Here is a 72,089-nt window from a genome sequence, read left to right as displayed (position 1 = left end):
AGTTTCCTCGGACTTCCGCGGGAACATTACTGAAGTGAGCGAAAGGCAGAAAAGCTAGACTACAGTCCCCTAGAGCAGAGCTCTCTAGTTCATTTGCGCAAAAGTGTTCCTTGTTTAATTGCCAATCTAATACCAGTCGGCTCAGTGCCGCCCAGTTATACAGCCTTTGTTTGGGCAAACTCAATCCTCCCTGAGAGGGGTGTGCATACAATTTAGTAAGGGCTATCCGTGACCTACCCCCCCTCCACAAGAAGCCTATGATAGCTTGCGTGTATAAAGCCAAGTCTTTTTTTTTATATTAAGATAGCTTTATATACAAGATCCGTGGCAGAATCACCATCTTGATCAGGCCAACACACCCCTAAAGAGACACAGGAAGTTTCCTCCAACCCTCCAAGGTCTGCTCAACCTCTCTACTCACCCGCGTGATATTAGCACTATATAAGGTGTCCACATCTGTGGATAAGCGGATCCCTAAATAAGTCAAGGTGGGAGCAGCCTCCCTGAATGGATATACACAAGGTTGAGTACGGTGTCTTCGGAGCCACAAAATCTCCGATTTGGTTTCGTTTATCTTGTAGCCCGAAAAGGACCCAAAGGCCTCAATAGTCGCCAAAATTTTGGGAATATATTTTGCCGGATGTTCAACAAAAAGGAGCATATCGTCCGCGTACAGGGCCAGGTGTAATCTTACGTTTCCTACGACAATACCCGGATAGACTTTACGCAGCTTGATCGCTAAGGGCTCCAGGGCCAGGTTGAAGAGAAGGGGAGAGAGGGGACACCCCTGACGAGTACCCTTCTGCAGGGTAATACATGGGGAGAATAGGCCATTGGCCATAACATGAATCCAGGGAGCCGTATATATATTGCCAATGTAACCCAGGAAGGCACCCTCAAAACCAAAACGCCTCATGGCGTCAAACAAGTGACTCCAGACCACCCTGTTGAAGGCCTTCTCTGCGTCCAAGGACAGCAGGAAGGCCTCCGACTCATTCTGTGCTCCTGCGTTTTTTGACTCACTTGAAAAGTGTGCCATAGCATGTAATACCGTTGCACATTAGTCACTGAGGTTCTATTACACATGAACCCAGTCTGATCGGGGTGAATAATGTTGGTCATTATTACTTTTAGTCTATCGGACAGAATTTTCATGAGTACCTTGTAATCCGAATTGAGAAGAGAAATCGGATGATATGACTCAGGCAATTCGGGGTCCATCCCTGGCTTCGGAATCAGAGACACATGTGCCATAGTGAATGTTTTGGGAGGGGGGACCAGATCCCTGTAATATAGATTATATAATTTGGTAAGGGTGGGGGTGACCTGTGTCTTTAACAACTTGCAGAATTCGATCGGCAGCCCATCAGGGCCGTCCGCTTTACCATTAGACATGGAGGATATCGTCTTCGTAACCTCCTCTGGGGAGATGGTGGCATTTAAAACCGCCAATTGTTCCATACTGATCTGTGGTAGATCAAGGTTCTCCCAGAAAGCGGAGATAGACTCCCCAGGGGGCATCCCCTGAGTGGCATACAAATTGGAATAATACTCCGCCAGAGCGTTCACAATAGATTCCGGGGTCTTGTGGGTGTTATTATGATATTTAAGGGCAGCGATTGGCTTGCGCACTTCGCGATGTGTCATCAGCGAGGCAAGCAGTTTGCCCGATCTATCACCCCCTCTGTAGTACCTACCACTGGATTTAAGAATTTGTGTGACCGCCTGGTGGTGGAGAAAAACATCCAACTCTCCCTTACTGGTAAGATATTTGTCTCGTGACAAAGGGTTCGGGTCACCACAGTACGCTTGGTAAGACTCTGTCAGAGTCTCTTGTAGTTTCTGCAGCTTAGCTTGCATTTTCCTGCGCAGCGTGGCCACATAGGATATGATATGTCCTGTTAGCACTGCTTTGGCTGTATTCCAGAACAGTTCCGGGGTACTCGAATGCATTTGATTATCGGTATAATAATCGTTCCATGCATGAGTCAAATGTTTCAGAAAGGCATCCGAAGAATACAGATAACCAGGGAATTTTAGCGTGTTTTTATTAGAGACAAAGGGGCCCACAGATATCTCCAATTCGACAGGGGCGTGATCAGAGACCACAACATTGTGGATCTTAGTCTTGGTTACACTCGGGATTAGGTTGGGAGATATCAGAAAAAGATCCATGCGCGAGAGTGTTGGTGTTGCCCTAGAGATGCACGTGTAATCTCTGCTTTCAGAGTTCTGCAGTCTCCAGATATCAACCAATTGCAGAGAGTCAGAGAATCTAGCGAATACCTTTTTTTCAAAGGTTCCTTTGCTCTTGGGTCTAGGCCCTGTCCTAGAGTGCTCTGGATCCTGTATCCTATCACATATGGGGTTAGGAGCCAGGTTAAAGTCCCCCCCCCCCAGTATTATGTCCATCCCCATGTATGGAGTCAGTGTTTGAATGAGTGTAGTCCAAAAAGCTGTGGATTTACAATTTGGAGCATATATATTACAGATTACCATTACTTTCTGGTTGATCCCGACCTGCACAATTAAGTATCTCCCCTCACTGTCTTTGTGTGTTGCCATTACCTCAACCTTTCCTCGCTTCCCAATCAGGATCGCAATCCCTCTGCTTGAGCTAGTATGCGAAACATATTCTACCGATCCCACCCAGTTTCTCCTAAGTTTTTCATGTTCCACCTGCGAAAGATGGGTCTCCTGTAATAGTGCAATGTCGGCCCCTAAACGTCTTAGGTGTGTCAGTATCATGCTCCTCTTAGTTGGAGAGTTAATCCCCCCACATTCCATGAAAACAGTCTTACCGTCATCTATGTACAGGTAGTGAGTCCCAGCCGTCGTCCTCTACAAAAAGGTGAACGGGAGAGAGAAGGAGAAAAAACAAAACAAAACAAAAAAAACCCTACCATCACATTTCAAAGAGTGATCCCTGTGGTCTGAGGGTGTTGCAAAATGAACTGGTGTGACCTTTTCCCAAGAGAAGAAACACTTGTTAACAGTTATACATGAGCTGGTACTTTGCAGCAGTAACAAACATGTAAATAAAATTAAGTACTCACTAGGTTGGGGAATTTCTTCCACATCTAAATTGTCAAGAAGATCTAGACTAAATATCTTTAATTGGTTTGTACCCACGTACAAGACCTTTGTCCCAAACCTGTGAGAATTGTACCTTGATAGAGTTGTGACTACATATAATAAACACATCAACAACCTGAACTGGTTCAGTGCTCGTCCCTGATATGGCAATAATTGGGGAGTTTTTCCTCATCACTTCTGGCTTGATTATCTAAACTAATGTTCACTAGCTGCTCTGCACCAAAGCACAGAACCTTTGTCCCAATTTTGCAAGAGCTCAACATATGCAGTACAATTATAACACTTAGGAACCTGTTGATTTGATTTTTGTTATATTTTTCTGGAATAAAAAGGAACCATCCTACATAAAATAAAATATTAACATAGAAAACTGTAACATTATTTTCAACTGTAACAATACCTCCCTGTTTGCATAAGAGATTCATCCCAACTTATCATTAAGGGCTTCTGTTATCTATACTGTTTAATAGTAATAGACCTGAGATGTGATATATTTGTTTCTCCTCAACCTGGGTCTGAGTGTGAAGATCTAGGTGAATCTATTGCTGACCTATTTTGCTCCCTTCCCAGGAATTCAGTAACCTCCTGTGGGGTGTCAAAAAAACTTGGGGCTTGAGGGGGTCAGGAGTTTCAATTTAGCGGGGTACAAGAGGTATACCTTCCTGCCCTCCCCATTTAACCTAGAGCATAGAGGAGAAAACTCTTTACGCCTTCTCATGAGTTCGGAGGAGTAATCCTGAAAAATGAGTAACCTCGAGCCTTCATACATAGTTGGGGAGGCTTTTCTATAAGCACGCAAAATCTCAACTTTGAGCTGAAAATGTAAGAGTTTGATCATGACTTGTCTAGGCTGTGTATTGCCTCTCCCTGCTGCCTGTCTGGGCCTACCCTATGTGCCCTCTCTACACTGCCCTTGAACACTGTGGGAGTCAGTTTAAGTAATAAAGGCAAGGTGTTTTCTACAAAATGGATGAGGTCTTTGGGCTTTACGCTTTCAGGTATCCCTAGTATACGCAAGTTATTGCGGCGGGACCTATTTTCTAGTTCCTCTAATCTCTGGTGCAGAACCACATTTTGTTTCATTAGGACATCTATCTGGGTGCCATGCGTGACTGATGTATCTTCAAGCCCTGACACTCTATCTTCCATCTCAGTGAATCTAACAGAAAACGGTTTCATTTCCCCTGTTAAGTGATCAAGACCTTTTTGTAAACAATCCATTTTGGGGAGAAAGATGGAGGAAAGCTGCTGCACCACCACATGTGTGTCCATAGGTATTGCAGGAGTATCCTGCACAGCAGATGTTATCTCCTGTGAGTGGTCAGCAGCTCCCCTAGCCTTTCCTGAACCCTTATTTTTCCCAGACATTTTACCTCCCGCCAAGAATTTATCCATAAAACCCAGACAGTCAATCACTTATCTACACAGATATCGCTGGAGCAGTGAAGAACAAATTGACAGGAACAATAAGCAACAGAGTGATGTTAGTGATTTGATCCACTTGTCTTGAACCAGTTTATGTCAGAGGTCAAGTGCTGCATGTCCTAAATAGTGTTCCCAAATTGTCCGCTTGGAAAATGAGCCCAACAGAGGACAAAACAGTAAGCTTTCCAAAGCAGATTGATTCTCTAGACTGCAGCAGTGCCTATGTTTATAGTTGTGGGGCCCGCAATTGACCGGGGCTGTTTTAGGCCTATGTGTCTCAGTATAGTCTCTCACCAGCCTGGCTCTTGACAGAACACCCAGGCCCAGATACCCCAAGTAGCCCTCGGCAAAGAAGAGAAACAAAAGAGGGGATAATGTGTCGTAGATAGTGAATGAGTCACATGTATGAGAGGGTATCAGACTGTCCTCCCTCCGTTATCTCTCAACCCCAAACACTTATGCGGGAGCTATCCCCTTTACCTGCGCAGGTGATGTGAAGCAATAGCAGTCCTGCCATACGCAGTCGGGGCAATTTTTCTGCGGCCCGCCACCAGATGTGAGCCTTATCCTCTCTGGAACCTGGTGCAAGAGTCAGCCCCGTTGGAGCCAAGTAAGCGCTGCTGCAGTATCACTGGGCGGAATCCCTGTCTCCGGTCAGCTCTTCCTTTCTCGGAGCCACAGGGCAAGATGGCGGCTGTCGTCTTTGCGCTTCTTCGGTTTCGCGCCACTAAGAGCTGTCCGCTCCCCTCAGCCAGCTGTCGTCCGTGCGTGTTCTCAGCCAGACCGCCCCAAGCAATCTGGATTCAATCTTCTTGGGCCACCTGTAAGGGATGTAGCGATGGGTCCGATGACCTCAGTGCACCAAGTGCATGAGCCCCAGGGGATATGTCTGCGCTCAATCGTGTCCCAGTGGTTATGTCCGCGCCACAATGTAGGGCCGGTCTACCGACAGTGAACAGTTCTCTTACAAGCTTGACCGGGTGGTGTAGGTCAGTCTCCCATACAGGGTTGCTACGTAGGAACCTGACTTGTGCAGGCGCACTTCCATGTGCCGTTATGCTTGCAGTGGGGGCATGGTGATCTTCGCCTGTGCTAAGGGCAAGCTGCCGGACACCTGCTGTGTCAAGGCTAAGATGCACACGGGCTATTGTGGGAGGCAGAGGTAGTGAATTTAGGCTTAATTTAGCAACAAATGCCCAATTTCATGCTGTATAACTCCGGAGCTCTCAACTCCTGCTGCCTACTCCTTAGCCCGCCCACCGGAAGTCCTCTGGGGTGTTTTTTTTAAAGGGTATTAGAATAGGAATCATTTTTATTGTTTTATATAATTTCGTTTGTTATGTTTTGTAATGGTAGTTTTTTTTAATTTTAGTAATTTTATGGTAGGTTTTAGTGTAAGGTAGGTTAGGTTTTATTTCACAGTTTGTATTTATTTTAATTAGGCAGTTATTAAATAGTTAATAACTATTTACTAACTAGTCTACCTAGTTAAAATAAATACAAACTTACCTGTGAAATAAAAATAAAACCTAAGATAGCTACAATATAACTATTAGTTATATTGTAGCTAGCTTAGGTTTTATTTCACAGGTATTTAGTTTTAAATATGAATTGTTTAGTTAATAATTGTAAGTTTAATTTAGCTATATTTTAATTATGTAAAAGTTAGGGGGTGTTAGGGTTAGGGTTACAGTTGGGTTTAGGGATAGGCTTAGGGTTACGTTAGGGTTACGGTTAGGTTTAGGGTTAGGCTTAGGGTTATGTTAGGGTTAGATTTAGGGGTTAATATAGTTTAATTTAGATTGTTGCGATGTGGGGGGCTGGCGGTTTAGGGGTTAATAGGTTTATTTAGTGGTAGTGATGTGGGAGGCCAGAGGTTTAGGGGTTAGTATCTTTATTTATTGGCGGCAATGTCAGGGAGCGGCGGAATAGGAGTTAATAGATTTATTATAGTGTGGGCGATGTTGGGGTGCAGGGGAATAGGGGTTAATAACTTTAGTATAGTGACGGTGATATTGGGAGCTGCAGATTAGGGGTTAATAGTTTTATTAAGGTGGTGGCAATATCGGGGGTGGCAGATTAGGGGTTAATAACATTAATGGGGCTGCGTTACTAAGCTTTTCTTTCTGCGATCGCAGGTGTTAGACTTTTTTCTGACCCGCTCTTCCCATTGATGTCTATGGGGAAAGTGTGCACGAGCACGTCAAAACAGAGCTTGTTTTTTGTGCGGTATGGAGCTTAAAAGCACCATATCGCACACACAAGACGGCTGTTTGAAAACTTGTAATGGCAGCGCTATAGGGGGTTAAATAACAGATAGCTCAGCATGCTAAGGCACTGTGGCTGAGCTCTGTAGCAACCCAAGGGTTGCAGGTTCGATCCCCGGCGAGGTCCACCCATCCTTTCATCCTTCCGAGGTTGATAAAATGAGCAGTGCCTTGAGACCCTTGCGGGTGATTAGCCACGCTTTACAAGTACCCAATACATACATACAAATAACGCAACTTTTGTTGCATTCGTTTCGCACCCTCTATAGCATAAAACTCGTAATCTAGGTGACAGTCTACAACTTAATTGTTGTTGTATTGAAAAAATTAAATTAACTCAGACATGATCTTGTATCTAAGCCTCTACAGACTACACAGTTTTTTAAGTACTTTCGAGTTTTGACTGAATTTCATTTTAGACAACCAGTGCTTACTCCTAGGTAAATCCACTTGCGTGAGAACATTGTTATCTATATGACTAGCATGAAATATCAACATAAATTTTATAAAAATATAAAGATTTTTTGGCTGCCTTCAAGTTAAAAAAAATTAGCATATGAACAACCAAGGTTTTGCTTTCAAGTAAATATTACAAAAGAACAAATAAAAAATTTTCATTCAATATAATTAGTTATTTGTGGAAAAATTACATGCATATGTATTTATACGTATAAATTTGCATTATAAACCAAAATTAAAGGGACAGTCAAGTCCAAAAAAAAACTTTCATGTTTTAAATAGGGCATGCAATTTTAAACAACTTCCCAATTTACTTTTATCACCAATTTTGCTTTGTTCTCTTGGTATTCTTAGTTGAAAGCTAAAACTAGGAGGTTCATATGCTAATTTCTTAGACCTTGAAGACTGTCTCTAATCTGAATACATTTTGACCACTAGAGGGCATTAGTTCACATGTTTCATATAGATAACATTGAGCTCATGCACGTAAAGTGACCTAGGACTGAGCACTGATTGGTTAAACTGCATGTCTGTCAAAAGAACTGAAATAAGGGGGCAGTCAGCAGAAGCTTAGATACAAGATAATTACAGAGGTAAAACGTGTATTATTATAACTGTGTTGGTTATGCAAAACTGGGGAATGGGTAATAAAGGGATTATCTTTCTTTTTAAACAACAAAAATTCTGGTGTTGACTGTCCCTTTAGTCTGTTGTTGACTGTCCCTTTATGCACTTTTTGAATTCAATGAAAGACTATAAAAATAAAAGAAAATTATGGCCATTCAGGATAGGATGACAAAGAAGATAATAAAAAATGTATACAAATGATCTATAATTATATACTTTTTCTTTAAGAGAAAAAGTAATGTATATAAAAGGTTTTAAACCAAAATGTAAAAAAAAAAAATTCTATAGAATTTAATTTTTAGAAATTTAAAATGTAACCATTCCAAACTGTGTCATAAAAATTCAGCAATATAGGGCCTATATAAGGAACAAGTTAAAATGAAACCAAAATCCATGTATTTTTCTTAGATGTATACCGAATGAAAAATTGAATAATGTAATATTAAAGGGGTTATAAGAAGCTTTAAAAAATTGAATTAGTATTTTAAATTAAGACATTCTTCAAAAGATAGAAATGGGCTCTGTGTACGAAGCAGCGAAAGCTGTTCCTTAGCCCAATGGTTGGTCATGTGTGACAGATAATATTCGGATCACTCATACATTTTTATGAGAAAAAACTTTCTTAAATGCAAAAATGACCATAAATTAGCATATGTGGTCGGTCAGGATAGGCTAACAAACATGTAATTCAAAATATAATTACATTTTTTTTATTAATAAATGATAAATCAGATGTGGAATGTGTGATAGAAGTACTTTCTATAAAGTAAGGAGTACAATTTTAACTTTTTAATATAGTTTGAATGAAAAAAGTAGAAAATGTGTCATTAAATCAGGGCAGGATAGGCCTATATGTGGGATAACCCAAAATGTCGCCAAATAACATGAATTTTCAGACATGTAGACCCAAGACGAAATTGGTAAAACTAACAGTACTAGATAATTTGAATAGGATTAACATGTAAATAAGCAATTTCAAATGAAAGAAAATAGATTTATTAAAAACTATATCGCTTAGGTCACTATCACAGTTGACTGTAATCCCGCTGATAACCTTGCGGCCTAAACGCTGCACCAGTTTCTGCTCATAATCAGTCAAATCGGCGACATAAACTGGTCCTCCTCCGGTAGCACGTGAAGAATTTTTTTCTTTTGCCAATTTTGATTTGGTGAATCTTTTGATATCATTGTACCTCTTCTATTTCTGGTCAATGTATTTTTTTCCGGGACCCTGGGCACTGACAGCATCACTTATATGAATCCAGATACTCTTTTTCCGATGACTAGAAGTTTGCTTTGCACGACAACTAAATAAGTAATCATAAGAGTCCAGTACCATATCAACAAGAACCATGTTCTGCTGGTGTGAGAAGTGGGGATTCTTAGATTTGGTTGTCTGCAAATCTAATCCTGAAGTTGCCTTACTTAATTTAAGAATAATAAATATATAAGCTAGAACTGCTTCAGGTATAATACATTTTCTGTCTGAAAATTTTATAAAGTGGACTTTATATAGTGCAGAAATAACTTCTCGCGACAAATGTGACGTCTCTGACACCTTACAGTCACGTGGGACAAACATGACTGACAAGTTCTAAGAACATAATAGTACATTTGCTACTAGGGAGGCGTCAGATGTATCAATCATTCGCCTGTGCTCGATGTGGATTAGACGCAACAATTTTTTAGCTGTTTTTTAGTACATATGGCTAGCGGACATCGTCTCGCTAACTGCGAGTTATAGCGTGTAGATCAGACACGCTGTAGGAGAGCAAATTGACACTTTAGTACATGAAGCCCAATGGCTATCAGCATGCTAAATATTATATTTGTAGCCATTTCAACTCGACACGTGAATAAAGGTCCTCAAATTAAGTCATTGGAATCATTTTTTTTTTATCACCTAACAATAGCTGCACAAATTAACTAGAATGTTCTACTTAACTAGCCTTCTACTACAAAACTGTGAAATTTGTATTAAAAAATTACGAACATTTGAAAACTTGAGCTGATAATGGAAATGTATTCAAACTTAGTAGTTTATTTTTCGTCTACTTTGCTAAAAACAATATATAAGTTGTGTGAGTATCTCATTAAAAATGTAGTAACCTTTATAATTGAAATCTCAAAACCAGCTTACTACAGGGAGTAAAAAAACTTAGCAATATAGGTGAAAGATAATTGTATTTCGTTTTCAAATTTCCTTATGGCAGGAACATGTGAGAAACATATACAGGTAGCCCTCAGTTTACGCCGGGGTTAGGTTCCAGAAGGAATGGTTGTAAATCGAAACCGTTGGAAATTGAAACCCAGTTTATAATGTAAGTCAATGGGAGGTGAGGGAGTTAGGTTCCAGGCCCCTCTCAAAATTGTCATAAGTAACACCTAATACATTATTTTTAAAGCTTTGAAATGAAGACTTTAAATGCTAAACAGCATTATAAACCTAATAAAATAATCACACAACACAGAATATATAATTAAACTAAGTTAAATGAACAAAAACATTTGCTAAACAGCATTATAAACCTAATAAAATAATCACACAACAAAGACTTCACTTGCATTTTTCTGCAAACAGTTTTTTCTATGCATTCCAATCTGGACTGATTTATAGACAGGAAGCTCTCGTTCCTTTGAAATCTGCTCGATAGCTCAGGTCTGGTTAAACTGATTAATTTCAGCTTGCTTGGCTTTGCTGCAACATAAGCGGACAGCTCCACCTACTGGCTAATTTAATAAATGCGCTGCTTCTCAATGCTTTTCAATAGCAGTCACATGACTGCAAAAAAAGGTTGTTATTCTGAAACGGTGTAAATTGAACCGTTGTAAAACGAGGGCCACCTGTACTACCTACCCACCATCAATCGTATGTGGAATGAAATTTAAATAATAGGGCTAGTTACATTGTGAATAAGTTATTAAAGACTTTTTGTGTTATGATAAGTGCTTCAGCGAACTGAAGTTAAAGAAATATATGTAATGATGTATTTATACATCCAAGTATAATCTTCAGTAGATAACCTTATATATTTGTGTAAACCCTGTACAACAGCATAAACAGTTGTCTCAAGACTCAGCCTTGCTAACAAAATCTGGCTAGGGATAAGTCACAAAATGAATACGCTGAGTAAATCTGTGCTTAACCAAGGAACATAATACATATTTTATACAATTAGATAAATGTGCAGTGACCGTTACAATAAGCGTGTAATGCTTTTCTCTACTCATATTTATACTAACGCAAATAACAATCTTACAGATCATTGGCTTACATATCTACTGAATTTGACCTCAAATGCTATAGTAACATGTTTGCAATAGCAGTGAAAAAAAATGACTTAAAGTCAAGTCATTTTAACCTACAATATAAAGAGAGTGTATTTACTAACAGATGTTTTCATAACCATTGATTCTAATTACAGTTATATCACTGGGGTCAATATCAAGATTACTTGTGACTGAATGCATTGAGAAGAGCAGTGGCAGTTTGTAGAAGACAGCAACACCTGCTGGCCCAGTAGGAACCTGTATGGATATCACCACTGGTAGCTAAGATATTGGCTGCACAAGCAGCAGGCACAAGATGTTTCCAGACAGGGAACCTGTCCATCTGTATTTGAGGCTAACAAGGCAGGACCCGCCATTCAGGTTTATCAATGAGCAAGCAAGAGTTTGTGCAGCCCCTCCTCTTAAGAATCATTCTTAGTAATTCTGCAAGGGCTCTTATGCTGAATCCACAGCTTTATATATGGAGCTAACTGCCTCAAACTCCATAATATTATATAACAAGTATGAAACAAAATGTTTAGACTGTGCGTGCGTGTGCGTGTTTGCGTGTGTGTGCATGTGTACGTGTGTGCGTGTTTGCATGTGTGCGTGTGCATGTGTGTGTGCGTGTGCATGTGTGTGTGCATGTGTGTGCGTGTGTGTGCATGTTTGTGTGTGTTTGCGTGTGTGTTCATGTGTGTGTGTGTGCATGTTTGTGCATGTTTGAGTGTGTGTGCATGTGTGTGCGTGCGTGTGTATATGTTTATGTGTGCGTGTTTGTGTGTGTGTGCATGTGTGTGCGTGTTTGCCTGTGTGTGCATGTGTGCGTATGTGTGCGTGTTTGTGTGTGGGTGCTTGTTTGCGTGTGTTTGCGTGTGCATGTGTGTGTGTGTGAGTGTTTGCATGTGTGTGCGTGTTTGCGTGTGTGTGCATGTGTGTGCGTTTGCGTGTGTTTGCGTGTGTGTGCAATTGTGCGTGCATGTTTGCGTGTGTGTGCGTGTTTGTGAGTGTTTGCATGTGTGTGTATGTGTGCGTGAGAAAAGCACCAGAACTCTACAAAACAGTCCCAAACATTTTAGAAACTGCAATGTATCGCAAGAGCAGGGGAGTTGCTGCACAAGGATTTCTTTGTGGAATGTTAAATATCCATTGTACATTCACTGTCTGCTCATTACAATCAGTGGCAGACAGGTTCTCTAGTTGGGAACCGTTTCCATCCGTGATTTGATGAATGAGGGCTGTATCTTGATTAGTAACACGATTATCTACTTAATAAGGACTAGTGGATTATTTTATATACAAACCTGTATATATACTACTGGGCAAATGTTTTAGGCAGGTGTGAAAAAATGGTGTAAAGTAAGAATGCATTCAAAAGTAGGAATGTTAATAATTTATTTTTATCAATGAACAAAATGCAAAGTGAGTGAATAGAAAAAAATTAAATCCATTCAATATTTGGTGTGACAACTTTTGCCTTCAAAACAGCATCAGTTCTTCTAGGTACACTTGTGCAAAGTCAGAGATTTAGTAGGCATAAAGTCAGGTGAATGATTAAACTATTACACCAAACAGGTGCTAATGATCATCAATTTAACACCTTCACTACCATGAATTTCAGCGTGAATTTCAGTATTCCATGAATACTGGAGAATTTTTAGCATTTTTGCCATAACTGCATTTACACAGAAATAGAGCCTTTGTGTTTTTTTTTTATTACCCTATGAAAAGTATATATTTTTGATGGGCTTAAAAAGAGCTTACAGTGGATGACTGTTTCAACTAGCTATTTATTCCCAGAATTCAGAAATATACATATATACATAACAATTAATTATCGCATTCCATAAAAGCCTCTAGTTTTCTAACTGTAAAAAATTTAATTTAAAAATGTGTTTATTGGCATCCTTTGATTCAGCTAAAAATTATGATGTATATTGTTTTGATTAGTCTTTGATTATTTTAAGGTCTTAAAGTGAATGTCAAAATTTCATGTGAAAGTGTCCGTTGTTTAAAAAAAAAACTATTAAAAACAGGGGCACTTTCATTCATGAAACTTGACAATGCACCGGATTTTAAAAATACTTACTTTTTCTTCTGAAACGCCGGATTGCCAATCTGAAATTATGCCCCGCCTGCTATTACGCTAGCGTTATAGCTTATACCGCCACAATCCATTCTGCTATCTGAGACCAGTAGTGATGGATTTTGCAAAACAAAATGTTTCACAAAACTCATAACAAAAATTTTACAAAGTGCACTAACACACATAAACTACCTATTGACCCCTAAACCGCCACCACCCCCCGCATCGCAAATACTATCCTAAACTTATTAACCCCAATCCGCCACCCACTCACATAGCCAACACTAAATTAACATATTAACCCCTAAACCACCGACCCCCCATCGCCAACACTAAATAAACCTATTAACCCCTAAACCGCCAGCCCCCCACATTGCTACTACTATAAAAAACTTACTAGCCCATAAACAGCCGGCCCCCCACATTGCTACTACTAAAATAAATCTATTAACCCCTAAACCGCCAGCCCCCCACATCGATAATACTAATCAAAAACTATTAACCCCTAAACCGCCGGCCCCCCACATCGCAAAACACTAAACTATTAACATCTAAAAACTTAACCCCCCCAACAACAATTATTACAATATAGCTAACTTAAAATAAATAAAAACTTAACTGTGAAATTAAAAAAAAACTAAGATTAAACTATAAATTAACCTAACATTACTATTTAAAAAAAAAAAAAAAAAACTAAAATTAAAAAACCTAAATTACAATATTAAAAAATCCTAGCACCATGAAAAAAAAATCTATCATTACAAAAAACAAACACTAAATTACGAAAATTAAAAATAATCTAACAATTGCAAAAAACACTAAAATTATGAAACATAAAAAACACCAACATTTCAAAAAATAATAAACAAAATTTTCCAAAATAATAAAAATTAAAATGACCTTTTGTAGGGCATTGCCCTAAGTTAAACAGCTCTTTTACATAATAAAATTAGTCCCCCCTAAAAGTAAACCCCCCACCAAACCAACCCCCCAAAATAAAAAAAAACTGTCTAAAAAAAAAATCTAAGCTACCCATTGCCCCTAAAGGGGCATTTGTATGGGCTCTTTTGTACCCATTAAAACAAAAAAGCCTTAATCTAAAAAAAAAAAAACTAACACTAACCCCAGAAAATCTATTCACAGTTCCTGAAGTCTGGACATCCATCTTCATCCAGGCGGCAAGAAGTCTTCATCCAGGCGGCGACATCTTCCTCCATCGCGACGGCATCTTCTATCTTCATCCCTGTGGCGCGGAGCTGTGGCGGTGCGGAGCTGACCAGGACTGGCAGTGACAATGACGTCATCCAGCGCGGAGTCCCCTCTTCATGCTATCACTGCCGCACACTGAAGCTTGAATGCAAGGTACCCGTTTAATATTGGGGTACTGTTGCATTCCTATTGACTGAAAAATTCAAATCAGTTAATAGGATGAGAGATGCTTAATTCTATTGGCTGTTCAAATCAGCCAAAAGAATATAAGCAGCTCTCATCTTATTGGCTGATTTGAATTTTTAAGCCAATAGGAATGCAATGGTCCTGGTCAACACTGTGCCACCACAGCTCCGTGGCACCGGGATGAAAATAGAAGATTCCCCCGTGATGGAGGAAAATGTAGCCGTCTGGATGAAGATGGATGTCAGGAACTGTGAGTAGATTTTCTGAGGTTAGTGTTAGGTTAATAGGTTATTTTATTATTTGCAATATAGGGGGCCGGCGGTTTAGGGGTTAATAGGTTTATTTAGTGTTGGCGATGTGGGGGTTGGCGGTTTATTTTAGTATTAGCGATGTGGGGGTCTACGGTTTTGGGGTTAATACGGTCTCTCCCAGGGAGAAATTTCAAGGATGTTCTGTTCAGTTAAGGAAAATTAATGCAGCAGTTGACAGACACGTCATACTTACTTCCCTTCACAAATGGAACATCTGCAGCAGTACCATCAGCTCAGAATTTGCAGAATCCAGAGGGACCCCAGAACACCCATCTACAGTCTGGAGAAGTCTGGTCAGAATTGGTCTTTATGAAAGACGTGGACAAAAAGCGATACCTCTGATGTGGAATCAAGGCCAATCAACTCAACTATACACGAAAACACAGAAACTGGGGTGCAGAAAAATGGCAGAAGGTGCTCTTGACTGATCAGTCAACATTTGAAATATTTGGCTGTAGCAGAAGGCAGCTTGTTCACTAAAGGGCTGGAGAGTGGTACAGAATGATTGCCTGCGGGCAACAGTAAAGCATAAAGGAGGTTCCTTTCAAGTTTGTGGCTGAATTTTTGCAAATGAAGTTGGGGATTTGGTCAGAATCAGTGTTCTCCTCAATGCTGAGAAGTACAGGCAGATACTTATAATTCTACAGTTGGATAAGCATTAGATTTCAATACTTTGTTGAATTTATTGTAGTGATTACAAAATCGTAATCACCCATCAGGTTTTGTAACCCCATAGAGTCTATGGCCCCTAGTTATGAAGCCATCAACCTCAAATACGCTGGAATTCCGCAGCTTATTTGTGGCGAGGCTGATTCGCCTTAGTTATCAAGCCCTGCTGCCCGGCAAAAGTAGAATATAGTGAGGTAAGCTTCGATTCGCCGGACTCAGTCCGACACAGATCGATTCTTACGTCACTCCAGATGTTCCGCACACAAGTTCGGCACAATCTGACTACTTTTGCTAGTTATCAAATGACTAGCAGGTACGCTCGGCACTTTTCCGGCCCAGCGTACCTGGTTTTCAATCCGCCGCCCTGGAGGCAGCGGATCCCATAGGAATCAATGGGAGTCTGACCATAGCGAAAGTTCATGTTTGCTGCTGCCCGATATCCCATTGATTCCTATGGGAGATGTCTGCACCTAACACCCTAACATGTACCCCGAGTCTAAACTAGACATGTGCAATTCGGTTCGGTTCGATTCGGAAATTCGGAAAATTCGGAGATTCGGATCAAACTGAATTTCCGAATTAAAATACTGCCGAATTTACTGAATAAATCCGAATTAGTTCGGATTTATTCTGTAAATTCGGATGGCCATGGATTACACTAGTATTGTACAGTATATTAGGTTATATCACTCTGCTATGGGTTACACCTAATATACAGTACATAATAATAGTCTAATCCCACCTAACACTTACCGAAATTCCAAATTTCCGAACCGAACAGAATCCAGCAGAATTTATTCGAATCTGAATGAATCCGAAACAAATCCGAACCGAATTTATTCGAATCCAAATGAATCCGAAACAAATCCGAACCGAATTGATTCAAATTTTTCCGAATTCGAATCGCTCCAAAACGAAATGTGAAAAAATCTGAATCGATCCGAACCAAATTTTTTCGCCATACACATGTCTAGTCTAAACACCCCTAATCTGTCCCCCCCCTACACCGCCGCAACTAAATAAAGTTATTACCCCCTAAACGGCCGCCCCTGGAGCCCACCGCCACTCTAATAAATTTATTAACCCCTAACCCGCTGCTCCCGGAGCCCACCGCCACTCTAATAAACTTATTAACCGCTAAACTGCCATTCCTAGACCCCGCCGCAACTATAATAAATGTATTAACCCCTAAACCGCCGCTCCCGGAGCCCACCGCTACCTACATTATACCTAGAGACCCCTATCCTGCTCCCCCTATACCGCCGCCACCTATAATAAATGTATTAACCTCTATCCTGCCGATCCCAGACCCCGCTGCAACTAAATACATTGTTAACCCCTAAACCGCCGCTCCCGGACCCCGCCGCCACCTATATTAAATTTATTAACCCCTAATCTGCCCCCCCCCACACCGTCGCCACCTATAATAAATTTATGAACTCCTATCCTGCCCCCCCTACACCGTCGCCACCTATAATAAATGTATTAACCCCTATCCTGCCCCCCCACACCATCGCCACTATAATAAAATTATTAACCCCTAAACCTAAGTCTAACCCTAACCCTAACACCCCCCTAACTTAAATATTAATTAAAAACATCTAAATAAATATTATTCTTATTAACTAAATTAATCCTATTTAAAACTAAATACTTACCTATAAAATAAAACCTAATATAGCTACAATATAACTAATAATTATATTGTAGCTATTTTAGGATTTATTTTTATTTTACATGCAAATTTCAATTTATTTTAACTAGGTACAATAGCTATTAAATAGTTATTAACTATTTAATAGCTACCTAGTTAAAATAAAGACAAATTTACCTGTAAAATAAATCCTAACCTAAGTTACAATTACACCTAACACTACACTATCATGAAATAAGGCCTAGATTTGGAGTTTGGCGGTAGCCGTGAAAACCAGCGTTAGAGGCTCCTAACGCTGGTTTTAGGCTACCGCCGGTATTTGGAGTAATTAAAAAAAGGGTCTAACGCTCACTTTTCAGCCGCGACTTTTCCATACCGCAGATCCCCTTACGTCATTTGCATATCCTATCTTTTCAATGGGATCTTTCTAACTCCGGTATTTAGAGTCGTGTCTGAAGTTAGCGTTAGAAATCTAACGACAAAACTCCAGCCGCAGAAAAAAGTCAGTAGTTAAGAGCTTTCTGGGCTAACGCCGGTTCATAAAGCTCTTAACTACTGTGCTCTAAAGTACACTAACACCCATAAACTACCTATGTACCCCTAAACCGAGGTCCCCTCACATCGCCGTCACTCGATTAATTTTTTTAACCCCTAATCTGCCGACTGCCACCTACGTTATACTTATGTACCCCTAATCTGCTGCCCCTAACACCGCCGACCCCTATATTATATTTATTAACCCCTAACCTGCCCCCCACAACGTCGCAGCCAGCTACCTACAATAATTAACCCCTAATCTGCCGACCGCAAAGAGTCGCCACCTACATTATAGCTATGTACCCCTAATCTGCTGCCCCTAACACCGCCGACCCCTATATTATATTTATTAACCCCTAATCTGCCCCCCTCAACGTCGCCTCCACCTGCCTACACTTATTAACCCCTAATCTGCCGAGCGGACCGCACCGCTACTATAATAAAGTTATTAACCCCTAATCCGCCTCACTAACCCTATAATAAATAGTATTAACCCCTAATCTGCCCTCCCTAACATCGCCGACACCTAACTTCAATTATTAACCCCTAATCTGCCGACTGGAGCACACCGCTATTCTAATAAATGTATTAACCCCTAAAGCTAAGTCTAACCCTAACACTAACACCCCCCTAAATTAAATATATTTTTAATCTAACGAAATTAATTAACTCTTATTAAATAAATTATTCCTATTTAAAGCTAAATACTTACCTGTAAAATAAATCCTAATATAGCTACAATATAAATTATATTTATATTATAGCTATTTTAGGATTAATATTTATTTTACAGGTAACTTTGTATTTATTTTAACCAGGTACAATAGCTATTAAATAGTTAAGAACTATTTAATAGCTAAAATAGTTAAAATAATTACAAATTTACCTGTAAAATAAATCCTAACCTAAGTTACAATTAAACCTAACACTACACTATCAATAAATATATTAAATACAATTCCTACAAATAAATACAATTAAATAAACTAACTAAAGTACAAAAAATAAAAAAAAGAACTAAGTTACAAAAAGTAAAAAAATATTTACAAACATTAGAAATATATTACAACAATTTTAAACTAATTACACCTACTCTAAGCTCCCTAATAAAATAACAAAGCCCCCCAAAATAAAAAAATGCCCTACCCTATTCTAAATTACTAAAGTTCAAAGCTCTTCTACCTTACCAGCCCTGAACAGGGCCCTTTGTGGGGCATGCCCCAAGAAGTTCAGCTCTTTTGCCTGTAAAAAAAAACATACAATACCCCCCCCCAACATTACAACCCACCACCCACATACCCCCAATCTAACCCAAACCCCCTTAAATAAACCTAACACTAAGCCCCTGAAGATCTCCCTACCTTGAGTCGTCTTCACCCAGCCGAGCCAAATTCTTTATCCAAGCGGAGCAAGAAGAGGTCCTCCATCCGGCAGAAGTCTTCATCCAAGCGGGGCAGAAGAGGTCTTCCATCCGATTGAAGTCTTCATATAAGAGGCATCTTCTATCGTCATCCATCCGGAGCGGAGCGGCAGCATCCTGAAGACCTCCGACGCAGAACATCCATCCTGACCGACGACTGAACGACGAATGACGGTTCCTTTAAATGACGTCATCCAAGATGGCGTCCTCGAATTCCGATTGGCTGATAGGATTCTATCAGCCAATCGGAATTAAGGTAGGAATATTCTGATTGGCTGATGGAATCAGCCAATCAGAATCAAGTTCAATCCGATTGGCTGAATCAATCAGCCAATCAGATTGAGCTCACATTCTATTGGTCAGCCAATAGGATTAAAGCTCAATCCTATTGGCTGATTGCATCAGCCAATAGGATTTTTTTACCCTTTAATTCCTATTGGCTGATAGAATTCTATCAGCCAATCGGAATTCAAGGGATGCCATCTTGGATGACGTCCCTTAAAGGGAAACTTCAGTGTAAGTCTGGGACAGTATGAAGAGGATGCCCCGCGCCGGATGTCTTGAAGATGGACACCCTCCGCGCCGGAAGGATGAAGATAGAAGATGCTGTCTGGATGAAGAATTCTGCCCGCCTGGATGATGACTTCTTGCTGCTTGGATGAAGACTTCTCCCGGCTTTGTTGAGAATTTTATTTGGGGGGGTTGGTTGTGTGGGTGGTGGGTTTTACTGTTGGGGGGGATGTTTGTATTTTTATTTGCCAGGTAAAAGAGCTGATATCTTTGGGGCAATGCCCCGCAAAAGGCCCTTTTATGGGCTATTGGCAGTTTAGTTTAGGCTAGGGGTTTTATTATTTTGGGGGGCTTTTTTATTTTGATAGGGCTATTAGATTAGGAGTAATTAGTTTAAATATTTGATCACTTCTTTTTTATTTTGTGTAATTTAGTGGGGGTTTTTTGTAATTTAGTTAATTGTATTTGATTAATGTAATTTATTTAATTTTAGTTTAATGTTAGGTTTTACTGTAAGACAGGTTAGGTTTTATTTTACAGATAAATTTGTATTCGTTTTAACTAGGTAGTTGGTAAACAGTTAATAACTATTTACTAACTAGTCTACCTAGTTAAAATAAATGCAAACTTACCTGTGAAATAAAAATAAAACATAAGCTAGATACAATATAACTATTAGTTATATTGTAGCTAGCTTAGGTTTTATTTTACAGGTAAGTATTTATTTAGTTGTAAATAGGAATAATTTAGGTATTAATTGTAATTTTTATTTGGAATTATTTTAATTATGTTAAAGTTAGTGGGTGTTAGAGTTAGGGTTACGTTAGGGTTAGGTTTAGGGGTTAATAACTTTAGTATAGTGGCGGCGACATTGGGGGCAGCAGATTAGGAGTTAATAAGTGTATGTAGGTGGCAACGACATTGGGGGCAGCAGATTAGGGGTTAATAACAGTAATGTAGGTTGCGGCGATGTTGGTGTGTAGCAGATTAGGGGTGTTTAGACTCGGGGTTTATGTTAGGGTGTTAGGTTTAAACATAAAAAAAAATTCCCCATAGACATCAATAGGGCAGCGTTACGGAGCTTTAGGCTCTGTGATTGCAGGTGTTAGGCTTTTTTTTAGCCGGCTCTCCCCATTGTTGTCTATGGGGAAATCGTGCACGAGCACGTAACAGCAACTCAAAGCAGCGCTGGTATTTGTGTGTATTTGCCATATCGCCCGCAAACGCTGGCTTTTTTTCTCGTAATACCAGCGCGATAGGGAGTGAAATACCGCCGAAAATGATGCGGTCGTTAATTTCCCTATAGCGCTCAAAACTCAAAATCTGGCTGTTAATTATGTATTTAATAAATGCAAAAATATCTAATTAATAGCCTAATGGGAAACACTTATAAGGGATATAGTGATAAAAAATGTAGTGATACATATTCAACGTGTGTTCACTAGATTGAGTAATTGAAGTTTTTGCATCCAAAAACACTGGACCATTGTCTATAATACGCGAACTAGGTGATGTATTAAATAAATATCATGTTATCTAAGTGATACCATATTGTGAAGGATATTTCTAAAAGATGTTGTGATGTACACTCAACGTGTGTTTATAAGTTATATGCTAAGGGATATATATACAGGTGGCCCTCGTTTTACAACGGTTCAATTTACACCGTTTCAGAATAACAACCTTTTTTTCCAGTCATGTGACTGCTATTGAAAAGCATTGAGAAGCAGTGCATTTATTAAAATAGCCAGTAGGTGGAGCTGTCCGCTCGCTTGTGTTGCAGCAAAGCCAAGCAAGCTGAAATTAATCAGTTTAACCAGACCTGAGCTATCAAGCAGATTTCAAAGGAACAAGATCTTCCTGTCTATAAATCAGTCCAGATTGGAATGCATAGAAAGAACTGTTTGCAGAAAAATGCAAGTGAAGTCTGTGTTGTGTGATTATTTTATTAGGTTTATAATGCTGTTTAGCATTTAAAGTCTTCATTTCAAAGCTTTAAAAATAATGTATTGGGTGTTACTTATGACAATTTTGAGAGGAGCCTGGAACCTAACTCCCTCACTTCCCATTGACTTACATTATAAACTGGGTTTCAATTTACAACGGTTTCAATTTACAACCATTCCTTCTGGAACCTAACCCCGGCGTAAACTGAGGGCTACCTGTATAGATTTATAACAATAAAAAATAATTAGATCTACATATGTTACTAAAAAAGCATGTTTAGATCAAAGGAACTATTAAGTCCCTGAGGGTAAGGTGTTTTTTTAAACTGAAAATTAGTTCAGCTTCTTTTTTTAGGAGTGTTTTTTCAATAATACCTCCCCTAGTGCTAGGGTGAATTTAAATATTTCCCCAAAATTTAAAACATCCTAAATCTCCTTGGTGTATATCTGTGAAATGTTGATAAAGTACTGTTTTATTGGTCTTAAGTTCTATATTCCAAATATGGGGCGCGATCCGATAAAGATCGTAGTTTGCGGCGCAAGCGAAGGAACCCCCGCCGCCCGTAGTTTCAGCTCGCAACTCGAGCTATCCAATATACCCCGCTGGCAATTGCTAAAGTGCCGTAAGTCGGATAAACCAGCGATGTCCAGAAATCTGCGTAAGTACAAATTTCTGGAGTCGCCAGTGACTTACGACACTTTAGAAACTGCCGGCGCCTACAAAACCTGACTAAGTTATTAAATCTCCCGTACTGTCTAACACGCCTCCCAAACATAGCCCGACACGTATACCCCTCTATCCGCTATCCCCCCTCACTCTCCTAATAATAAATCATGTATTAACCCCTAAACCGCCACTCCCGGACCCCGCTGCACCTAATAAAGTTATTAACCCCTAAACCGCCGCTCCCGGACCCCGCCGCCAGCTACATTAACTACCCCCTAATGTGAGCTCCTTACACCGCCTCCAGCTACATTACCTACCCCCTAATGTGAGCTCCTTACACCGCCGCCACTTACATTACTTACCCCCTAATGTGAGCTCCTGCCCCGCCGCCACCTACATTAACTACCCCCTAATGTGAGCTCCTTACACCGCCTCCAGCTACATTACCTACCCCCTAATGTGAGCTCCTTACACCGCCGCCGCCTACATTAACTACCCCCTAATGTGAGCTCCTACCCCGCCGCCAGCTATATTAACATTATTAACCCCTAATCTAATCCCACTATACCGCCGCCACCTATATTAAATTATTAACCCCTAATCTAATCCCCCTATACTGCCGCCACTTATATTTAATTATTAACCCCTAATCTAATTCCCCTATACCGCCGCCACCTATATTAAATTAATTAACCCCTAAAATACTAAACTATCCCTACCACTAAACCTAAGTCTAACCCTACAAATAGCCCTGAAAAGGGCTTTTTGCGTGGCATTACCCCAAAGTAAACAACTCTATTGCCAGCCCTTAAAAGGGCTTTTTGCGGGACATGCCCCAAAGTAATCAGCTCTTTTGCCTGTAAAAAAAAACACAATACCACCCCCCCAACATTAAAATTCACCACCCACATACCCCTACTCTAAACCCACCCAAACCCCCCTTAAAAACCTAACACTAAGCCCCAGAAGTTCTCCCTACCTTGAGTCGTCTTCACCTAGCCGGGCCGAACTCTTCATCCAATCCGGGCGATGTCTTTATCCAAGCGGCAAAGAAGAAGTCTTCCATCCGGCGATGTCTTCATCCATGCGGCAAAGAAGAAGTCTTCCATCCGGCGATGTCTTCATCCAAGCGGCAAAGAAGAGGTCCTCCATCGGGGCGAAGTTTTCCTCCAAGCGGCATCTTCAATCTTCTTTCTTCGGACCTCCTACGCAGAACATCCAGCTGGCCGACGACTGAAAGACGAATGAAGTTTCCTTTAAATGACATCATCCAAGATGGCGTCCGTCGAATTCCGATTGGCTGATAGGATTCTATCAGCCAATCGGAATTAAGGTAAGAAAATCTGATTGGCTGATTCAATGATTCAATTCAATGTTCCGATCAGCCAATAGAATGCGAGCTCAATCTGATTTTTTTTTATTTTGATAGGGCTATTAGATTAGGAGTAATTAGTTTAAATATTTGATCATTTCTTTTTTATTTTGTGTAATTTAGTGTTTGTTTTTTTGTAATTTAGTTAATTGTATTTGATTAATGTAATTTATTTAATTTTAGTTTAATGTTAGGTTTTACTGTAAGACAGGTTAGGTTTTATTTTACAGGTAAATTTGTATTCATTTTAACTAGGTAGTTAGTAAACAGTTAATAACTATTTACTAACTAGTCTACCTATTTAAAATAAATGCAAACTTACCTGTGAAATAAAAATAAAACATAAGCTAGATACAATATAACTATTAGTTATATTGTAGCTAGCTTAGGTTTTATTTTACAGGTAAGTATTTATTTAGTTTTAAATAGGAATAATTTAGGTATTAATTGTAATTTAAATTTGGAATTATTTTAATTATGTTAAAGTTAGTGGGTGTTAGAGTTAGGGTTAAGTTAGGGTTAGGTTTAGGGGTTAATAACTTTAGTATAGTGGCGGCGACATTGGGGGCAGCAGATTAGGAGTTAATAAGTGTATGTAGGTGGCGACGACATTGGGGGCAGCAGATTAGGGGTTAATAACAGTAATGTAGGTTGCGGCGATGTTGGGGGCAACAGATTAGGGGTGTTTAGACTCTGGGTTTATGTTAGGGTGCTAGGTTTAAACATAAAAATAAAATTCCCCATAGACATCAATAGGGCAGCGTTATGGAGCTTTAGGCTCCGTGATTGCAGGTGTTAAGCTTTTTTTTAGCCGGCTCTCCCCATTGTTGTCTATGGGGAAATCGTGCACGAGCACGTAACAGCAGCTCAAAGCAGCGCTGGTATTTGTGTGTATTTGCCATATCGCCCGCAAACGCTGGCTTTTTTTCTCGTAATACCAGCGCTATAGGGAGTGAAATACCGCCGAAAATGCTGCGGTCGTTAATTTCCCTATAGCGCTCAAAACTCAAAATCTGGCTGTTAGTTATGTATTTAATAAATGCAAAAATATCTAATTAATATTTAAAAAATATCGTTATCTAAGTGATACCATATTGTGAAGGATATTTCTAAAAGATGTTGTGATGTACACTCAATGTGTGTTTATAAGTTATATGCTAAGGGATATATATATAGATTTATAACAATAAAAAATAATTAGATCACATATGTTACTAAAAAAGCGTGTTTAGATCAAAGGAACTATTAAGTCCCTGAGGGTAAGGTGTTTTTTTAAACTGAAAATTAGTTCAGCTTCTTTTTTTAGGAGTGTTTTTTCAATATTACCTCCCCTAGTGCTAGGGTGAATTTTAAGATTTCCCCAAAATTTAAAACATCCTAAATCTCCTTGGTGTATATCTGTGAAATGTTGATAAATATGGGGCGCAATCCGATAAAGATCGTAGTTTGCGGCGCAAGCGAAGGAACCTCCGCCGCCCGTAGTTTCAGCTCGCAACTCGAGCTATCCAATATATAATATCCAAAGTACAAATTTCTGGAGTCGCCAGTGACTTACGACACTTTAGAAACTGCCGGCGCCTACAAAACCTGACTAAGTTATTAAATCTCCCGTACTGTCTAACACGCCTCCCAAACATAGCCCGACACAAATACCCCTCTATCCGCTATCCCCCCTCACTCTCCTAATAATAAAAAATGTATTAACCCCTAAACCGCCACTCCCGGACCCCGCTGCACCTAACAAAGTTATTAACCCCTAAACCGCCGCTCCCGGACCTCGCCGCCACCTACATTAACTACCCCCTAATGTGAGCTCCTTACACCGCCTCCAGCTACATTACCTACCCCCTAATGTGAGCTCCTTACACCGCCACCGCCTACATTAACTACCCCCTAATGTGAGCTCCTATCCCGCCGCCACCTATATTAACATTATTTACCCCTAATCTAATCCCACTATACCGCCGCCACCTATATTAAATTATTAACCCCTAATCTAATCCCCCTATACTGCCGCCACCTATATTAAATTATTAACCCCTAATCTAATTCCCCTATACCGCCGCCACCTATATTAAATTAATTAACCCCTAAAATACTAAACTATCCCTACCACTAAATCTAAGTCTAACCCTACAAATAGCCTTGAAAAGGGCTTTTTGCGTGGCATTACCCCAAAGTAAACAGCTCTATTGCCAGCCCTTAAAAGGGCTTTTTGCGGGGCTTTGCCCCAAAGTAACCAGCTCTTTTACCAGCCCTTAAAAGGGCTTTTTGCGGGGCATTGTCACAAAGTAAACAGCTCTTTTGCCTCTAATCTAAATCCCCCTATACCGCCGCCACCTATATTAACTATATTACCCCCTAATCTAATCCCCCTACACCGCCGCCACCTATATTAACCCTAATTATATTAGGGTTAATATAGTTAATATAGTTATTATATTTTATATATATATATATATATTAAGTATAATAACCCTATCTAACTCTAACACCCCTAACTAAATTCTTATTAAAATAAATCTAATTAATATTAATAATTAAAATATTCCTATTTAAATCTAAATACTTACCTATAAAATAAACCCTAAGATAGCTACAATATAACTAATAATTACATTGTAGCTATTTTAGGGTTTATATTTATTTTACAGGTAACTTGGTATTTATTTTAACTAGGTACAATAGCCATTAAATAGTTAATAACTATTTAATAGCTACCTTGTTAAAATAATTACCAATTAACCTGTAAAAAAAATCCTAACCTAAGTAACAAATACACCTACACTATCAATAAATTAAATAAACTACAAATATCTAAACTAAAATACAATTAAATACACTAAACTAAATTACAAAAAATAAAAAAAGATTACAAGAATTTTAAGCTAATTACACCTATTCCAAGCCCCCTAATAAAATAATAAAGCCCCCCAAAATAAAAAAATGCCCTACCCTATTCTAAATTAAAATTAACCAGCTCTTGTACCAGCCTTAAAAGGGCTTTTTGCGGGGCATGCCCCAAAGTAATCAGCTCTTTTGCCTGTAAAAAAAAACACAATACCACCCCCCAACATTAAAACCCACCACCCACATACCCCTACTCTAAACCCACCCAAACCCCCCTTAAAAAACCTAACACTAAGCCCCAGAAGATCTCCCTACCTTGAGTCGTCGTCCAATCCGGGCGATGTCTTTATCCAAGCGGCAAAGAAGAAGTCTTCCATCCGGCGATGTCTTCATCCATGCGGCAAAGAAGAAGTCTTCAATCCGGCGATGTCTTCATCCAAGCGGCAAAGAAGAGGTCCTTCATTGGGGCGAAGTTTTCCTCCAAGCGGCATCTTCAATCTTCTTTCTACGGACCTCCTACGCAGAACATCCAGCTGGCCCGACGACTGAAAGACGAATGAAGTTTCATTTAAATGACGTCATCCAAGATGGCGTCCGTCGAATAGAATCCTATCAGCCAATCGGAATTAAGGTACGAAAATCTGATTGGCTGATTCAATCAGCCAATCAGATTGAGCTCGCATTCTATTGGCTGTTCCCATCAGCCAATAGAATGCGAGCTCAATCTGATTGGCTGATTGAATCAGCCAATCAGATTTTCTTACCTTAATTCCGATTGGCTGATAGAATCCTATCAGCCAATCGGAATTCGACGGAAGCCATCTTGGATGACGTCATTTAAAGGATACTTCATTCGTCGTTCAGTCGTCGGGCCAGCTGGATGTTCCGCGTAGGAGGTCCGAAGAAAGAAGATTGAAGATGCCGCTTGGAGGAAAACTTCGCCCCGATGGAGGACCTCTTCTTTGCCGCTTGGATGAAGACATCGCCGGATGGAAGACTTCTTCTTTGTCGCTTGGATGAAGACATCGCCAGATGGAAGACTTCTTCTTTGCCGCTTGGATGAAGACATCACCTAATGGAAGACTTCTTCTTTGCCGCTTGGATGAAGACATAGCCCGGATTGGATGAAGAGTTCGGCCTGGCTGGGTGAAGATGACTCAAGGTAGGGAGATCTTCTGGGGGTTAGTGTTAGGTTTTTTTTTAAGGGGGGTTTGGGTGGGTTTAGAGTAGAGGTATGTGGGTGGTGGGTTTTAATGTTGGGGGGTGGTATTGTGGTTTTTTTTACAGGCAAAAGAGCTGATTACTTTGGGGCATGCCCCGCAAAAAGCCCTTTTAAGGGCTGGTAAAAGAGCTGGTTAATTTTTAATTTAGAATAGGGTAGGGCATTTTTTTATTTTGGGGGGCTTTATTATTTTATTAGGGGGCTTAGAATAGGTGTAATTAGCTTAAAATTCTTGTAATCTTTTTTTATTTTTTGTAATTTAGTGTTTTGTTTTTTTTTGTAATTTAGTTTAGTGTATTTAATTGTATTTTAGTTTAGATATTTGTAGTTTATTTAATTTATTGATAGTGTAGGTGTATTTGTAACTTAGGCTAGGATTTATTTTACAGGTAAATTGTAATTATTTTAACAAGGTAACTATTAAATAGTTATTAACTATTTAATAGCTATTGTACCTAGTTAAAATAAATACCAAGTTACCTGTAGAATAAATATAAACCCTAAAATAGCTACAATGTAATTATTAATTATATTGTAGCTATCTTAGGGTTTATTTTATAGGTAAGTATTTAGATTTAAATAGGAATATTTTAATTAATAATATTAAAATTAATTAGATTTATTTTAATAAGAATTTAGTTAGGGGTGTTAGAGTTAGATAGGGTTATTATACTTAATACATATATAATATAATAACTATATTAACTATATTAACCCTAATATAATAAGGGTTAATATAGTTAATATATATATAATATAATAACTATATTAACTATATTAACCCTAATATAATTAGATTAGATTAGGGGGTAATATAGTTAATATAGGTGGCGGCGGTGTAGGGGGATTAGATTAGGGGGTGATACATTTATTATAAGTGGCGGCGGTATAGGGGGATTTAGATTAGAGGCAAAAGAGCTGTTTACTTTGTGACAATGCCCCGCAAAAAGCCCTTTTAAGGGCTGGTAAAAGAGCTGGTTACTTTGGGACAAAGCCCCCCAAAAAGCCCTTTTAAGGGCTGGCAATAGAGCTGTTTACTCTGGGGTAATGCCACACAAAAGCCCTTTTCAGGGCTATTTGTAGGGTTAGATTTAGGTTTAGTGGTAGGGATAGTTTAGTATTTTAGGGGTTAATTAATTTAATATAGGTGGCGGCGGTATAGGGGGATTAGATTAGGGGTTAATAATTTAATATAGGTGGCGGCGGTATAGGGGGATTAGATTAGGGGTTAATAATTTAATATAGGTGGCGGCGGTATAGGGGGATTAGATTAGGGGTTAATAATTTAATATAGGTAGCGGCAGTATAGGGGGATTAGATTAGGGGTTAACAATTGAATATAGGTGGCGGCGGTATAGTGGGATTAGATTAGGGGTTAATAATTTTAATATAGCTGGCGGCAGGGTAGGAGCTCACATTAGGGGGTAGTTAATGTAGATGGCGGCGGGGTAGGGCTCACATTAGGGGGTAGGTAATGTAGATGGCGGCGGTGTAGGGGCTCACATTAGGGGGTAGGTAATGTAGATGGCGGCGGTGTAGGGGCTTACATTAGGGGGTAGGTAATGTAGATGGCGGCGGGGTAGGGGCTTACATTAGGGGGTAGGTAATGTAGATGGCGGCGGTGGTGTAGGGGCTCACATTAGGGGGTAGGTAATGTAGATGGCGGCGGTGTAGGGGCTCACATTAGGGGGTAGGTAATGTAGATGGCGGCGGTGTAGGGGCTCACATTAGGGGGTTATACATTTAATGTAGGTGGCGGAGGGGTCCGGGAGCGGCGGTTTAGGGGTTAAATACTTTATTAGGGATTTCGGCTGGGGATCGCTGTTGACAGGTAGATAGACATTGCGCATGCGTTAGGTGTTAGATTTTATTAAGCAGTTTGCGGTTGACAGGTAGATAGACATTGCGCATTCGTTAGGTGTTAGGTTTTATTTTGCAGCTAGTTTAGGAAGTTACGGGGCTCCAATAGACAGCGTAAGGCTTACTACGCCTGCAATTTGTGGCGAGGTGAAAATAGAGTAGGATTTCTCCATTTTCGCAACGTAAGACCTTACGCTGTATATTGGATACCAAACTGAGCTGGTTTGGTATACCTGTCTATGGGCCAAAAAACTACGGCCGAAGGCAGAAATATACTAGCGTAACTTCTATGTTACGCCGTATATGTGATAACAAACCGGCTTTTGCGGGCAACGATTTATATTGGATCGGGCCCCTGTTCCCTAATCCTGTCTCTCAAAAAAACAACTTGTTTGTCCTAGTGGAAACTATTTTCTTAATCTTACTGCTCGATTTACACGTATGGCATGGGAAAAAACAGTCTCTATCTATTAAATTCCTTTTTGAATTTTTAAATTCACTCAGTGACAGATAACTTTTAACATTTTTGCCCTTCTAAAAATAAGATCTGGGTTTTTTTTCACCTAAAATTGGGTCTTGTTGGATGTAATAACAATGCCTATTGAGTATATTTCTAATTTCTGCATGCTGAGAACTATATTCAGTAATCAAAGGTACAACAATGGAGTCTTCATTTGGTATTGAATTTGTTTTAAAATGTTGCTACATATTTTGATATATATTTTGCAAATTAAACTATACATAGTCTATTAGTATTGCTGAAAATAAGAACTATTTTTTATTTTTTGTCAATTCAATATATGTCTTTAAGAAAAGACGAATACATCAAGGTTTAAACAACACCTTAAGGGTTGCTATATTTTATGCCCACTCTTGTCTAATTGGATAATAGTTTCCACCAATCACTGTCCTTCACTCATGGGGTGTTCCCTATAAAAAGGCAAATGTTAACTGTAGTAAGCATCTTGATAAAGGCAGTTTAGTCTGCCGAAATGCGTAGATTGGGCTTACTACCCTTGTATTTTCTTCAGAGGGGTTAAATACTCACTATACAGGTTCATCTCTATTTCTATATTGACAAAGAGTGTAGACATATGAATAATTCCTGTTTATGTGCTTGTATTCCCTTCCATTTTTTGTCAATAGATCACTCAGGTTCATTGTTTGTTTTGTATGGCTAACGAACAAACTACATGATTAATACCTGTTTGGTCCTAACTACCTGATCGGCTAAAACCCTGGTATCAGTGTTTGAATATTATCTGTGTTCAGACTACAAGCAAATTTGCACTAAATGCATGTATAACAAACGCATTTCAAGAATTGTATCAACACTTTCAAATTAAGTTTTAACTACAGAAGATACATAATATCGATTGGAGGCTAGCGGACATGACCTGACGTCATCATTCTAATGGAATCGTACTACGTACAGTGAGTTTTTCCTTCTTTGTTTCCCAATCCATTGGAGGCTGTGCACAGCTGAAGACAACCACAAATATCTATATATATATATATATACAGGTGGCCCTCGGTTTACGCCGGTTCAATTTGCACCGTTTCAGAATAACAACCTTTTTTTCAGTCATGTGACTGCTATTGAAAAGCATTGAAAAGCAGTACACTAATTAAAATAGCCAGTAGGTGGAGCTGTCCGCTTGTGTTGCAGCAAAGTTATGCAACTTAGCAGACTGAAATTGATCTGTGTACACAGAGCAGAGCAACAAGATTTAGCAGCCACTTCCCTATTATCTTCATGTCCAGCTGCTTGAGGTGAGGGTGCCTAACTGCCTATTACTCACTGCAGAAGGAAATGCATAAAATAGGTGCAGATCCAATATTATCTAACATGCTAATAATGCAGAGAACTGTTTGCAGAAAAATGCAAGTAAAAAAATGTTTTTGTTCATTAAACTTAGTTTTTCCGACAATACATTTAGGTCTGTTACGGAGCTGTAACAGAACTGTGTTTAAATGTTGTTACATTTTTTTCCAACAGTTGGATAGACGTTTGTACCATAGCCTTGATTGTACTGTATATGTATTATATATATTGTATTATCCTTTGTGATATTCTCTTGCTATATTAAGAGTTATTGTTTTTTATTGTATTTTAGTTACCAGACCGCTATTAATTCATTCATCATTATACGGTCTAGAACCTATTTTATAGATGCCGGCATCATAAACATTATTATTTTAATATTAATTTTTACCTGTTTTTTAGAACATCCTATTAAAACATTTTATTATACCAATCTTGGGTCCTTAAGATATATTTTATTTTCTTATTTCCTTTTTGATACATAATAGAATGTTATCTACATTTTACACTTCAATTTTTGGTGTATAAGGCACCTTATATATTCTCCCCGTTTCCCATTCCTTTGGTCAGCTCTAGCTTTAGAGCACTTTATCCCACCCCCTTCTTTTTGAATTGGCTTAGGACTGCTCCTAACTTGAACATGGAGGCATCTGTGTGGACACAAAAATGTTTGGTGGGGTCAGGAGCAGCCAGGACAGGGTCAGAGATAAAGGCAGGCTTCAGGCTCTGGAAGGCAGTCTCACATTCTGGGAACCACAGGACCTGTCGGGGGAGTCGCTTACGTGTTAGGTCAGTCAGGGGCTTGGCCAGGGCACTGTAATTGGGGACAAATTTACGGTAATACCCTTCAGATCCTAGAAAAGCTAGGACTTGGGTTTTGGTCTTGGGGGTGGGCCAGTTTGCCACTGCCTCAGTCTTAGCCGGCTCCGGCTGCTGCTTTTCACAGCCTACCTGGTGGCCCAGGTACTGGACCTCTGAGCACCCTATTGTGCTTTTGTCGGGCTTCAGGGTCAGACCGGAGGCCCTGATGCAATTTAGAATGATGCCTAGGTGGACCAAATGGTCCTCCCAGGTGTTGCTGTAGATGGCAATGTTGTTCAAGTATGCACAGGCATAGTCCTGGAGGCCATCCAGGAGGTGCTCCACCATCCTTTGGAAGGTCACTGGTGCACTCTTCAGCCCCTAGCCTCTTGTCCAGTGGTATGTCGGCTACGTCTTGGGAGGCTCCTTCCTGGCTGGGGAGCTCCGGCATGGGAAGACTCTCGGAGTCCCCCACAGCCGGAGCACAAATGGAGGCCACATCCCCAGCCCTTTCTAGGAATGCTTTCAGCATGTTCACATGAAAGGTCCGGCAGACTCGGTCATCTGAACATTTAGCTACTAGGTAGGTGGTATAGTTCATCTGCTCTACCACTCATTAGGGTCCCTGTCAGGAGGCCTGTAGCTTGTCTGTTTTGACAGGCTTCAAGGCTAGGACCTTCTGCCACACAGCTAGGGTTTGGATACGGGCAGTCCGGTCGTACCACCGTTTCTGCCGGCTTTGAGCGACCTGAAGGTTCCCTCGCACCCTTTTGGCGAGGTCCTTCAGTACGTACCTGAACTCAAGAATGTACTCCACAATGGAGTGCCCTTCCTTCCCTGTGGATCCCTCCCTGTGGGCTCTCACTAGGTCTAGGGGTACCCTAATCTTTCGGCCATACAGCTCAAATGGGGAGAATCCTGTGGATTTCTCTGGCACCTCTCTGTATGCAAAGAGGAGGTGCAGCAGGTATTGTCCCCAGTCCTTGTGAGAGGCCGAGAACATCCTAAACAACTGCTTTAGGGTCCCATTAAACCTCTCACATAACCCATTAGTCTGGGGGTGGTATGGAGCACTGTGCAGGGGTATGATCCCACACAGTGTCCATAACTGCCAGGGGATCTCCGCAATGAACTGAGTTCCCAGGTCGGAGATTACTTCCTGGGGATATTAGCCAGAGGGATTGCCTCCGGGTACCGAGTGGCATAGTCGACCACTGTAAGTATGTATTTCTTCCCTATGGGGCTGGATCAAATATATCTTCAGCAACCCTGCTAAAGGGTTCGTCAAAATTGGGGAGGGGGTGCAAGGGAGCTTTAGAGTGGTCCCCTGTCTTTCCTACTCTCTGGCTCACTTCGCAAGCCATACAGTAGTTCTTAATATCTACTGTAATCCCTGGCAAAAAGAAAGTCTTAGTTAATCAGTGGTGGATTCTGGACTTTCCTAGATGTCCTGCTAGGGGGATATCATGCCCTATCCATAGCAGGTCGGACCAAAACTTCTTCGGTACCACCAGCTGGAGATTGGGCACCGGCCCTTTTCTCCTCTCAGAGATCCGGTACAGGAGCCCTTTCTCCCAGTGAAAACATTCCTCCCCGGGGCCCTGGGGGTCAGTCCCTACCTGGTCACGGTAAGGGGCTAGGGTCAGGTCGCTAAGGGTCTCTTAGGGCGAAGACAGAGGGAGATGCCCAGGAGAGTTGGTCGGGGGGTAGGGTAGGTGTCGGGGCAGTAGGTCTTACCTGGGTCCCCACATCAGGTGCAGTGGCTTGGCGTCTTGCTTGTTGGTGGGTGGGAACTGCAGCAGCATCTGGGGGTTTATCCCCAAAAAGGCTGAGTTAAGGTGGCCGAGGTCGTTTCCCAGTAACACCTCAGCAGACAAGTGGCTCATGACCCTACTTCTATAGCACGGGGCCCAACACCCCAATACAGGTGCACTTGTGATGTGGGGATCCTTAGTACGGCACCCCCAGCCACCCCAGCGGCAAGTGTCCTCCCTGTATGGCCGGAGGCGGGGGCCAGGTGGGGTTGGACCACGGTGACTGTAGCTCCAGTGTCCCTTAGTCCCTGGGCCGGCTGCCCATTGACCCAGATGTCCTGGCAATGGTGTCGGCGGTTGTCACCAGTTGCGGGGTGCACTTCATGCAGGACCCCAACTTCTTATTCAGCCCAGCCGGTGTAGTTGGTGGGGTCCTCGGTGAATAGGCAATGAGCCACAGCTTGGTAGCTCCTGGCAGGAGCACTGGTCCACTGAGCCGGAGGGGGATTCCTGGGGCACCTCTCCCTGTAGTGGCCTGCCTATCCGCACCCGTAGCATCTCCAGGGGGCACTGGACCCAGTAGGGCGGACAGGTGCTGGGGGCTGTCAGGGAGCTGCTGGGAGGCGGGTGGGGGGTGGAGCAAAGCGAGGCACTGTTCGAGGCTCAGGGCGGACCTGATGGCGGGCATCCAGGTATTGGTCAGCCAGGATGGCCATCTAGTTAGCTGTTGTGGGCCCCTTATACTTGACCCAGTCCCGTACATACGGAGTTGAGTGATCGTAAATGTGCTCCAGCAAAATGAGCTGGGTGGCTTCTTTCAGGGTGGTCACATTACAGCCTGCAAACCAGGAGTCCAAGGACCGGGTAAGCCGGTGGGTTCACTCTGTGAAAGGCTGCCCCTCCTGTCTCTTAGGTCCCCTGAATTTTAGCCGGTGAGCCTCCGGCGTGAGCCCATAGTGGGCAAGGATGCACTCTTTCATACACAGAGTGTGGGTGGGGCCAAAAGGCAATCTATTATTTACAATGAAATATAAAGAATACAATCTAGTTGTGTGAGAAATTAAATAAAAAGTTTTACTGCGAAATTGTTAATAACAAACCATATAAAATTTATAAGCTTTAAAAAATTCAGACACCGGTGTCTAGACCTGAATGAACTACAATATTGCACTTAATAAACAAGAGTGCCTAAAAATATGCAAATATAAAAATATGCAAATGTAAGATGTGACTATTAAACTCTACAAGTTGGCTGATTCTTAGTCACATCTATAATTAAAACATTAGAAAGGGAACGTTCTTCTTTAATTGCATCAAATTATAAACACAGACCACTAGTATGTCAGCTGTAATTATAGTAGATTGTAGATTGTAAGTCCAAATGTATCAACGATAGTAATTCAAGGTTTAACCAAGGAATGTACCTTTTTGCACAGTTCGTATTTCAATTAAATGTATTCTCCATATTGGACACCTTTAGTCAGTGGTGTCGCGTTGAAACTCTGATATCAGTTTGTCTGTGTCTCAAATTATATTAATGAATTGAGAAAACTGTCCAAGTGTGTATCATACACACTGCACATTAGTCTAGTGCTCACCTTTTCTATGACGATAGGTCCTGTGAGTTCAACGTGACAGTGTCTTACCTCGTCAACTGTCGGTTAATGCTGACCTTAATAGTGGGTCTTACCGCTTTTTGATGTTCACTGCTTGCCATGAGGTTCTCAGACACCTGATAATAGCGTGGAGGTGTGTGTCCTTTCTTTGTCCAATCAGAAAGGGTTTCGAGTGCGTGCACTAATTTCAAAGTAGAAATAAGTTAGAACTCCTATCGCTCTGTTGTTGTCGGTATATTAACGTTGTGGTTATGGGAGTTGAACTACTGCCCCGTAATTGTTTAAGGTTGTGGTTATGGGAGTTAAATCCAGTGTGTGGAGTATAAGTAGAGCTGTAAGAAGCAGTATCTACGCATTTCAGCTTTCACAAAGCCTTTGTCAAGATGACCAGTTTCCACAGCTCCTCCTCTATTTAAACAAAAAATATTTTAACCCATTATTTAATGGTCTTATTGAAAGGTAGAGGATTTCTTGTGACCATTTCTATTCGTCCGGACTGCCGTTGCCTCCTACTTTGCTATTGGTTAAGATAGCCATTCCCAATATCATTTATACACAAAAAAGTGACAGACATTATGTATTAACACTAAACGGAGGATGCACTCTCTCACCTGGTCGTAGTGCTTCTGGTCCTCTGGGGGTACAGTGCGAAAAGCATCCAGAGCTCAACCGGACAGCTTCCCAAGCAAGATGGTTACTCGGTCGGTAGAGGCGACACCCTGCAGCTCACACTGGGTCTCTATAAGTTGGAGGTAGCTGTCAATTTCCTCACCATCTTTGAAGGCTCAAAAAGCCTTGTGGGGTAGCTTTCTTGGCCGGGGAGGTGGATCCAGGGGAGCTCCAGTGGGGAGGTGGATCCATTGATTTCTTGAGCTTCAGCATGTTGACCCGGGTGGCTTCCGTAATCATCTGCGTGATAATCTCTGCAGGTGGGTTAGTCCCATAGAGGGCCAGCTGCCACTGGATATCCCTCTCGAGGTCAGGCATTGTAGTCTCCAGAGTTGAGGCCTCGCTGGGCCACCCGCTGCTCTGGCTGCTACCGGTCTCACTAGCTGGCTCGCTAGCCCTTTCGCCCTCCATCAGTTCCTTGATGATGGCCGCTTTAGACTTATGGCCAACAGTTTTCCCCGAGCTTCCAGCAGATATTTTATAGTTTTATTTCAGAGTCCAGCATACTGCTCCATCCGAAGAAGTCTTTAGTTGGTGGTTTGGACATTCCATGTAGATGGAAGCATCCCACCGCTGCCAACTAATGTGATGGAACCCAGCTACCCCAACTGGGTAGCTCAGCCAAAGGATCCTTCCTGTACCTGGAACCAGCCACTATTTAGAGGAGCAAAGTGATTTTAGCTGAGCCCACCCAAATAACTAGACAGACTAGCATTCAGGTGAAACAAGAAGTACATTTTTATTGGGAAAACACACAATTTTTTTATACACAATCTCATCAAGATAAGAGCCTTATCAGTCCCCCAATCTCCCACCATTTCTGCCCCTTCAGACAGGCTGGCACCATCCATAGAGTCCATTGTTCCATGGTGTCCAGCGGTATAAGGATGGTGGTTCCGGGGTGAGCACGGGGGAGTGGCAGCACCTTCAGGGTGTCGTTGGAAAGCCCTCTGTCCCCAGTTGCTACAGTCCATGACTGGGGGCCGGAGCTATGAGTGATTAAATGTACACTGGGAAGGCCACTGGGGAGTGGGGGATGAAGAGGGGGTCCGGAACCCCCGGTTCCCAAGGCAGCTCCCTTCTGGCAATCACCCCACCTCTTGCCCTCCCCAAGGGTTAGCAATCCCCAAAAGAGCAGAACTCTGGGACAAGGGGCCGCTGGAGCAACATAGGGTAAGGGACACCAGTGATGCGGGATGATGTGGCCAACCGGCAGTTCCAGGGGCCTGATCAGCCGGAGAGGAACTATGCGGTCAAGGACCAGCTCTTTCATGATGATGTGTAAATCATAAAACAAAGTAAATCAAAGGTCTGGGAGATTGCAAATGCTCTCAAAAGCCCAAATTTGCTTAGAAACAGGAGGGGGTGAGGTAGTAGTGGGTGGAGGTTTAACCCCTGCAGCCCGGTATCTGTGACAGTCACCTTGTTTACGCATTCAGAGGCATCTCCAAATGCACAGGCCTAAATAGCATGACACAGAAGCACCGAGCAATATACAACATGAATTTTACTGTTTCCCCCATATAAGTCTATCATGTGGGGGATTTAGTGCCCATACACTGACATGCAGATAGTAGTTAGTGTGCCCTAGATTAGTGTTGTCTAGTATTTGAACAGGCCAGATTTTTATGATATACTTAACTAGAGGACAAGTGAAATAATCATCTGAAGGTTGAGAGCAAGTTAGTAACCATGGTTACTGATCAGCTGATTATTTCACCTGTTTTCTAGTTTTCTGGCCTTTTAGGAGTACTTGAAGAATAGAGTTAAAAAACACTTCTAGACTATTACTTAAGAGATAAAAAAATAACTGACATATGAATGCTAACTTTTTGCACTCCATTTTAAATCTGTAACTAAATATTGTACAAATGTTTGCATAATACAAAGTTTTGCAAATTGAGGTTGTGCAGATATATTATGTTTTCTGAACCATTCATTGCTTTTTCACATTGTATTTTTGGTTTGGATAAATGAATTTCCTTGAATTATGGCAGTTGTGTGGACAATGGATACTCTCAGTGAAGTGCACAAATTTTAAGCAAATTGCATGAGCAATTGTGAAACAAAGTGTTTTTACTTTCCAATATAAAGAGAAATGGAAATCAATAGGCTTATGTATGACAGAAAAACTGCTCCACCAATTATTATGAAATTTGTTGCAGAGGTACTTTTTTTTTTCTTTATAAGATGCTAAAATAAATAAACCATATTTGATCACTATAAAATATATATGTCAATATATAACTTCTAGGTCAATATTTGTCAATTTTAGTAGGAGATAAGTGTAAGTTTTATATCATTAGTTTGATTAAAAATGTGTGTGTAGGGGAGGCGGAGCCAGCCGGGAACCAGCATGGCTGCAAAATTGTGATGCTCCGTGCAGCTTTCCCCCTTAAAACACTAATGAAGGGCTAAAAGCAGGAAAAGGGAGCTGGTACAACACCCACAAGCGGCTTAACACTCAGAGAGCTGACACAGAAAGAATCGGACACCGGGAGTTGGTGTCGCAGATGAAATAAGGACCGCAATAATCCCCACCAGAGTCAAAGTGAAGGAGGCACCGCCATCTTATCACCAAACAACTACGACACAGAGCGGCTAAGAGATTCAGCCCAGCTAACGGAGGAGCACACAGCAAAATACTCAGGTCGGAACACCACTGAGGTAATAAATAGAAAATAAATACAACCGGACACACATACTAATCTCCGGTGAGAATATTGGAGGTACTTCCATTATAGGCCCAAACTAAAGTGAGGAGAACAGATAATAGGCGCACCGGAGGTAGAGGGCCTTATACCTATATTGCATGTCACACGTATAGGGGTCAGTGTAAAAGACACACACCTAAGCTGATCTTAACCACAAATAGGCGTTAGTAGCCAAAGAGAGACTCTGCCTTATAAAAGCTTATTTGCAGATCAGAAAAGAAGAACACCAGGTGTCTTACTAAATCCGAATCATCTTTCATCACATTTGCACAGGCTATAGCAAACAGACTGTTTATCATCCCCACCTGCCTGTGTAATATTAGTAAAAGACATAAAGAACAGATTTATCACTGATTACCCTCATACTTGGCATAAGCATCTAATTTTGTAGCAGATCGTTAATGGCATCCAGACGCCCCCCTAAAGGGGATAAAACCAGCAAGCCTATTGCAGCTACAACTTCTAAATTGAACTCCTATTTCAGAGCTGTGGACACAAATACCACTAACTCACTGGACACACCACAATTAAACAGTGACATGCAGGAAGAGGACACTGACACTATTTTACCTAACCCTAACCTCCCTATTACAAGAGCAGATTTGAAAGCTCTCCCCACAAAAGAGGACTTTGCTACCTTCATGAACCAGGTCAGTCACCTTATAAAAGAAAGCTTAACAGAGGTCAAGAAAGATATCACAGACCTGGGTAACAGGGTACTGCAACTAGAAGAGCATGCAGAAGAAATCTCTGAACCAATTAACCTGCATAGCATGCAACTTCAACATCAAAGTAGTGAGATTAGGCAAATGCAAATGCAATTAGAAGATTTAGATAACCGCGGCAGACGCCAAAATTTAAGGATAAGAGGGGTGTCCGAAAATATCCTAACTGCTGCACTACCACAATACATACAGGCCCTCTTTGGTTTTCTCCTGAACACTAAGGAGGGGACCAACATATCCATAGATAGAATGCACAGGGCATTGAGACCCAAACCCTCGGCCAAAGCACCCCCAAGAGACATTATACTTCGCTGTCATAACTTCAAAGACAAAGAACAAATACTAGCCGCGGCCAGAAAGAAAGCACCAATACACAAAGATGGTGATACAATACAAATATTCGCAGACTTAAGCCCGCTAACCCTTTCTAGGAGAAGAGAAATCAAATTCCTCACTACACACTTACAGGAGCACAACATTCCCTACCGATGGGGGTTTCCCTTTGCCCTGAGAGTGGTCAGAGAGAATAAAGAATTTATATATAAGGATCTGGAAGATTTGATCCCTTTTTGCTCTCAACTGAACATTCCATTACCGAAGCAAATTCCACAGTCATCAGACCAAACAGAAGAGAGTCAATCTACAGATTCTTTTCTGTCCAAGTCACAACGCCAAAAGTGGACCACTGTCAACAGGAAACGTAAAACAACATCCCCCACACCAGGCACTTCACGGACACCGACCATAGAACCACCTTGAGAGACTAGACCAATTTACTGGTCATTACTATTTTTATTGTCCAGAATTGGAATAACAGGAACACTCTGGTTTTGAGCAAAGTTGACCTCTGCCCCAATGGTCTATAGATTAAGCATTAGCCGGCCAACTTAAAAGAATAAGTGCTATAACTACCGGCTCACCCTTACTTTAACATATTTAACAATCTTATTTATGTACAAGATTCCCCCATGATAAGGGGGCCCCCTTCATTGAACTCACTCTGCATTAGCTAAGGGGGAACGTTAGTAGTATACCCTTACTACTACCTCTCCTCAAATACTTTTTTGTTAGGATACGGAACATATTTCCCATTCCTAGATCTAATTTTAATTTATCTTTCTAATGTTAGTTAACCTTGTTCATTATTTGTTGTATTGTTCCATTTTACTGTTTGTTGTTTCATTACAGCACCCTCTTAAGGTTCAAACTATATCACAAGCTCACTTCCTTCACTAACGGCAACACCGGCACATCTCTACGCTCTACAAGGTATTTACAACATTACGTAATGGCAGGTCCTTCAGACAGGATAAGGCAGCACCCCTGGGTAAGAAATACGCTACATATGGTATTTACAGAACACTTGATAAAGAATAAAAATACAAATGACACATAGATCTATACTAATAACTTCACAAAACGCTAAGGGTCTCAATTCTCCCACAAAGAGGTCAGTAGCGTTACAATGGTTTACCAAACAAAGGAGTTCAGTGGCATTTATACAAGAAACTCACTTCCCTAAAGCAAATGAGCCTAAATTCTATAACAAAAATTTCCCACTTGGTTTCTTTAACTCTCACGAAAAGAAGAAAAATGGGGTTGGGATTCTTATCCACCATTCCCTCCCTTTTAAACTTCTCCACTCCACTCATGATACAGAAGGCAGGATCCTTATACTAGTAGGCCTTATACACAATAGACCCATCACATTAATTAACGTATATGCCCCCAGTACACGTAGGACTAGGTTCTTTAATAAGTTGAAAACAATGACTCAAGAAATACGTAAGGGTCCTATAATTTTGGGGGGGGACCTCAACACTACACTCGACCCATCCCTGGACACTACATCCAATACCACAAGGATGCAGCCTCGCCCCCCTACCTCTGTACTTAACTGCATTAAACACCTGGGACTAGTGGATACATGGAGAACACAACACCCTACACAACAAAACTTTACCTTCTATTCCTATCCCTGGGCAATGTACTCCAGAATAGACCACCTCTACTTAGACCAGACGAGTCTCTCTCTGTTAAAAGATTCGGACATTATCCCAACAGCATGGTCAGATCACTCCATGATAATTATGAAAATAGATTGGCCAGACTCCCCGATTCACCCTTTTGTTTGGAAACTAGATGCATACCTCTTACATCACCCACCGATAACACAAAAACTCACGTCTACACTAACAGAATACTTTAACCTCAACGCTATTCCTGAGACTCAACCCCTTTATGTATGGGAAGCCCATAAGGCAACGTTCCGAGGAGAATGCATTAAGCATAAAGCACACCTCAAAAAACAACATGACTCACAACTAAACTCTCTGATATCCAAAATACACACGCTAGAGTCACAACAAAAACTCTCACCCTCTGACCACATCACCCTCCGAGCTTTAACTACCGCCAGAAATTAACTGAAAACACTACTTTACTCTGAGGCCCAGAGAAAAGCTCTGCAACTCAGAAAGAAATACTTTTACGAAGGGAATCGTGCAGGCAGAACACTGGCGTACACTCTTAAAGATAGAAATTACCAAACCCATATCTATAAATTGAGAACCCCACATGGCAATTTTATACACGACAGTAAGGCAATAGCTGCGCATTTCCAAAACTTTTATCTCCAACTATATAATCTTGACACTAACACCTCTCCGGCACACACACAAAAAATGGTGGATTACATAAACTCAGCTAACCTAAATAAATTAACAGAAGCACAAACATTAGATTTGGAGAGACCTATAACTTTGTCAGAGATATTGAAAGTCATTAAAGACTTACCAGTAGGGAAAGGCCCAGGACCTGACGGCCTCACGAACTTATACTATAAAACATTTAGAACCATTATTGCCCCTCACCTATTGAAACATTTTAATGCTCTGGACGAGAATTCCCATTTCACTATTGACTCCTTAGCAGCGCATATATCGGTGATTCTAAAACCTGACAAACCACAAGACGAACCGGCCAGCTACCGACCAATATCACTTCTTAATGTTGACATAAAGATACTAGGTTAAGTTATAGCAAACCGTGTGAATTTGGTCCTGAATGATATTGTGCATACGGATCAGGTGGGTTTTGTCCCTGGCCGCGAGGCGTGGGATAACACCCTTAGAGCTTTAACACTCATAGAATACACAAAACACCATAACATTGAGTCAGTGCTGATGGCCATAGACGCCGAAAAGGCATTGGACCGAACAAATTGGCAATTTCTAAAATTAACCCTAAAAAACATAGGATTCGGCCCAAAAATAATAAACAGAATTTTTAGCTTATATACTCAACCAAGCGCTAGGGTGAAGGTGAATGGGATTCTATCAGAAGCGTTCCATATTAACAATGGTACACGACAAGGGTGCCCCCTATCCCCGATTCTTTTCATCTTAATGATGGAAGTATTTGCATCTAAGATACGCCAGAATCAAAACATCAAAGGGATTACAATAGGCCAACAAGATTATAAAATTGCATTGTATGCGGATGACGTACTATTTACTGTCTCGTCTCCGTCCTCAACTATTCCAGAAATTCTTGTAGAACTAGACATATTTGGAAGCTTTTCTAACTTTCTCGTCAATAAGCAAAAATCTGAGATCCTAAATATTACTCTACCCATCACTAAATTCAATTCCTTATCGTCGATTTGCCCGCTCCGGTTAAAAACAGACTCAAATATTTGGGGATCCACCTCTCTCCCAGACAGACAACACTGTTTGACAAAAATTACAACACATTGCTACTTAACACCCAACGCGACCTTAAGACATGGACGAACAAACCACTGTCCTGGTGGGGAAGGGTTCAAGCCATAAAAATGACTACATTGCCCAGAATCTTATACATTCTACAAACTCTCCCACTTCACCTCCCACAATGGTACCTAAACAGGATACAGAAATGCCTTAATACATTTGTATGGGGTAAATGTAGACCAAGAATTAATAAGAACACAATGTATAGATCAAACATAAATGGGGGACTAGGTTTGCCTAAGATTGAGGAGTATTACCAGGCAGTGACTCTACAAAGAGTATTAGATTGGCACAAGACTCAAGAACGCAAGGCATGGGTTACATTAGACTCGCACATTCTCAGGGCCCCTCTAGTACACGCCTTATGCTGGGTGTCCAAAGACCTTAGACCCCCCAATGTCGACACCTTGAAATCCATAAACAGTTGTTCAAGAGTTGGGATCATATAATCGCAACCAAACCACACATTTCTACTTATAGATCCCCTCTCTTCCCAATTGTGTTAAACATAGAAATGGTGGGAGGCCTAGACAAAGGTTTCCAACGATTAACGGAATGGGATTATACCATTCCATTACTTAAATTCACAGAAGCAGGCAAGTTATTAGAGCGAGACAAACTAGAGGGATTGGCAGATGGGAAATTTACCAAATGGTTAAAATATGCCCAATTACACCATTATATACATACGTCACCATTTAAATCAGATCTGCTAAGAAAGCCCACTGCCTTTGAACAAATGTGCTTTTGTGGCGTCATGCCAAGAGGAACACTATCCATTTCCCGCAAGTTACTAACAAGCACCTCAGTAGACATTTTACCAACTTACACAACTAAATGGAATATAGATTTTTCTGAACACATAGAAACAGAAACATGGTACAAAATTTTTAGTTCAGTTAAAAAATCCTCTACTTCCCCAGAGATTCTGGAGTTAAATTTTAAAATCCTCCTTCGGTGGTACTTAACCCCATCGAGGTTGGCTAGCATATACCCTAACACGTCTAGTTTGTGCTGGAGAGGCTGTGGGATGCATGGCACTTTGATTCACATGTGGTGGCACTGCCCTAAGGTCCGCCCATTATGGGAAGCAGTAGAATCATATTATAAAAACGGTATCACAAATGATTTCGTATTAACCCCAAATATAGCCTTATTAAACGACTTGCCCAAGTTATCCTGCCGCCTAAAACTGCTAGTTCTGCAGGTTGGCCTCAATAGCGCACGAAAATTGATAGCCCGCCATTGGAAAACACCTAGAACTCTGAGTAGAACTATGTGGGTAGAGGAAGTGGAGGAGCAATTTACCCTAGAAAAATACGGCTACCTTTGTCGTAATAAAACAGACACCATACTAAATGCCAGGTTCCTATGGCAAGAATACCTAGGTGATCATCCGCCACATCTACCATAATCACGCTACAAAGTATTAGTACCCAGTTTCTAGATGCCCCAAACCACAGATAACTGTTAACTAGTTAGGGACCTGAGGACCATAACCAAGAATAAATTCGGTAACACCAGAGACTGAGAGTGCCGGACCGTTTCAACTGATGTAAACACCTGTTTCAAGTGAGATAAGTTTGCCAGACATTAACTGATTTAGAACTAGAGGATTATCCTAATGGCTTAATTATAATTCTATATAATTTACCAATCCTGTTAGAGCTATTACACGTTATTTGGTTGCCGTGCTTTTCTAAGCTGTATTTAACTATGATTTGAAGAATCTCCTATCCACGAGATTGACTAATTATTAGGACTCTGCGCATCTCGCCCGGAAGTATTCTCATATTTTGGACACACAAGGAGAATTCATTATAATGTTGAACCTTTATTGTATACGAATGTCATTTTGAAACATTCATTATTGTTGTACCTTGATTTTTCCTTTTTGTTTTTGTCTACCTTTTTCATTTTGTTATTAAAAATAATAAATAAAAAAAATAAAAATAAAAAAAATGTGTGTGTACATGTGTGCAGTGTGTGTGTGTGTGTGTGTTTTGTGTTTGTAGTGTAGTGTGTATTGTATGTGTATGTGCAGTATGTGTTTCTATATGTAGTGATCCAGTGTGTAATGTGTATGTCTCTGTGCCTAATGTGTGTGTAGTATGTGTGTGTGTGTTTTGTGTTTGTAGTGTAGTGTGCATTGTATGTGTATGTGCAGTATGTGTTTCTATATGTAGTGATTCAGTGTGTAATGTGTATGTCTCTGTGCCTAATGTGTGTGTAGTATGTGTGTGTGTGTTTTGTGTTTGTAGTGTAGTGGGTATTGTATGTGTATGTGCTTCTATATGTAGTGATCCAGTGTGTAATGTGTATGTCTCTGTGCCTAATGTGTGTGTAGTATGTGTGTGTGTGTAGTGTAGTGTGTATTGTATGTGTATGTGCAGTATTTGTTTCTATATGTAGTGATCCAGTGTGTAATGTGTATGTCTCTGTGCCTAATGTGTGTGTAGTGTGTGTATCTGTGTATTTGGGTCTGTGTTTGTTTTTATCTGTGATATGTGTGTGTCTAGTGTGTATGTGTAGAATGCAGGCCTGGGCTGGCCATAGGGCATGTGCACGGAGCCAGTTGTGGGCCAGGCCTGGTTGGCTTAGCCCCACCCAGTCTCAAGCATTTTTATTTGTCCATGATTCAGGGCCAGCCCTGCCTTCATCTCACTGCCTTGCTGTGTCTGTGAGCCAGACATGTTTGTCTGTGTATGTGGGTGCTGACTGACGTGGATGTCTATGTGTGTTTTTTCTCTCTGATAATACAACTTATGTGTGATGACAAGTGCTCAGGTGGCTGCTATTTTGAGTGATTGTGACTACACAGGCTAATAAGCAATAAGCGCTTATTCTTTATTTAAATGTGATTGTGAACGTTTTGTTTTTACTATTTAATGGTAACCAATTTACAACATACAGTGGCAGAAGGGTGTTCCAAACTTTCAATGAGTTTGTAAATCAAACTAGTACCTTATACTTTTCAGCTGCTCTGCGTTAAAATGCCAGGGCCTATTTTTAGTTCCAGTCCATCTCTGGTAGTGTGTAGAGTGTGTATGCATCTTCTGTGTGTGTCTCTTTGTATGTTTAGTGGGTGTATATATCTTTGTATGTATTATGCTTGTAATGTGTGTGTATTTCTGTGTGTGTATCTAGTGCATATGTGTCTGTGTGAGTTTATTTGTATATATGTGTCATCTAGTGTGTGTGTGTCTAGTGTGTATCTGTCTGTGTGATTGTATCTGTGTCTAGTGTATGTAGTGTTATGAGTTTGCGTGTCTAGTGTGCACACATGTGAGTGTATTTGTGTAGTGTGTGTGTGTGTGTGTGTGTGTGTGTGTGTGGTTCCTTTATAAAATACAGTATATTTTGTGATGATATAAAATTGCTTCATATTTTGATATGTCTTTGATTAGCCATGAATCATATATCACTTAATTTCAATTAAACATTTTTTTTAATCAAAAGTGTGACTAGTAAAAATGCATCAGACGTGTAATAAAAGGCACTTTATACCTTTCTGTAATACTGTAGTAATTTGTTCCCTGACATGTAATTTGTTGTGCTATTATTTTGCCCTGCGTACAGTATTTAGAATACCAGATTAATGCTATAATCCCAGCTGTAGCTCCTGACCCATAGTCACAAAGATCACGTTGCTTTATGATTCATACTTGCTCACATGTCCTATTACTTATGCTGCTGATGCTTGGATTTCTCCTCTTTACCAATTCTACACTACTGTGTCCATTGCTGTGGTTAAAAATCTTGGATAATAAATTGTTCTAAACGTCCTCCGTTATTTCCTTAAAGGGACAGTGAACTGTTATTTTTTTCTTCTTCCGTTTAATGTGTTCACAGTGATCATTTTTACCTGTTGCATTGTATTAAAGGGACATAATACTCATATGCTAAATCACTTGAAACTGATGCAGTATAACTGCAAAAAGCTGACAGGAAAATATCACCTGAGCATCTCTATGTTAAAATGGAAGATATTTCACATTACAATCTCCTCAGCTCAGCAGAGTAAGTTCTGTGTAAAAAGTTATACTCAGTTACTGCCCAGCTGCAGGTAAAAAAATGAAGAAATGAACAGCAGCCAATCAGCAGTGCTGAGGTCATGAACTCTTTTACTGTGATCTCATGAGATTTCACTTCACTCTCATGAGATTTCATGGTAAACTTCCTTAAACTTAATAGGGAAATAAGATGAGTGTGCACGAAGCTCACTCCCTTAGCTGTCCCAGGACAGACATACTGATTTGCTGCTTAGAAGTCCTTTACAATGGGATGTGGCTACTGAGGAACTTTTGAGGTAAAATATCTTTCTTTTTTACATATTAGAGTGACACACACTATCATACAACACATACACTTACATACAACATACATACTATCATACACCACATACACCACACACACTCTCATACAACACACACTCTCATACAACACACAAACTCTACACACACAACACATACTCTCATACAACACACACTCCACACACTCTCATACAACACACAAACTCTCATACAACACACACACACAACACATACTCTCATACAACACACAAACACACACCTCTCAAACATTACACACACAAACTCTTACATAACATACACACAACACACACTCTTATACAACACACACACACCACACTCTCATGCAACACACACTTAGAAGATGCAACACCCTGCCAGTAAACACATAGGGCTAGACTACAAGTGAAACCCCAAAATATTAGTACTGTTGTGTGCTAATATCTGTCAAGTTAATTCAATAGTGCTTTTATTTTTCCGCTCATATTACAAATTGAAATAGTTTTTTACCACTCAAGCAAAAGTCTAGAGAAGACAAATTTGTTATTTGTTAAATTTGTTAAATGCGGAGATTCGGATCGATTTGAATTTCCGAATTACGGTAGTACCGAATCTACCGAATAAATCTGAATTACTTCGGATTTATTCGGTAAATTCGGATGGCCATGGATTACACCAGTATTGTACAGTATATTAGGTTATATCACTCTGCTATGGGTTACACCTAATATACAGTACATAATACTAGTCTAATACACAGCACATCCCACCTAACACATACCGAAATTCAGAATTTCCGAATCGAACCGAATCCAGACGAAATTTTTCTGAATTCGAATCGATCCGAACCGAAACTAAACAAATTTTTCGGCCGTGCACAAATCTAGTTGTCGGATACCACAATTGAGCTAAATCCCTCACTTAATAGACTTCTATGGGGTGCACTTAAAAACAAAATTTATGCTTACCTGATAAATTCCTTTCTCCTGTAGTGTAGTCAGTCCACGGGTCATCCATTACTTATGGGATTATAACTCCTCCCTAACAGGAAGTGCAAGAGGATCACCCAAGCAGAGCTGCTATATAGCTCCTCCCCTCTACGTCATACCCAGTCATTCGACCGAAAACCAAACGAGAAAGGAGAAACTATAGGGTGCAGTGGTGACTGGAGTATAATTTAAAATTTAGACCTGCCATAAAAAACAGGGCGGGCCGTGGACTGACTACACTACAGGAGAAAGGAATTTATCAGGTAAGCATAAATTTTGTTTTCTCCTGTTAAGTGTAGTCAGTCCACGGGTCATCCATTACTTATGGGATACCAATACCAAAGCTAAAAGTACACGGATGACGGGAGGGACAGGCAGGCTCATTACACGGAAGGAACCACTGCCTGAAGAACCTTTCTCCCAAAAACAGCCTCCGAAGAAGCAAAAGTGTCAAATTTGTAAAATTTGGAAAAAGTGTGAAGTGAAGACCAAGTTGCAGCCTTGCAAATCTGTTCAACAGAGGCCTCATTCTTAAAGGCCCAAGTGGAAGCCACAGTTCTGGTAGAATGAGCTGTAATTCTTTCAGGAGGCTGCTGTCCAGCAGTCTCATAGGCTAAACGTATTATGCTACGAAGCCAGAAGGAGAGAGAGGTAGCCAAAGCCTTTTGACCTCTCCTCTGTCCAGAATACACGACAAACAGGGAAGAAGTTTGTCGAAAATCTTTAGTTGCCTGCAAATAAAATTTCAGGGCACGGACAACGTCCAGATTGTGCAGAAGTCGTTCCTTCTTTGAGGAAGGGTTAGGGCACAATGATGGAACAACAATCTCTTGATTGATATTCCTGTTAGTGACTACCTTAGGTAAGAACCCAGGTTTAGTACGCAGAACTACCTTGTCTGAATGGAAAATCAGATAAGGGGAATCACAATGTAAGGCTGATAACTCAGAGACTCTTCGAGCCGAGGAAATAGCCATTAAAAACAGAACTTTCCAAGATAACAGCTTGATATCAATGGAATGAAGGGGTTCAAACGGAACACCCTGTAAAACGTTAAGAACTAAGTTTAAGCTCCATGGCGGAGCAACAGTTTTAAACACAGGCTTAATCCTGGCCAAAGCCTGACAAAAAGCCTGAACGTCTGGAACTTCTGACAGACGTTTGTGTAAAAGGATGGACAAAGCTGAGATCTGTCCCTTTAACGAACTGGCGGATAAACCCTTTTCTAAACCTTCTTGTAGAAAAGACAATATCCTAGGAATCCTAACCTTACTCCATGAGTAACTCTTGGATTCGCACCAATGCAAGTATTTGCGCCATATTTTATGGTAAATTTTCCTGGTAACAGGCTTCCTAGCCTGTATTAAGGTATCAATCACTGACTCCGAGAATCCACGCTTTGATAGAATCAAGCGTTCAATCTCCATGCAGTCAGCCTCAGAGAAATTAGATTTGGATGATTGAAAGGACCCTGCACCAGAAGGTCCTGCCTCAGAGGTAGAGACCATGGTGGACAGGACGACATGTCCACTAGGTCTGCATACCAGGTCCTGCGTGGCCACGCAGGCGCTATTAGAATCACCAATGCTCTCTCCTGTTTGATCCTGGCAATCAATCGAGGAAGCATCGGGAAGGGTGGAAACACATAAGCCATGTTGAAGGCCCAAGGTGCTGTCAGAGCATCTATCAGAACTGCTCCCGGGTCTCTGGACCTGGATCCGTAACAAGGAAGTTTGGCGTTCTGGCGAGACGCCATGAGATCCAGATCTGGTTTGCCCCAACGCCGAAGTATTTGGGCAAAGACCTCCGGATGAAGTTCCCACTCCCCCGGATGAAAAGTCTGGCGACTTAGAAAGTCCGCTTCCCAGTTCTCCACGCCTGGGATGTGGATCGCTGATAGGTGGCAAGAGTGAGACTCTGCCCAGTGAATTATCTTTGAGACTTCCATCATCGCTAGGGAACTCCTTGTCCCTCCCTGATGGTTGATGTAAGCCACAGTCGTGATGTTGTCCGACTGAAACCTGATGAACCTCAGAGTTGCTAACTGAGGCCAAGCCAGAAGGGCATTGAAAACTGCTCTTAATTCCAGAATATTTATGGGAAGGAGACTCTCCTCCTGAGTCCATGATCCCTGTGTCTTCAGGGAGTTCCAGACAGCGCCCCAACCTATCAGGCTGGCGTCTGTTGTTACAATCGTCCAATCTGGCCTGCTGAAGGGCATCCCCTTGGACAGATGTGGCCGAGAGAGCCACCATAGAAGAGAATTTCTGGTCTCTTGATCCAGATTCAGCATAGGGGACAAATCTGAGTAATCCCCATTCCACTGACTTAGCATGCACAATTGCAGTGGTCTGAGATGCAGGCGTGCAAAGGGTACTATGTCCATTGCCGCTACCATTAAGCCGATTACCTCCATGCATTGAGCCACTGACGGGTGTGGAATGGAATGCAGGACACGGCAAGCATTTAGAAGCTTTGTTAACCTGTCTTCTGTCAGGTAAATTTTCATTTCTACAGAATCTATAAGAGTCCCTAAAAAGGGAACTCTTGTGAGTGGCAATAGAGAACTCTTTTCTTCGTTCACTTTCCACCCATGTGACCTTAGAAATGCCAGTACAAACTCTGTATGAGACTTGGCAGTTTGGAAACTTGACGCTTGTATCAGAATGTCGTCTAGGTACGGAGCTACCGATATTCCTTGCGGTCTTAGTACCGCCAGAAGAGAACCCAGAACCTTTGTAAAGATTCTTGGGGCAGTAGCTAACCCAAAGGGAAGAGCTACAAACTGGTAATGCCTGTCTAGGAAGGCAAACCTTAGGAACCGGTAATGATCTTTGTGAATCGGTATGTGAAGGTAGGCATCCTTTAAATCCACTGTGGTCATGTACTGACCCTTTTGCATCATGGGTAAGATTGTCCGAATAGTTTCCATTTTGAACGATGGAACTCTTAGGAATTTGTTTAGGATCTTTAAATCCAAGATTGGTCTGAAGGTTCCCTCTTTCTTGGGAACCACAAACAGATTTGAGTAAAACCCTTGTCCGTGTTCCGACCGCGGAACCGGGTGGATCACTCCCATTAGTAAAAGATCTTGTACACAGCGTAGAAACGCCTCTTTCTTTATCTGGTTTGTTAACAACCTTGAAAGATGAAATCTCCCTTTTGGAGGAGAAGCTTTGAAGTCCAGAAGATATCCCTGAGATATGATCTCTAACGCCCAGGGATCCTGGATATCTCTTGCCCAAGCCTGGGCGAAGAGAGAAAGTCTGCCCCCTACTAGATCCGTTTCCGGATTGGGGGCCCTCACTTCATGCTGTCTTAGGGGCAGCAGCAGGTTTTCTGGCCTGCTTGCCCTTGTTCCAGGTCTGGTTAGGTTTCCAGCCCTGTCTGTAGCGAGCAACAGTTCCTTCCTGTTTTGGAGCGGAGGAAGTTGATGCTGCTCCTGCCTTGAAGTTACGAAAGGCACGAAAATTAGACTGTCTAGCCCTTGGTTTGGCTCTGTCTTGAGGCAGGGCATGGCCCTTACCTCCGGTAATGTCAGCGATAATTTCTTTCAAACCGGGCCCGAATAATGTCTGCCCTTTGAAAGGTATGTTAAGCAATTTAGATTTAGAAGTCACAATGGCTGACCAGGATTTTAGCCACAGCGCTCTGCGCGCCTGAATGGCGAATCCGGAATTCTTAGCCGTAAGCTTAGTTAGATGTACTACGGCATCAGAAATAAATGAATTAGCTAGCTTAAGGGCTTTAAGCTTGTGTGTAATCTCATCCAATGGAGCTGTGTCAAGGGTCTCTTCCAGAGACTCAAACCAGAATGCCGCCGCAGCCGTGACAGGCGCAATGCATGCGAGGGGTTGTAATATAAAACCTTGTTGAGTAAACATTTTCTTAAGGTAACCCTCTAACTTTTTATCCATTGGATCTGAAAAGGCACAGCTATCCTCCACCGGGATAGTGGTACGCTTAGCCAGAGTAGAAACTGCTCCCTCCACCTTAGGGACCGTCTGCCATAAGTCCCGTGTGGTGGCGTCTATTGGAAACATTTTTCTAAATATAGGAGGGGGGGAAAAAGGTACACCGGACCTATCCCACTCCTTAGTAATAATCTCTGTAAGCCTCTTAGGTATAGGAAAGACGTCATTACACGCCGGTACCGCATAGTATCTATCCAGCCTACATAATTTCTCTGGGATTGCAACCGTGTTACAATCATTCAGAGCCGCTAATACCTCCCCTAATAATACACGGAGGTTCTCAAGCTTAAATTTAAAATTTGAAATGTCTGAGTCCAGTCTATTTGGATCAGATCCGTCACCTACAGAATGAAGCTCTACGTCTTCATGCTCTGCCATTTGTGACGCAGTATCAGACATGGCTCTAACATTATCAGCGTACTCTGTTCTCACCCCGGAGTGGTCGCGTTTACCTCTAAGTTCTGGCAATTTAGATAAAACTTCAGTCATAACATTAGCCATGTCTTGTAAACTGATTTGTAATGGCCGCCCTGATGTATTTGGCGTCACAATATCACGCATCTCCTGAGCGGGAGGTGCAGGTACTGACACGTGAGGAGAGTTAGTCGGCATAACTTTCCCCTCGTTGTCTGGTAAAATTTTCTTGACATGTACAGATTGGCTTTTATTTAAAGTAGCATCAATGCAATTAGTACACAAATTTCTATTGGGCTCCACATTGGCCTTTAAACATATTGCACAAAGAGATTCCTCTGTGTCAGACATGTTTAAACAAACTAGCAATTAGACTAGCAAGCTTGGAAAATACTTTTCAAATAAATTTTCAAGCAATATAAAAAACGTTACTGTGCCTTTAAGAAGCACACAAAAACTGTCACAGTTGGAATAACAATGAACCGGATTAGTTATAGAAACCAAATTTTTACAGTAAATGTATTAATTTAGCAAAGGATTGCACCCACTAGCAAATGGATGATTAACCCCTTAATACCAAAAAAACGGATAACAATAAAATATATACGTTTTTATCACAGTCAAAGCACAGTCTCACAGGTCTGCTGTGAGTGATTACCTCCCTCAAAACTAGTTTTGGAGACCCCTGAGCTCTGAAGAGACGTCCTGGATCATGCAGGGAGAACAAGGAAGACTTGTGACTGAATTTCTACTGCGTAGAAAAGCGCCAAAATAGGCCCCTCCCACTCATAATACAACAGTGGGGAAGCTCAATAAACTGATTTTATTTAAAACAAACGATAGCCAAGTGGAAATTAATGCCCATAAAATTTTTCACCAAGTACCTCAGAGCTAAAACGATTAACAAGCCAGTAAACGTTTTAAATATAAATACATGAAGTTATAAAAAAGCCTGTTTTTAGATGCTTTTACTGCAGAAAGGCTATAAGTTATATGTATACAGTATTTTCTTAGTGAAGTGCCATCCCCCAGAAATACTTCAGTGCCAACATACATACATAACAGCCTGATACCAGTTGCTACTACTGCATTTAAGGCTGTACTTACATTTTATCGGTATTAGCAGTATTTTCTCAGTCAATTCCATTCCTTAGAAAATAATATACTGCAACCAACATACCTCTTTGCAGGTGAACCCTGCCCGCTGCCCCCTGTTCTGAAATTACCTCACTCCTCAGAATGGCCGAGAACAGCAAATGGATCTTAGTTACGTCCGCTAAGATCATACACAAACTCAGGTAGATTCTTCTTCTAATGCTGCCTGAGAAAAAACAACACACTCCGGTGCCGTTTAAAATAACAAACTTTTGATTGAAGAAATAAAAAAACTAAGTTTTAATAACCACTGTCCTCTCACACATCCTATCTATTAGTTAGGTGCAAGAGAATGACTGGGTATGACGTAGAGGGGAGGAGCTATATAGCAGCTCTGCTTGGGTGATCCTCTTGCACTTCCTGTTAGGGAGGAGTTATAATCCCATAAGTAATGGATGACCCGTGGACTGACTACACTTAACAGGAGAAAAAAAGTGGAGCATAAAAATGTTAGCACTACGGTGCGCTAACATCTCTAGAGTGCAGTCCATATTGCTGATACTACAAGTTAAAAGTAAAATATTAGCGCTCAAGTTAAAGCCTAGGGTGTTCTAACGCCTGGATGTTGAATAGCGTGAGGGAGCTAAATCACTCACATAATAGACTTTTATGCTAGAAAACTAAGCCAAAGGTGCTCTAAGTCAAAGTTGTAATGGAGCATTGTATTTGTGTAGATATATGTGTGTATATAAATATGTGTATGCATGTGTGTGTACATGCATACATATATATATATATATATATATATATATATATATATATATAAATACAGGACACTTATAAGTTACACATGCTGTAGGGTGTGCAGGGAGGAATATGAATAGTGCTGTTCAAAACACAATACATGTTCCTCCCTGCACACCCTGCAGTATGTGTAACTCATAAGTGTCCAGGAAAACATGGCCGAGGTGCCTAGGTAACTATCAGACTGGCTGGTAATGTGATCAATTGAGCCTATATGGAAGATCATGATGTTGAAACTAAAAAGAGGAGTGTAAGACACAGACAGCTAGATTACGAGTTGAGCGTTATGAGTCAAATAGCAGCGTTGTGGCCCATAACGCATCATTTTCCCTAAAGCAGCCATTACAAGTCTTGTCGGTATAGGTGTATCGCAAACCTTTTAGCCTGTAACGCAATGTCAGTACCACACTCTTAAAAATTAGTTTTTTTTCATGGGATTCCCATAGCGCTGCCATTACGAGTTTTGCGGTGAGGCTAAAAAGCGAGCGTTACAGCCTTAAACGACAAGATCTGTAACACCATCTATAGTCAGTAGTTATGATTTTACGCTACAAATCTGTAACATAAAACTCATAACTAAAGTGTTAAAAAGAACACTAACCCACCCATAAACTACCTATTAACCCCTAAACCGAGGCCCTCCCGCATCACAAACACTATAATAAATTTATTAACCCCTAATCTGCCGCTCCTGACATTGCCGCCACTAATAAAATGTATTAACCCCTATTCAGCCGCTCCCTGACATCGTCACCACTATAATAAAGCAATTAACCCCTAAACTGCTGCCCTCCCACATCGCAAACACTATTTAAATATTATTAACCCCTAATCTGCCCTCCGCCCACATCGCCTCCACTATACTAAAGTTATTAAGCCCTACACCGTTGCCACTATAATAAACCTATTAACCCCTAAACTGCAAGCCCCCTACACTAAAATATACTAAATTCAACTATTAACCCATAAACCGAAAGCCCCCACATCAAAATAAACTAAATTAAACTAGTATCCCCCTAACTTTATATTAAATTTACAATTTCCCTAACTTATATAAAACTAAAACTTACCTGTCAAATTAAAAAACTAAGTTTAAACTAACAATTAAATTAAAATAACTATTAAACTAAAATTAAACTTACTACCAATTAAATAAACTAAACCACACTACACATTAAAAAAATCCTAACACTACTCTAAAAATGACGAAAATATCCAAAATAAAAAAGAATTACACCTAATCTAATACCCCTATCAAAATAAAAAAGCCCACCCAAAATAAAAAAACGTTCTTTACTTACCCTGTGGCACTCAAAACTCGTAATCTAGCTGAGAGAGAAGCAGTCATGCCAGAACAGTGAAGGAGTGTGTGGGGCCTGACTGTGAGAGGAGCTGTATAGAGACTACATCTTGTGTAAAATAACAGCATTCCTCTGATCTCCTGATTTAGTGTATGCTGCCAGCTGCAGTCTGACCCTGTGATAGAGCTGTGGAGCAGGATCCAGACAAAGTAAATGACTGGCAAACCCTGGAGCTCCCCTTCAGTCTGTGCAGCTGAATCCTGTTTAGTGGTATGGAGTATCCTCTCCCCCTGTCATACTGACAGGGCATTCTGTCCATCACAAACACTGTGGATTGCAGCTTCCTATGAGTTGAAACTGATTAAATGCATATGGATTACCTTAAAGGGCCCCTACATTTCTCTGCACTAACTGGTACCCATCAGCCATTAGGGTGAAGCCTGAGGGTGGGTTCGCAGATGGTTGGGGAGGGTGCTGGGCCTTGTTAGACAGAGTTGGTGTGTTAGTTAGCCACTGTATAACTTGCCTTACTTTTATTTGCCATAAACATTTAATACATGTTCATACTGATTTACTGTTATCACTGTGTGTATTATTTATTATGTTCCTGTCTGGGAAACCCATCCTTGCCCTGGATGCCCAGTCAGGTGGAGGCACTGCCACAGTCATGTAACCCAACTCCCAGGTAGGGGAGGCTCAAGATTGGCCTGCAGGGCACATGGAGGTAGCTGAGATAAAGACCCACAGGGGTAATTGTGGGCCTAGGCCAAACCCTGTTACAGACATGTGCACTGCAAAAAAAATAGTTTAGTTTTCATTAGTTAAATAAAGCATTTTGTTTCGGAAAATGAGTTATGTTAAGTTAAATCGTTTCTCGGATCCATTCTTAATTTATCCCCCCACATCGCTTACACTAACTAAACCTATTAACTCTTAAACCGCCGTCCCTCACATCATCAACACTAAATAAAAACCTATTAACCTCTAAACCGCCGTCTCCCCACATTGCCAACACTAACTAAACCTATTGACCACTAAACCGCCATCTCTCCCCATCGCCAAAACTAAATAAACCTATTAACCTCTAAACCGCCATCCCTCACATCGTCAACACTAAATAAAAACCAGCCAGGCCTCACACACTCCTTCAACCTCTAAACGGCCGTCCCCCCACATTGCCAACACTAACTAAACCTATTAACCCCTAAACCGCCGTCCCCCACATCGCCAACACTAAATAAACCTATTAATCTCTAAACTGCCATCCCCCCACATTACCAACACTAAATAAAGCTATTAACCTCTAAACCGCGGTCCCCCCACATCGCTTACACTAACTAAACCTATTAACTCTTAAACCGTCATCCCTCACATCATCAACACTAAATAAAAACCTATTAACCTCTAAACCGCCGTCCCCCCACATTGCCAACACTAACTAAACCTAATAACACCTAAACCACCGTCTCCAACATCGCCAACATTAAATAAACCTATTAACCTCTAAACCGCCGTCCCCCCACATTGCTTACACTAACTAAACCTATTTACTCTTAAACCACCGTCCCTCACATCATCAACACTAAATAAAAACCTATTAACCTCTGAACCGCCGTCCCCCCACATTGCCAACACTAAATAAACCTATTAACCTCTAAACCGCCGTCCCCCCACATCGCTTACACTAACTAAACCTATTAACTCTTAAACCACCGTCCCTCACATCATCAACACTAAATAAAAACCTATTAACCTCTGAACCGCCGTCCCCCCACATTGCCAACACTAAATAAACCTATTAACCTCTAAACCGCCGTCCCCCCACATCGCTTACACTAACTAAACCTATTAACTCTTAAACCACCGTCCCTCACATCGTCAACACTAAATAAAAACCAATTAACCTCTAAACCGCTGTCTCCCCACATTGCCAATACTAACTAAACCTATTGACCCCTAAACCGCCATCTCTCCACATCGCCAACACTAAATAAACCTATTAACTCTTAAACCGCCATCCCTCACATCGTCAACACTAAATAAAAACCAGCCAGGCCTCACACACTCCTTCAACCTCTAAACTGCCGTTCCCCCACATTGCCAACACTAACTAAACCTATTAACCCCTAAAACACCTTCCCCCCACATCGCCAACACTAAATAAACCTATTAACCCCCAAACCGCCGTCCCCCCACATCGCTTACACTAACTAAAGCTAATAACCCCTAAACCGCCGTCCCCCCACATAGCCAACACTAAATAAAAACCTATTAACCCCTAAACCGCCGTCCCCCCACATCGCTTACACTAACTAAACCTTTTAACTCTTAAACTGCCGTCCCTCACATCATCAACACTAAATAAAAACCTATTAACCTCTAAACCGCCGTCCCCCCACATCGCCAACACTAACTAAACCTAATAACCCCTAAACCACCGTCCCCCCACATCACCAACACTAACTAAACCTATTAACCTCTAAACCGCCATCCCCCCACATCACCATCACTAACTAAACCTATTAACCCCTAAACCGTCGTCGCCCCACATCGCCAACACCAAATAAACTTATTGACCTCTAAACCGCCGTACCCTCACATCGCCAACACTAAATAAAATCAAATTAACTCCTAAACCGCCGTCCCCCCACATCGCCAACACTAAATAAACCTATTAACCCCTAAACCGTCGTCCCCCCACATCGACAAAACTAAATAAAGCTATTAACCCTTAAACTGCCGTAACCCCATTTCGCAAACACTAAATTAAATTATTAACCTCTAAACCGCCGTCCCCCCCACATCGCAACTATTTAAATTAAACTATTAACCCCTAAACCTAACACCACGTACTTTAACATAATTAAAATACACCTAAATTAAAGTTACAATTACTAACTACCTATTTAAAAATAAATACAAACTTACCTGTAAAATAAAAATATAAAACCTAAGCTAGTTACAATATTACTATTTACTAACTAGTTATTATTATTATTAATCTTTATTTATAAAGCGCCAACAGATTCCGCAGCGCTGTTCATGGGTAACAAAGATAAAAGGACAGTACAATATGAGACACCAGACAAAATTTAACGAACAAATACAGGGGGAATTGGGAGCCCTGTTCCCGTGGGAACTTACAATCTAAATGCGTAGGAGGGTGAGAAACAGGAGGTGGGGACTGCAAAGGTGGGAATGATGTTAGTGTGAAGTTAGATGAGGGCAACTATTAGGCAAGTGGAATTCATCTGATTTGGTGATAGGCTTCCCTGAAAAAGAAGGCCTTTAGGGAGCGTTTAAAGGAGGAGAGGTTGGGGGAAAGTCTGACAGCACGAGGAAGTGCGTTCCAGAGGGTTGGTGCCGCACAAGAGAAGTCCTGTAGTCTAGCATGAGAGGAGGCGATGGTAAAAGAGGCAAGGAGTAGATCGTTGTTGGATCTTAGGGGACGGGCTGGAGTATATTTGTTGATGAATGAGGACAGGTATGGGGGGGCTGCATTGGTAAGGGCTTTGTAGGTCAGAGTGAGATCTTTGAATTTAATTCTGCTGTGAATGGGGAGCCAGTGAAGGGACTCACAGAGGGGTGCAGCGGATACAGAGCGTCGGGAGAGGTGGATTAGCCTAGCAGAGGCATTTAGGATGGATTGAAGGGGGGAGAGGCGGGAGAGAGGAAGGCCAGTTAGTAGGTTGTTACAGTAGTCAAGCCAGGAAATTACTAGGGAATGGATTAGCTGTTTAGTAGTTTTAGCACTCAGAAAAGGACAAATTTTGAGATATTGCGGAGGTGGTTGCGACAGGATGAAGAGAGCGATTGGATGTGGGGTATGAAGGATAGATTGGAGTCAAGTGTAACTCCTAGGCAGCGGACTTGGGGTGATGGGGAAATAGTGGTGTCACCAACAGTGATAGTAAATTTAGAAACTGGAGTAGAATTAGTTGGGGGGATTAGAAGAAGCTGAGTCTTGGACATGTTGATTTTTAGGTGGTGAGAGGCCATCCAGGAAGAAATGCCAGATAAGCCTAAACTAAAAAAACAATCTAACATTACTTAACTTTAAACTTACTGGGGTGAGGATGAGAGCTGCCTAAATCCAAATGGCTTAGACATGTGCACTGCAAAAAAAAATAGTTTAGTTTTCATTAGTTAAATAAATCATTTTGTTTCGGAAAATGAGTTATGTTAAGTTAAATCGTTTTTCGGATCCATTCTTTATTTATATTCATTATTCTATTCTAAAGTTTAGAAAAGATTAATGAATATGAATAAAGAATGGATCCGAAATAACGAAGGAATCCGAAAAACGATTTAACTTAACAGGAGGAATATGCCAAAATGAAATTATCTAGACCCCCGTCCCCCACATCGCCAAAACTAAATAAAAACCTATTAAACCCTAAACCGCCGTCCCCCCACATTGCCAACACTAAATAAAAACCTATTAACCCCTAAACCGCCGTCCCCCATCACTTACACTAACTAAACCTATTAACTCTTAAACCGCCGTCCCTCACATCGTCAACACTAAATAAAAACCTATTAACCTCTAAACCGCCGTCTCCCCACTTTGCCAACACTAACAAAACCTATTGACCCCTAAACCGCCATCTCTCCACATCGCCAACACTAACTAAACCTATTAACCTCTAAATCGCTATCCCTCACATCGTCAACACTAAATAAAAACCAGCCAGGCCTCACACACTCCTCCAACCTCTAAACGGCCGTCCCCCCACATTGCCAACATTAACTAAACCTATTAACCCCTAAACCGCCGTCCCCTACATCGCCAACTCTAAATAAATCTATTAAACTTTAAACCGCCATCCCCCCACATTACCAACACTAAATAAAGCTATTAACCTCTAAACAGCCGTCCCCCCACATCGCTTACACTAACTAAACCTATTAACTCTTAAACCGCCATCCCTCACATCATCAACACTAAATAAAAACCTATTAACCTCTAAACCTCCGTCACCCCACATTGCCAACGCTAACTAAACTTATTAACTCCTAAACCGCCGTCCCCCACATCGCCAACACTAAATAAACCTATTAACCTCTAAACCGCTGTCCCCCCACATCTGTAAGATAAACTGTATCTTTTAGAATTGCAGTGTGTTGCTAGTTGCAAACGCCAAGAGATACAAATTATAACCTGGCAATATGCTTCAAGCGTTTTGCTAAGAGTGAACTCACAGAAAATGCTGCTAGACAAATATGATTCTATTCAGACAAACAAGTGTGCAAGTCTGATAAATTCACAGAGGCAAATATGGATAGCTAGATCAAAGATAGAGTTCTTTAGCATAAGATTAATTGTTATTATAAAGACTGAGTAAGTACGGTTGATAATATGAACTAGAAACAACTTGAGAGAATCTGATTAGCAGAGTTATACTTGCGGTAGCCTGTGCTTGGCTTTCCCTTGCAGCATGGAACGCTGTAATGGCGGAGTGAGACCGGAGTTCTTCCTGAGAGCTGAGTGGCTAGTTGCAGTACTGGTCAGGCTGAGAGATTGTTCTGTAGCTTCCGGAAGGAAGGTGAGTTGAAGTCCTGGCGAAGCAGGTGAATGAATCAGCTGCGGCTGGAGACGTGAGAAAATCCTCTGTAATACTGTGGCGGTAAGTGGAGCAGCACTTAAGGAGAGAGACTGACAGGCAATCTATGAAATGGATTCAGATGGCTGTGCAGATTAAGTGTCTTTAGTAGAAAGCAGCAATTAGTTAGAAAGTTCCTTTTGAGGGTTAAATTCAAATAAGCAAAAGTTCAATATCACTCAGTTTGAGATGATAGCAGGAGTGACTTGATTTCTGTGAAGTATTCCAATCAGAACAAACAAAATAATCAAGCAAAGTAGATCTCAGGAAGTGAGGTTTTATAGGCAGGTGAAAAGGTGGAAGTGGAATGTCTTAAAGGGACATTACAACATTGCTTACTCTAACTAAACCTATTAACTCTTAAACCGCCGTCCCTCACATCATCAACACTAAATAAAAACCTATTAACCTCTAAACCACCGTCCCCCCACATTGCCAACACTAACTAAACCTATTAACCCCTAAACCGCCATCCCCCAAATCGCCAACACTAAATAAACCTATTAACCTCTAAACCGCCATCCCCCCACATTACCAACACTAAATAAAGCTATTAACCGTTAAACCGCTGTCTCTCCACATCACCAACACTAACTAAACCTATTAACCCCTAAACCGCCGTTGCCCCACATCGCCAACACCAAATATACTTATTAGCCTCTAAACCGCCGTCCCCCACATCGCCAACACTAAATAAAATCATATTAACTCCTAAACCGCCATTCCCCCACATTGCCAACACTAAATAAACCTATTAACCCCTAAACCGCCGTCCTCCCACATCGACAAAACTAAATAAAGCTATTAACCCCTAAACTGCCATCACCCCATTTCCCAAACACTAAATAAAATTATTAACCTCTAAACCGCCATCCCCCCACATCGCAACTACCTAAATTAACCTATTAACCCCTAAACCTAACACCACTTACTTTAACATAATTAAAATACACCTAAATTAAAGTTACAATTACTAACTACCTATTTAAAAATAAATACAAACTTACCTGTAAAATAAAAATATAAAACCTAAGCTAGTTACAATATTACTATTTACTAACTAGTTATTATTATTATTCTTTATTTATAAAGCGCCAACAGATTCCGCAGCGCTGTCCATGAGTAAGAAAGATAAAAGGACAGTACAATATGAGACACCAGATAAAATTTAACAAACAAATACAGGGGGAATTGGGGGCCCTGTTCCCATGGGAACTTATAATCTAGATGGGTAGGAGGGTGAGAAACAGGAGGTGGGGACTGCAAAGGTGGGAATGATGTTAGTGTGAAGTTAGATGAGGGCAACTATTAGGCAAGTGGAATTCATTAGTTACTAATTTGGCGATAGGCTTCCCTGAACAAGAAGGTCTTTAGGGGGCGTTTAAAGGAGGAGAGGTTGGGGGAATGTCTGACAGCTCGAAGGAGTGCGTTCCAGAGGGTTGGTGCCGCACGAGAGAAGTCCTGTTGTCTAGCATGAGAGGAGGCGATGGTAGAAAAGGCAAGGAGTAGATCGTTGTTGGATCTTAGGGGACGGGCTGGAGTATATTTGTTGATGAGTGAGGACAGGTATGGGGGGGCTGCATTGGTAAGAGCTTTGTAGGTCAGAGTGAGATCTTTGAATTTAATTCTGCTGTGAACGGGGAGCCAGTGAAGGGACTCACAGAGGGGTGCAGCGGATACAGAGCATCGGGAGAGGTGGATTAGCCTAGCAGAGGCATTTAGGATGGATTGAAGGGGGGAGAGGCAGGAGAGAGGAAGGCCAGTTAGTAGGTTGTTACAGTAGTCAAGCCAGGAAATTACTAGGGAATGGGTTAGCTGTTTAGTAGTTTTAGCACTCAGAAAAGGACAAATTTTGAAGATATTGCGTAGGTGGTTGCGACAGGATGAAGAGAGCGATTAAATGTGGGGTATGAAGGATAGATTGGAGTCAAGTGTAACTCCTAGACAGCGGACTTGGGGTGATGGGGAGATAGTGGTGTCACCAACAGTGATAGTAAATTTAGAAACTGGAGTAGAATTAGTTGGGGGGATTAGAAGAAGATTTTTAGGTGGTGAGAGGCCATTCCGGAAGAAATGCCAGATAAGCCTAAACTAAAAAACAACCTAACATTACTTAACTTTAAACTTACTGGGGTGAGGATGAGAGCTGCCTAAATCCTAATGGCTGTTCAAATCAGCCAATAGGATTTGAGCATCTCTCATCCTATTGGCTGATTTGAATTTTTCAGCCAATAGGAATGCAAGGGTACCCTAATATAAAAGGGGTACCTTGCATTCAATTTTCAGTGTGCGGCAGACGATCGCATTGAGGACCTCTATGTTGGACCGATTGACCTCCTCTGCGCATCCACCGACCACTCCGCCTCCACCATGAAGATAGAAGATGCCGGTCCCATGATGGATGCAGATGGAGCTGCCTGGATGAAGATGTTTCGCCACTGGGATTTTTTTATTTGGATGGTTGAGGGGTGGAGGGTTGTAATGTTAGGGGGTATTTGTTTTAATTTATTGACACAAGAGCTGCTAACTTTAAGGCTATGCCCTACAAAAGGACCTTTTAAGGGCTATTGGTAGTTTATTATCAATTAGTTTTTTTTTATTTTGGGGTGTTTTGTTTTTTTAAATGGGGGTATTAGAATAGGAATAATTTTTATTATTTTGGATAATTTCGTTTGTTATTTTTTGTAATGGAATTTTTTTTAATTTTTTTTGTAATTTTAGTGTTTATTATTTTTTGTAATGTTAGGTTTTATTATTTTTGTAATCTTAAGTATTTTATTTTTTGTATTTTTCTTTTTTAAACAAGTAATGTAAGTTTTTTTTTTATTTTAAGCTTAGGTTTGAATTTTTTCACAGGTAAGTTTGTATTTATTTTAACTAGGTAGTTAGTAAATAGTAATATTGTAACTAGCTTAGGTTTTATTTTTATTTCACAGATAAGTTTGTATTTATTTTTAAATAGTTAGTATCTGTACCTTTAATTTAGGTGTATTTTAATTATGTTAACGTTAGGGGGTGTTAGCTTTTGAGGTTAATAGGTTTATTTAGTGTTGGCGGTGTGGGCGGCGGGGGTTTAAGGGGTTAATAGGTTTATTTAGTGTTTGGGATGTGGGGGGTACGGGGTTAAGGAGTTAATAGGTTTACTTATACCTAGATTACGAGTTTTGAGTTAGCGGCTGTGCGGTGCTAATGAGCAGTTTTGTCTCACCGCTAACTTAACTGCAGCACTGGTATTACGAGTTTTCAGAAATCCGTCGTTAAAAGACAAGAAGTGAGCGTTGAGCAAAATTTTGCTCATTACCGCACTCCAATACCAGCGCTGCTTAAGTCAGCGGTGAGCTGGTCGTACATGCTCGTGCACGATTTCCCCATAGGAATCAACGGGGATAGCCGGCTGAGAAAAAGTCTAACACCTGCAAAAAAGCTGCGTAAAACTCAGTAACGCAGCCCCATTGATTCCTATGGGGAAATAAAATGTATGTTTACACCTAACACCCTAACATGAACCCCGAGTCTAAACACCCCTAATCTTACACTTATTAACCCTAATCTGCCACCCCCGACATTGCCGACACCTACATTATAATTATTAACCCCTAATCTGCCGCTCCGGACACCGCCGCCACCTACATCATATGTATTAACCCCTAATCTGCTGCCCCCAACATCGCCGACACCTACATTATATTTATTAACCCCTAATCTGCCGCCCCCAATCTCGCAGCCACCTACCTACACTTATTAACCCCTAATCTGCTGCCCCAATCATCGCCGCCACTATATTAAAGTTATTAACCCCTAAATCTAAGTCTAACCCTAACCCTAACACCCCCTAACGTAAATATAATTTAAATAAATCTAAATAAAATTCCTATCATTAACTAAATTATTCATATTTAAAACTAAATACTTATCTATCAAATAAACCCTAAGCTAGCTACAATATAACTCATAGTGACATTGTATCTAGCTTAGGGTTTATTTTTATTTTACAGGCAAGTTTGTATTTATTTTAACTAGGTAGAGTAGTTATTAAATAGTTATTAACTAATTAATAACTACCTAGCTAAAATAAATACAAAAGTACCTGTAAAATAAAACCTAACCTACGTTACAATAACACCTAACACTACACTATAATTAAATAAATTAACAACAATTAAATAAATTAAATTAGCTAAAGTACAAAAAAAACACTAAATTAAGAAAATAATAAACAAATTACAAGATATTTAAACTAATTACACCTAATCTAATAGCCCTATCAAAATAACCCTGAAACAGGATATATAGGAGCGCCAATGGCTTAGATATACCACAGGAATAGAAATAATCTCCAATTGTTTCTCTTAGAATTAGTGTAATCCTAAGTAAGTGGTGAAATAAATTAGGTTTACTGATTCAAATGTCAAACAGATATATTTATTATATAAAAACAATTTGATTCTGATCTCCAGAATTCATAAAAATGTAAATAAAAACAAAATTCTAAAGACTGAATACAAAAAGCACATATAAAAATACATCTAATAAAATACAGTAGATAACAAATTATAATGTAATCCAGTTATTATAACTGGGTTACAAATATCTAATAGTACAGAGTTTTGGTTAGTGAGTCCTCCTAAAGACCCTCTAATATATACACAAATGTGTATTATGAAACAGATTGGTACTTAATTGAAATTATCAAATAAGTGTACAAATCAACTTGGTGTCCAAAATGAAATAATGTTAACTCAAATAGTGTTATCGGTAAGTGATAGGACCAACTCTACTTAGTGATACAAGACCCACATCATAGGTCAACAGTACATACAAGTGGTGCAATATGTGATGATTAATACAAAATTATATAATAAACGCCGTGATTAAAAATGAAAATAAATTGAATGAAAATATATTGGAATCCTTAAACAAACTAAAAAACTATATCATGGATCACAATAAGACTCAGTGGTGATTGTGAGTTGGTGCAATCAGAAATCTCAAAATTAAAAAATACAAAATTAACACGTGTGGCCCTGCTAGTGAGAATCTAAACTAAACTGGTACCAGTCATTATCTCAATGAGCCTAATTTGAATCTGGGTGATGGACTCAGTGGTCCGGTTTTGCGTCTAACTTTACTATCTTATAAACAATGAAACAATAAAACAAATAACAAAAGCTATATAATCGATATGAACAACATAAAAGACAAAGAGTTTATGTCTAGTTTGGCCAAAACTAATCCACAACTCTTAAAGGTGTGTTTCCACAACTCTTAAAAACTAATAATGATAATGTCCTTAAAAAGTCAATTTGATATAAATGAATCCTTATAATGTCTGATGGAAAAAAGTCCTCAATGTATGGTGGAGTCCAAAGTCCTACTCCCTTGTTATGGCAGAAACCTGGAAAAGATAAAAAATGCGCACTAAAGAAAAAGCGCTACAAGGGTATGGACTATTGAAAATAGTCTTACCAATCAAATCCTGGTCCTGGATATAATGAGCCTCTCAAATCTTTGGTATAAAGTTGTCGTCTAGGCGTTTTGGCCCTCGTAATGGGCCTTTTTCAAGACATATAGAGGCTACATTAATACTGACCTTATATACTCTTCCATATGGGCGTTTGTATGTTAAAAATTGCGCCAAATTGGGCGGATGTTGTCAGATTATTCCCCGCCGAAAAAAACGCACTTTCGATAGTGAACTGGATGTTGGTGCATGTAACACTTCCGGTTTTTAAGACCTTCAGATTTTTCTTTATCTGGTTTCATTTTGTATGTCTGAAGGTCTTAAAATTCCTTTTATCACCCAATATGGAGAAAGGAAAAAGACAATTGAGGATATAGTTAAGAGACATTGGCACTTACTCAAAGACAACGACGTTCTGGGCGAACATGTAACAGAACGACCTAATTTCATCTATAGGAAGGCCAACAATTTAAAATCAATTCTGGCTCCAAGCATACCCAAACAGAAGAAAGAAAAGAACTCTTCAGACATCAAGGGTAAAAAACTGTTTGGCTTTTACCCATGTTTCTTCTGTAAAGCATGTAAACATGGAAAGAAAACCAATATAATCAAGTCCAAAGTTTCCAATGAAGTGTTCCACATCAAACAAACAATAAGACGTACTGATCAGAACATAGTCTATTTGGTCGAGTGTGGGTGTGGCCTGCAGTATGTAGGCCAAACCTCTAGGAAACTAAAAGACCGAATTCGAGAGCATCTGTTGCAGATCAAATGGAAGAAGGTTGATTTACCGATCTACAAACACTTCAAAGAAGTACATGGTGGAAGCGACAAAAGCTTCAAATATATGGGGATATGAAAAATAAACAAAGATTGGAGAGGAGGAGACATGGAATTGAAATTACTAAAAACAGAATCTAAATGGATTTTTAATTTAGACTGTATCTATCCAAAAGGTCTCAACGTAAATTTTGAGATTGTCCATCTGTTTTGAATAGTTCAGAGTAATTGTTGGACTTTTATCCCAAAGTTATAACATATCTAAACATTTATTTCAAATCATATTCACTTTGAAGTATCTTTATGAATTAATCTCTTAGAACCACTTTTCAACCATCTGGCTTGGTCGAGTTGACCGAAGCATTCTTTCGTTTTTAAATTCTTTGAGTAATACAATATTTAAGACACATTAATACATATTTTATATTTTTTATATATTTTACATATTTTTAATTCTAACAGTTTTGATTTGTTAGATTGTTTATAAGCATATGAGTTCAGATTATCGCTTTATGTATATGTAAGGAAAGTAGTTGATTTTCCACCATGTTTCTTGGGAAATCAATATTATAAAATATTATAAAGTGGTTTTCTTTAAGGTGAACGATATGTATACTATGAATATTGGATAATCTCCACAAATACAAATTGTAAAAGGGACTCATTTGGTGAACAAGAGACCTTATTCTTAAATTTGTATGTATTGATCAATAGAAGGTTCCTGTTGTTAAAACTGTAAATAATCCTAATGTTAGGTCCTGGATATATTAGCCTCAACTAGATGAACGAAATCTTAAAAATTATATCTAGTTATTATAACGGATGTCAATTGAAATATGTTAAATATACAACACCTAATCTTTTTAACAGGCTGTCTAATTGCCGATTATGCCCATTTCCAACATAATAAAGAGAAAATCAGTACCACTAAACTGTTTAATGCCCATTGCCGATCTTGCCCATTTCCAAAATGGCTCCGATAAACCGGAAGCACCGAAACCGGAAGTGTTACATGCACCAACATCCGGTTCACTATCGGAAGTGCGTTTTTTTTTCGGCTGGGAATAATCTGACAACATCCGCCCAATTTGGCGCAATTTTTAACATACAAACGCCCATATGGAAGAGTATATAAGGTCAGTATTAATGTAGCCTCTATATGTCTTGAAAAAGGCCCGTTACGAGGGCCAGAAACGCGTAGACGACAACTTTATACCAAAGATTTGAGAGGCTCCTTATATCCAGGACCAGGATTTGATTGGTAAGACTATTTTCAATAGTCCATACCCTTGTAGCGCTTTTTCTTTAGTGCGCATTTTTTATCTTTTCCAGGTTTCTGCCATAACAAGGGAGTAGGACTTTGGACTCCACCATACATTGAGGACTTTTTTCCATCAGACATTATAAGGATTCATTTATATCAAATTGACTTTTTAAGGACATTATCATTATTAGTTTTTAAGAGTTGTGGAAACACACCTTTAAGAGTTGTGGATTAGTTTTGGCCAAACTAGACATAAACTCTTTGTCTTTTATGTTGTTCATATCGATTATATAGCTTTTGTTATTTGTTTTATTGTTTCATTGTTTATAAGATAGTAAAGTTAGACGCAAAACCGGACCACTGAGTCCATCACCCAGATTCAAATTAGGCTCATTGAGATAATGACTGGTACCAGTTTAGTTTAGATTCTCACTAGCAGGGCCACACGTGTTAATTTTGGATTTTTTCATTTTGAGATTTCTGATTGCACCAACTCACAATCACCACCGAGTCTTATTGTGATCCATGATATAGTTTTTTAGTTTGTTTAAGGATTCCAATATATTTTCATTCAATTTATTTTCATTTTTAATCACGGCGTTTATTATATAATTTTGTATTAATCATCACATATTGCACCACTTGTATATACTAGAAAATAGATGGGGGTGGAGGTGAGCGCCAAAAAAGGCTGAGGTAGGGAATGGGGACACCTGTTAGACTGATAGAGCGGTGTCCACAATGTAGGTTCTCTTGTTGACGTTGGTGGAATCGATGTACAAATAGTATAATAACTATAAATTAGTTGTAAACTTTAAGAATGTATATCAATGTTTAATCCACACAAAAATGTTAAAATATCTCAGATCTACTTAAAAACATACACAGTCCTAAAAATAGAAATAAAAATAACAATCCTATAAAATCATGGATCCATGTTACAATAAAATAAATGCAAAAAATGGGAATGCACAATAAAAACCTTTTTGCAATAATTGATCTTATAGACCAAGTATCCTAATTAGGCCACGTGTCCTAATTGGAGTAGTTTATTTAGAAACAGTCCAGATGGTGGTAAATGTTCTTATGGTTATATTTGTCCAATTAAATCACAATATGGCAAAAAAATTAGTGTCTCTGTCCGTGACCAATTCTGAAATAATTCCAAAGCAGTGTGTGTCCTGTGCCTGAAATGGTGAGAAAATGGAAAATCCAAAAATGTGTGATCACTTAATGTGAAAAAAGGGGAAAAAAATGTAGAAAAAATGTAGAAAAAATGTAGAAAAATGTAGAAAAAATGTGTAACCTTGCAAAAAATGTGAGAATCCTCCAGTTTATGTGGCAAAAAGTGAGTATTCAAGGTGATTAAAAAAGTGTCCAATGTGATATAGTGATTTCTGTGCAATGAAGTTGTAGCTCAGTATGATCCAATCAAAAACCAAATAACATTGTGCAAAAACCTGTAAAGAAAACAAACAATACTATAATATATACAAACTGTTAAGTGGGTATATCAGTATTATGCTTACTCAAATCAGTCGACGCGTTTCGGCCATGTACTCCTGGCCTTTATCAAGACTAACATTGTGAGTAAGCTGAGAGAATTTATAGGAGCTGTTGCTAATGTTTGGGCGCCAAAAAGCTAGTAGGCCACGCCCCCTTCCTGTTAGGTGCATTGTGGGTATGGGCAAAAAGAGACCTCCACTGTCTTCCCAGTCCTCTCCCATTATTGAAGCATCCCACACATTGGCCACATCTAGTGTCTACATTATATGGTCCTATCTGGTTTTACAATCATGTTATGTTTAAAGTTTTAATTATAATATTAATTTTAAATACTAATACAATGAGGATTATAATAATTCTGGGATTTTGTATTTTAAAAATATTCTAAAAGCTTTTAGAAAAGTTTGGGGTATTTTAAGAAGTTTGAACATATTTTAAGCAATTTGAAACCATTTTTGATTTGGCATTCTGTTGAAATATGAGCTTGAGCAGTTATTTGTACTACTGTCACTCTGATTTTAGGAGGTATTCATTGTATAGCCAGTTCCATATGGCATTCTATTAGTATCAGTGTTATCCTGATTTCATTTTATTTTATCTTATTCCATGTAACCCGATTGTATTTTTATTGTATTTTTGGTGAACTGTATTTTGGATTATTTAGATTTTTTTAATATTTTAATTATCTTATATTATTTTATTTTAAATTATTTTAAATAATTTAAAATTGTTTTACTAATTTACTCGAGTCTGAGTATGGTAACACAAACTATACCATAGGTACTTGGATTTGGTTACATCACAATATTCACTCATGTACCCAAACATACCGCCATATATCCAGCACTTATTAATAGGCAGCTTAGATTTATTCTCACATTAGTCTCTGTGTGGTAGTGTAACCTATCGAAACCGGAAGTATTAGACAATCACGATACCGGAAAACAACAGAAACCGGAAGTGCTATGACATAGCGAAACCGGAAGTGCTAATATGCGCTAACCGGAAGTATAAATATGTGCCGAACAGAGGTAATAAAGAGAAAGAATAAAAGTAAAGGCAGCTTTA

This window comes from Bombina bombina, chromosome 1 (genome assembly GCF_027579735.1).
Source record: "Bombina bombina isolate aBomBom1 chromosome 1, aBomBom1.pri, whole genome shotgun sequence".
NCBI lineage: Eukaryota > Metazoa > Chordata > Amphibia > Anura > Bombinatoridae > Bombina > Bombina bombina.
Note: the sequence above shows the minus strand (reverse complement) of the source record.